Source organism: Setaria italica, chromosome IV, assembly GCF_000263155.2.
Source record: "Setaria italica strain Yugu1 chromosome IV, Setaria_italica_v2.0, whole genome shotgun sequence".
NCBI classification, from domain to species: domain Eukaryota; kingdom Viridiplantae; phylum Streptophyta; class Magnoliopsida; order Poales; family Poaceae; genus Setaria; species Setaria italica.
In genome coordinates this window covers 34,751,030-34,822,400 of record NC_028453.1, presented here as the reverse complement: position 1 = coordinate 34,822,400, position 71,371 = coordinate 34,751,030, and the positions used below count along the sequence as shown (strand labels likewise).

Sequence of the window (71,371 nt, the reverse complement as noted above, 5' to 3'; positions counted from 1 at the left end):
GAGAAAGTGAGACAAAGAAAATTATCCATGAGGTCTAAGAGCAACTACATTGGTGTAGTCTAATAGACGGTCTCATGCATTGACACGTAATTTTGAGACGACTTAACAAATGATTCATACAATGGATTGTCTTTTTAAGTTATCTCATAGTAATTCTATTTTCTTAATTTGTGCATAGAAAAAAATTATGAGTTGCATGTCAACCACAACTCGTACAATGGTAGAGTAGTCGTCTTATAGTTCTAAAATCTAGCCTATGAGACGATTGTTTTGCGAAACAACGACATATTTCTCTTTCCTCAGTCTCTCCTCTCTACATCAACAAAAATAATACGTGGCACTGCATAAGACTGTTGAAGTGTAGCAATGTACTTGCTCCAATCTCTTGGTAGAATTCCTCCAAAATTGTTATGGAATAAGCCATTCTATAGGGATTTCGTAGGATTGGTAGGGATTCAATCCTTTGTTCCAAAGGGCAAAGGGCTTCAAAGGAAAATTTTCTATAGGACCTAAAATTCTCTAAAATTCCTATAAATTTTCTATAGGACCTAAATTCTCTAAAATTCCTACTTTTCCATTGTTCCAAAGGCGTGTATTTTAAATACCAGAGTTATAGTAACCCTGGAGCAGTTGTATTAGGAAGTATATGTGTATATTAGGATGTATTTATCCTTTCCTTGTACACTTGATGTATTTCTTATACTCCAAGCCATATTGACCATATATATAGAGGTCACCCCCTCATTAGGGCGTGTAGTGTTTTCCCATCTACTTCTCTACATGGTATCACGAGATTAGATCGTGGGTCTCCTCTCCCTGCATCTTCCCCCTACTCCGCGCAACCCTAGGCGGCGCCCCATCTGCTACGCTGCCGCCACCCACCCTCCGTGGCACCTCCCCGACCGGCTTCCCTCCCACCACCGGCTCCTCGACCGGCTCGCCCCTCCCCCTCCCCCCCTCCCGCGGTCATGCGCCATGTCTTTCGCCATCTCCTCTATGTCTGGCGACACCACCGCTTCTGCTGCTAATCCTGGACCGCCCCCTGCTGCCAATGGTGGTGCATCTGTGCCGCCACCGACATTGGCGGCTCCTCTGGTGGTGCACCTCAAGCTCCTCTTGCCGACGATGCACCCGGCAACGACGGTGGTGGCTTCATCATGTACCCGGCGTCGCCGCCCGTCATCCACCCCTACGCCACCATCTTCGTCAAGTCTCATGTCCCCGTGACGCTGATGATAAAGTCCAACAAGTACTTCAGATGAGCGTCCTTCTTCAAGTTCATGTATGGCAAGTTCGGCCTCAAGTCGCACATTGATGGCATGGTGGCGCCCCGTCCCAGGACCCCGATTGGGATCAAGCGGATTATTGCGTCCGCTCCTGGTTTTTTGGCTCCATCGACGACTCCGTTCTCGACCTCCCCATGACCGACGACGATCAGACCGCTTGGGATCTTTGGCTTGCCATCAAGGGCCTCTTTCGCGCCAACAAGTAGTCTCGAGTGATCTTCCTCAGTCATGACTTCCACTCTATGACACAGGATGACTCCTCCATCGCCGAGTACTCTAGCCACATGAAGACCCTCGCCGACGCCCTCCGCGATGTTGGCCATCCTGTTCAGGACTCCCGGCTTGTCCTAAACCTCCTCCGTGGCCTCAACCCGCGCTTCTCCAACACTACCCACGACATCGCTAACTCCATCGTCGGCGTCCCATCCTTTGACCAGACGCGGGACATGCTCGCCCTGAAGGAACTTCGCCTCGCCAACGAGGAGAACATCTCCAACTCCACCGCCCTCCTCACCGGGACCTCCTCATCGTTTTTGTCCTCCGGCTGTACGGGCGGATGTCGCCCACCGTCTAGTTCTTTCCAGACTGGCGGCGGTGGCAAGAAGAAGTGGCAGAAGAAGAGCAACGGCGGCTTCCAGGCGTCCCCTGGCGGCAGCAGCTCCCAAGGTGGCAAGCCCCCACGACCCACTGGCTCGTGGTTCTATTTCAGTCCAGGGGCCGGCTCCTACGACGCCACGGGCTTGCAGCCGACTAGCGGTCAGCATCCGTCGGGCGGTGAGGGTTGTCGCGCCAGCGCCCCTGGTCTCCTCGACCCCCCTCCGTAGGCCCACGCCGCCTACGCCCTTGTTCAGGCGCCTACTCAAGCGTCAACCTGGGACCAGACGGGTCTGGTTGTTGCCCTTAACCAAATGGCGCTACAGAATGGCGGTTGGGTGGTTGACTCAGGTGCATCCAGCCACATGACGTCCTCGAATGCTATTCTTCTCTCCCGACTCCCTCCCTCTCACTCCTCTATTACTGTCGGTAACGATCACACCCTTCCTGTCACGTGCCGTGGTAACTCCACCCTTACCACCCCCACCTCTCACTTTTGTCTTAACAATATCCTTGTTGTTCCTTCTCTGATTCGTAATCTGCTTTCTGTTCATCTGTTTACTAAGGACAATAACTGCACCATAGGGTTTGACGCTTTTGGTTTTTCTGTCAAGGATTTTCCGACCAGACGCGTGATTCTTCACTGCAATAGCACCGGCGATCTTTACACCATGCCTCCTGCAGCCAACTTTGCAGCGCCCCACACCGACCTCGCCATCTCCTCCAGTTTGTGGCATCTCCATCTCGGTCATCCTGGTCCTACCGCCATCGCCACACTTAGACAAACTTCCTCCATTACTTGTAATAAAGATAGTCATACTCTATGTCATTCATGTTAGCTAGGGAAATATGTGTGATTACCTTTCTCACATTCTAGCTCTCGCAGTTCTGCTCCTTTTAAGTTAGTTCACTGTGATGTTTGGACTTCTCCCGTAGCTAGCATCTTTGGTTATCGCTACTACCTAGTCATTTTGGATGAATTCTCGCATTTTTGTTGGATGTTTCCTCTAGTTCACAAGTTTGAAATCATCTCCCACATCACTGATTTTTGCGCCTATGCTCACACGCAGTTTAGTCTTCCTGTTCGAAGCATCCAAGCTGACAACGGGATCGAGTTTGTCAATAAGACTCTCATATCCTTTTTGACTTCTCGAGGTAACCACTTGCACCTCTCGTGTCCCTACACTTCTTCCAAAATGGAAAAGCCGAGCGTGTCCTACGCACCCTTAATAATGTGACTCGCACATTGCTCATTCACACCTCCATGGCCACCCCATACTGGGCCGAGGTGCTCACCACCGCCACCTATCTTCTGAATCGACGCCCCTGTTCTGCCGTTCAGAATGACATCCCCTACCGCCTCCTCTACTCCCAGCCTCCCGAGTACTCTCACTTGTGTGCTTTTGGTTGTCTTTGCTACCCTAACCTCTTAGCCACGGCACGCCACAAGCTTGCTCCTCGCTCCGTAGCCTGTGTCTTCCTCGACTATCCCTCCTCTCACAAGGGGTACCGCTACCTTGACTTGTCCACCCATCGAGTCATCATCTCTCGCCATAATGTCTTCGATGAGTCTATCTTTCCCTTCTCCTCCCATCCTACTCACCCCATCACAAGTCGACTTCCTTTTGTCGAGCCCCTCCGATTTTCCTACTTCCACCTCGGTCGCTCCGTCGTTAGATGTTGAGCAGCCACGGCCTTCTCCAGTTGTTTTGCAGGACCTCACCAATGACGACCCCGCCATCCTATTCCACGGGCCGGCCGTGTACCCCGCTCTGTCTGCGGGTGCGTCACCGCTCTCCACCGCGCTCCCGACTGCTCCGACTGTGACTACAGCACTTCCGACCGCGACCGCGGTGCGTGCGGGTGCGGCCCCAATCGTGACCGCAGCACTCCCGACTACTCCAACAGCGACCACGTCACGCGTAGATGCGGCCCCAATCGCACTGTCCGCACTGACACATGCTCCGATCGGTCACGCGAGCGTCCCGACCACACCGGTGAACGCCCCGACCGCACCGGAAAGCGCTCCGATCGGTCGGGCGTGCACTCCGACCGCACCAGCGTGCGCTCTGACCGATCGAGCCAGTTCCCACGGTCCTCCCTTCTGCGCCCTCCTCATCGCCACCTGCCCCTCTGTGCCAGGTCACTCAGTCTATGACTAGGGCAATCCAGCAGTGCCATTACTATTGTATGATGGCCTTAACTTCTTCTCCGTCCTCTCCGATTCTGGCGAACTATCGCAGTGCTCTAGCTGACACCAACTGGCGTGCCGCCATGGTGGACGAGTTCCAGGCCCTCATCAACAATGACACCTGGCGCCTCGTCCCGCAGCCGCCCGGTGCTAATGTCGTGTCGGGCAAGTGGATCTTCCGGCATAAGTTCCATGTCGATGGGTCCCTTGCCCGACACAAGATGCGCTGAGTGGTTTGTGGCTTCTCCCAGTGTCACAGCATTGACTACGATGAGACATTCAGTCTGGTCGTCAAACCGACGATGATACGGACCGTCCTTAGTATCGCCACTTCTCACGCTTGGCCGATCCACCAGTTGTATGTGAAGAATGCATTTCTTCATGGACACCTCACGGAGACTGTGTACTACTAGTAGCCTCCTAGCTTTGTCGACCCCGCCGCCCCCGATCACATCTGTCTCCTGCAGAAGTCCTTGTATGGACTGAAGCAGGCCCCGAGGATGTGGTACCAGCGGTTCGCCTCCTTCCTTCGCTAGCTCGGCTTCATCGCCTCTACCTCCGACACCTCTTTCTTTGTACAAAGAGGGGCCGAGCATTACCTACCCGCTGCTCTACGTCGACGACATCATCCTCACTGCCTCATCCTCGACTCTTCTTTGGCACATCATGGGGCATCTTCACTCCGAGTTCGCCATGATGGATCTTGGTGACCTACACCACTTCCTCGGCATCTCCATCACGCGTTTCTCCCAGGGCATGTTCCTGTATCAGCGACAGTACACCCTGGATCTACTTTAGCATGCTGGCATGACTGAGTGTCACTCTACAGCAACTCCCGTTAACACTCATGCCAAGCTTTCGGCACACGACGGCGCCAAGATTTAGGACGGCTCTGAGTATCAGAGTCTTACTAGGGCTTTTCAGTACCTCACTCTGACTCGACCTGACCTGGCATATGCAGTTCAGTAGGTGTGCCTCTTCATGCATGACCTGCACGAGCTCCACATGGCCCTGATCAAGCGCATCCTACGCTATGTCAAGGGCACGCTCTCCTCCAAGCTTCACATCGGCACCGGTCCTGTTCAGTCTTTAACTGCCTACTCCGACGCCGACAGGGCTGGCTGCCTAAACTCTAGACGCTCCACCTCCGGCTTCTGCATCTATCTCGGTGACAATATGGTGTCTTGGTCCTCCAAGAGCCAGATCACGGTGTCTCGTTCCAGTGCTGAGGTGGAGTACCGTGATGTGGCTCATGCTGTGGCAGAATGTTGCTGGCTCCGTCCACTTTTTCAGGAGCTTCATGTCCCGCTTGCTTCGGCCACTATTGTCTACTGTGACAATGTGAGTACTGTCTACATGATAGCAAACTCGGTGCGTCATCGGCGTACGAAGCACATCGAGATTGATATTCACTTTGTTCGTGAGAAAGTGGCCTTAGGTGAGGTCCGGATCCTCCATGTGTTGTCCTCTCACCAGTTCGCGGATATCATGACGAAGGGCCTGCCAACTCCTTTGTTTACTAAGTTTAGGTCCAGTCTGTGCGTCTGTGATCCTCCCGCTTCGACTGCGGGCGGGTATTAGGAAGTATATGTGTATATTAGGATGTATTTATCCTTTCCTTGTATACTTGATGTATTCTTTGTACTCCAAGCCATATTGGCCCCATATATAGAGGTCACCCCCCCTCATTAGGGCGTGTGGTGTTTTCCTATCTACTTCTCTGCAGATTGTCACCACAACAATGTTGTACTAAATAATGGGCTATCACCGCTAAACAAAATTCTCTGCTAAATGTTATATCCCGCTACTTAAAACAATATTTTTAGAAGATCATGTTGTTATCTATTTTACCACTTGAACTTGTACCTAGTAAAAAACACCCCCAAATTAACTCGAAAATTAGAAATCATGCACCCTACAACGATCAAAATATTCAAACTATCCTTAGTTTGGTTTTGAGTTACTCTTTTTGCCATGTCATGTACATGGACCCTACTTGTGAACCTTATTTGTCTTTCCCCCTCTCTACCTCCAACATCCCAATACACTCCTATCACATTGCTCCCATCCTTCGACCCTGTTGACGCCACCTCTCATATGCCCCACCAGCAACATTCATCGGCCCCCACACCCCAACGCCATGAACTCCACAAGGACAAGCACAAACTTCACCCACCGTGATGAGCCTATGGCTTCTCGGATTATATCACCTAAGGATACAAACCGAGTTGTTGTACTAGTCAGAGAGGTAAATGATAAACATGTGCAATGCGAGGGAATAATGCGCAAAGGAAGCCGTGCAAATTAATCTCATTGGTGGAGGAGAAAATCTGATAAATCATGGGAGTATGGAATAGTTTATAATATTGATCAGGAAACCAAAGTTGATCCAACTCAGGCTACGTTTGGATACAAGAGGCTAAACTTTAGCCCAGTGCTAAAGTTTAGCCCCCTCAAATGGAGGGCTAAAGTTTAGCCTCCTTGGGCTGTTTGGGTACCGTGCTAAACTTTAGCACCTTGGTTTATAAAAGACATGTTTACCCCTACTTCATTCCTTCCTCCTCTCTTCTTCCAGCTCCAGATGCACAGAGGCGAGGGGGCGCTGTCCGGAAATTCCCCAATCTGCCTGCCTTTCCACTTCTCTCCCTCCAGGCTCCAGTTCCACTGCGCCGCCCGGCATGCTCGCCTCGCGGGAGGGACATGTCAGCCTCCGCGTCATCGCCAGCCACTAAGGAGAAGTAGGAGGCGGTGCCCGTAACACACTACAAGGTCCGGGGAAGATGGTCATCCTCCGCGAGGTCCGGGAAAGCTCTAGCACCTGTCGACAATGAGCCCGACGTGCCTCCTCCGGGGAGGAGGAGATCGAGCCTGAGTAGGCGAAGAAGAAGCGGGAGGAGGACTTCAGGCGGAGGCGGCTTGGCCGGCGGAGGTGGCGGCGCGGGCGGAGGGTGCATTGCGGAGGAGAAAGAGGGAGTGCGGGAGGGCAACTAGGGAAAAGATGGCGTTGGGACCACTTTTAGCCCACATTAGCATAGTTTAGCACCCCTTGGAGGGGCTAAAGGAAGGGGGGCTAAAGTTTAGCACCCCACCTTTAGCACACCTGTTTGGCAACACAAGTACTAAAATTGGGCTAAAAGAGGGGAGGGCTAAAATTTAGCACCCTTCCAAATAGGGCCTCAGTATATCAAGAAAATGAAGGTTATAAATGATCTTGGATTCGTCTCATCATTGCTGCTAGATAGACCTAGAGTAATTTGGCTATATCTTATTGGACCAAGCTCGCACATCTTATTGGACCACATCATCTGACTTTGTAGACCGTTCAATCTCAGCTTACTCTTTCTCGGTCGTCGATCTCGGACTTGCACTGCTTGCGTTATTGTAGCGAACATGGCCTCATTAAGCTATAGTTTGTGATTTTGGTGATTGAGTGACAACATAGTCACTGGGACTAATGCTTTATCTAGCATGTACCTTCTAGTTTTCTAGGTCCCAAGACGTAACTAAACCTTCGAAAGTGACTTTTGCTTCGCAAACCAAATCAGGGCAATGTCCAAATGATGGTATTTTTGACATCCAAATCATGGTATTCGAGTATCCAAGTCATGGTATTCGAGTATCCAAGCTATGGTATCTAAGTGACCAAGCCATGATATCTAGGATTATTCTATGATATTGAAGCATCCAAATGATAGAGAAAACCTAGAGAATAATTCTAGACCATCTAAGTATGGTATTGTCGTTGTCAAGATTTGCGGATCAAGACTCTAGACTAGTAAATTTCTTTTATGCGCGTAAGGCTTCGGATGGTGGCGTGGGAGACACGGGGTTAGACTGATTCGGGCAAAGGAAGGCCCTACATCCAGTATCGGGAGATGCTTGTGTTACCCACGCGGGGTTCTGTAGTAGGGGTTTCAGTAGTGCGAGAGAGGGAACCGATCCCAGGTCTCTTGAGAGTGCGCTCGTGCTCTAAGCGGGTGCGGGTGTGTTCTATTTTCCTGGAAGCCCCCCTGTCTCAGGTCCCCGATTCTTCTTTTATAGCGTAAGGAGACCACCGGGGTTACAGGCGAGACCGAGTGTGGGGAGGAGTAAAAAAGATAAACAATAGCTAAGTAAAATACAACATAAGGAGAGGATCCAAGTTCCAGGACCGCCGCCCCTCGCTCTGGCCTCCGGCTCCTGTCAGCGCGTCCGCCAGAAGAGGGCGGTTGCCTCCAGGTCCTGTCGACGATCTCCCTGATGGCCGCTGACGCCAGGCATGATGATGATGTTCAGTTGCGGCGTCCGTGCCCGTCGGGGAGGACGGCTGGTCCTGTTATCTCGCTGATGACCCGTGGGACATGGACATCGCGTCCCTGTCACCGGAAGCGCGGGGCGCGAGAACGGGCGGAACGGCCTCCTGTGCCGAGCAGCGCAGGCCATGAGTACCCTATAGCGAATCGGAGGGAGCCGTGGCCGCTGTAGCTCGCGCCGCACGGTCGTGCATGGATACTTGTGTCGGGTCGTGTTGGGAGCGCCAACTCCGTTCTACATACCAGGGCCGCGGCGCATTTATGGCGAGGTCAATAGGGGGACCCACGAGATCGTCATCCTGATCCTCTAGTCCGCGCCCGAGGCGAATATTCATCTTGTGGACCCGAGCGAGTCCGACCCCAGCGCCCAGGGTCGGGCGAGGCGGAGTTTCTGTGGTGGGGGTCGGGCGCTCCTGACCTTGGTTCCCAGGGTCGGGAGAGGCGGAGCTTAGTCTTCTAGGGGTCGGGAGCGTCCGACCCCGGGACTCCGGGTCGAGCGAGGCGGAGTTTAGTATTCTAGGGGTCGGGAGCGTCCGACCCCGGGACTCCGGGTCGGGCGAGGTGGAGTTTAGTCTTCTAGGGGTCGGGAGCGTCTGACCCCAGGACTCCGGGTCGGGCGAGGCGGAGTCCCGCCATTGAGGGGTCGGGATTGTCCGACCCCGGGGCCCCGGGTCGGGCGAGACGGAGTGGGATGTTCTCTGCCTCTACTGGGTCGGCGGTAATCGTAATTACCGCAGGTGGGCCTGGGCCTTCATGACTGTTGCTTTAAGCGGTATTAGGAGGTCGTTAATATTTCCCCCCAACAGGTATCTTTGGTGCTTGCATTGGATGAATTGGAATGAAAAATGCACCATCAGATGCTCCGATGCCCCTCCAGAAAAGCGTTGGAGTAATTGGTACGCTGCGAAGAAGACCAGGCAAAGTCAACCATTGGATGATTCGATGGTCACTTTTCTAGTATCATCAGACGAATCTAAGGGATAGGATTGGAAGACGAAAAAAATCTAATAGCATCGGATGATCCGACGGTACGCGCAAGAGGAGCGTCAGACAAAGCATATTTCTTTGATCCCTTCCAGAAGGTTTTGGCCAGAATGCTTTCAGCACTGGATGATCTGACGGTACCATTGGATAAAGCGTCAGATGAATTCCTGAGGAATTTGGTCGCGGGCAGTCCTACAGCTAGTTGAACCGGATGTTTCGATGCAGGCCAAAAATAGACCATCGGAACATCCGATGGTATACTTTTTCACTAGTTGTTAGAGCAACGACTCTTTGAGCCCTTGGGGCTATTTATACCCCACCACTCGCTCATTTGGAGTGGTTGTAGTGTCTAGGGATGCATTGAACAAGACTCATCAAGAACACATCCAAGCCACCAAAAGTTCTTAAGTGATCCATCAAAAGCTTACTACAAGCTTAGGAGAGTGATTAGTGCTAGGATAGGCTTAGAGAGGAGTGAGTGCAAGGTATGCCAACCTTGTGATGAGGTTCTAGAGTGAACCACCACTGTACAAGAGAGTGTGTCAGCGCCTTGGAGCCTTGGTGGCTCGCCGGCAAGTCTTCGCCCCTCCAGCTTGGTGTGGAGCGGCATCGACGACCTTGTGCGGGGGACATGGAGACCCCTCCCTTCGTGGAGAAGCTCCTTAGTGGAGACGGCATTAAGGTGACCGAGGAACTTGGCGTGAGCCTTAGTGGCCGAGCCTTTGTGGCAAGTTAAGAGGCACCTTGGGAGAGACTTGGTGATCGGGAAGCAATACTCTTATGTGAGTGCTTCAACAACGTGGACTAGTGGTGGCTTAGTGCCTACCGATACTATGGGATAAATCATCGTGTCAAGAGTTTACTTCCCCTCATCGTAACCACTTATGTTTCCACATTTCATACTTGCAACTTGTGTGCCTTTACTTTCCTAGAATAGTATCTTGATAGGATTGGCTATAGAATGCACTTCTAGGATAAGGGTTGCACACTAGATCAACCATAGAATGCACTTCTAGGATAGAAAGATCTAGTTTAGTTACATGCAAAGTAGTGAAAGTCATATGTTAAGTTTTAAGTTGCCTAGTTCACCCCCTCCCCCTCTTATGCTACGAGCACTGATTCCTTATAGTTATGATACCCTTCGCACAACCTTCATGTTGTTTCATCCCTGAGTAGTGCCTCGCCCACCCCTACCCCCGCATCATCAGCCATTCCACCTCTTTCGACAGCCGTGGCGCCCGTGCACCTCGCAGCCGCCAACCCATCAATAGCACCAGTAGTCGCCGTCGTTGCCACATTTCATGTAATTGGCAGGCCCAGCGTTATCACCTACTGGTAGTCATGCCTGCATACCCAGTGACATGTGGCTCTGGTTTTACCATCTAGAGTAGGACCACCATGCAACGCCTGTGCTCTATGATGCCATGCCACCGCTCCCACATTCCACCACACGACTAGCCATGCCATGCCACAGGCCTACTATCCGCTAATGTTTCGAGCGTGGGTTAGTTGATGTGCAACTAGCGCCGGTGACAATGGTTTTCTCCTCGGTTGGCGTCAAGTATATACCACCACACGCCTCATCCAGAAACACTAATTAGGACCCAGTTGCAGCCCTTTGTCACCCATCACACTATAGCTAATCCGTCATGGTGCTTCTGTCAGTGTGTTGACGGCTGTTACAACGCCAATTTGTGAACCACAAGCGCACGTAGCTCTTCCCTCAGAGTACTTCCCCAAGGTTTATCAATCCATGGAACTTATAGTGCAAGATCTATTTCGACTAGTATTAACTTGGTGTTTATGTGAGACTCGGATCCAATCTACTAAGTATGTACAGACAGATAACAGATAGAGCAGATGTAACCAATCTAGAGCAACCTAGACTATGCATAAGTTTTAATTTCGAGCATGGATATCAAAGCAACATAGATATGATCTTAGTAGAAAGCATCTTTAAATCTAAACCTCCGACCCAGCTATCGAAACCTCTATCTTACACAAGAAAGATCCCATCATGATCCCCTCTATCAGCATAGGTAGACTAAGAGCACAATCAAAAGAACATGTTATACTCATCGGTAGTTTAGGCATGCAAATCCGGTCACCACGACCATAAGAACATCCTAAGCAATCTATCATCGATCATAGATTGAAAAGCAAGCAAACCTAAGAGAGCATAAAACCATAGAAGGAGATAGCTAAATCACTAAGAACAAAAACACATCTGTTACTTTACCATGAATAATTGTACATCACAAGATCACCACCAGGATCCTACCATGATCTTGATGACTCCTAGACCTAGAAATCCAGTGTGATCATTCCGCAGGGTGATCATGCCGGCAGAGATTCAGCTACGCTAACCCCTAACAACTACACGGCCCTCGGCTCTCCGAACTGGTGTCCCTCAAGCTCCTTCTACTTCTCTGCTGCTTCACGTCGAGTACGTCATCTTGGATCTAAGGCTCGGTAGTTTTTTGGGGTATTTATAGTCTGGAGAGCATGTGGCAAAAATTGGAAGGTGAGGGGACGAAGGAAAGCCCCAAGCTGATCGGCCTAGGAGGGTCCAGGCCAATTGCCCTGGGCCTTCCTTTTGGCCCCTTACGTCCTGCTTCGTTCTCAAGTCTCCTTAGATGCTCAGGAGCCTTATTTTCACTTGCATGTGGACCTAACACGTCGATAGCTTCAGGATGAGATTGATCTTCAATAACTTTTCAAATCTCAGCTTTATCCTCTTTGATTCTTCTTTGATCCCAAAGTGATCCTTGCTATATCTTTACAAACTTAGCCCTTAAGTAATCTTAGAGAAGTGCTTGCCAGAAATGAGCAATGGAGAGGCCAGAAGACCCCTGGCTGATCGGCTTGAGCTTCACCAGCCAAATTAGCCTGGGCTCTTTCTGAGCCTACTAGCCTTCATCTTTGACATGTTCACTGCTTGTTTGAGGCTTTATCCAAAAATACACTTTTAGGTCCAATTTCCTGAAAAACAGAATATCCTCTAAAATATGTTGCACATGTGAAAATGACCAGTTTATTAGGTGAGATCAATAGTTTATGTATTAAATTAATGTCATTATTGGAGATAAACAAGCGTAAAAGTGTGTCAATAACGATCATCAACACACTGCTAGCTGAGACGCTATTTACGTGTTTGATAAAATGCTCACTCCTTGTTCACCATGTTGTTTTTCTTTTGTTGCAATCTAAAACCCGACAAAAGTGACCATAATGTGGCTTCCGAGTGCCTAAGTTAGCAACTGCATATTTTCCATCAAGCATAGGTGAGTGTAGACATCAATTCTATTAACATAGGGATCACATAAATTGCAAATTATAAGTATTTCAAGTATGTCATTTTAAATTGGCACCTCATAGATACTACTTACTATAAGTTAACCTATCCAAAACAATTACATCGATCATTTATTGCATACTGGCAATCTAAATTCACAAAATCAGGGTTGACCTAGAGAAGAAAACACAATAAGTCATATGCAATGAAATAATGTCTTTGCAGCTTTTCATGCTAGTATTTTGTGCATGTTACAATTATCTAAAACAAATATGAAAATGGAGTTTATAGTTCATACAAATGGATGCAAATGCCATTTCGAAAAAAATTAGTGTCGTACATACATCTATGGGCCCACCAGAAGGTTTGAACAGTCCTAAATTAATATAGGGTTGGACACCGAGACACATCTAACATGGAGACCATGGCGCAGGATGGCGTAGTCTACATAGAAAGACAAGAACTAGTTGAGGATTAGGAAAACTACTTGTTGTAATAAGAGTAGAACTCTTCTAGTTGTATCCGACTAGTATTTTTGTAACCAACCAACCTGTAACTTTGCCCCCGGCAATATAAGGTGAGGCAGGGACCCCCTCCAAAGCAATTTAATCCAACCAACACATGACGTAGGGTATTACTCAATCTAGCGACCCGAACCTGTCTGAATCGTGTGTCTGCGTTTACCTTTAAGTTCCTGATTTTGACGAGCCCCACTAACCAAAACACTACCTCGAGCACCCTCTCGGTAGATTGCTGGGTCTAAACACCAATAATTAGTAAAATAATCAATATCATAATCTTTTTAGAAACTATAAGATGCGATTACAATTACACATCCAGATGGAAAGTTGCATAATACAAGGCAGAGAGTGGCTGGTACCCATACTTAGCAATCTAAATCTACTGAGATAGAAACATAAGTGTGCAAGTTCATTTGATATGAGGTTATGCATTTTGCTTTTTTGAGAACTACAAATCTAATACTGACAAGAGAATGGCAGACATGTAGGAGTCCCATGTCAGGTACCAGTGCAAATTTGGACATGCAAAAGAAAATCAAAAGTCCACAAATACTTCAATTTAAAATAATGGCCCTATCCAAAATGCTAAAAACTACCTCTATAACATGATAACGCTGGCCAAATTTCAAGATGGCGCGCCAAAGCCTCGTGTAGTTTCTAGTGACTATTTATTGTAAGAGAGGGTTTATGCAAGGAGACACACTCTACACATTGCTCTTTGTTCTTGCCGCAAATTTCCTTTAGACTTTGCTTAACAAAGCCAAAGAAGACAACATGCTACGATTGATAGTGCTTGTCTAATATAGTCAAGATTTTCACATTCTTCAATATGCTGATGATACTCTATTTATCATGGAGGGATGTCCATTCTAGCTGCTCTTTGTAAAAGACCTTCACAACTTTGCAGGATCCAAAGGTTTAAGAGTAAACTATTCCTATACATGATGGTTCAAATAAATGTGGATACCAAAAAGATGAACTCTCTAGCACCGTTTTTTGGCTGCTATATTGGTTCTCTGCCCTTTGCTTATCTTGGCCTCCCGGTAGGCCTCATTAAACCCAAAGTTAAAGACTTTATTCCCTTGGACACTAGGTATGAAAGAAGGCTGGTCAGCACCTCAACTTTTCTATCTCAGGCAGTAGGCCTCAACTGACCAATTTAGTCTTTAGCTCTTATCCAACATTCTCTATGTGCACTTTTTTTATGATAAAATAGTGATTATTACAAGATTCATACCTAAAGCATCTTGGGAAATGGTATGCTTGCCAAAAATAAAAAGGGGTGGGGGTCCATGTGTCTTGAAGCTTAAAACATAGAATGAAGCCTTACTTATGAGAAATCTACACAAATGCTTTAATAAAGTTGATGTCCCTTGGGTTCCCTTAGTTTGGGACCGACACTATAGCAATGCAAACGTGTCTAGTCATGTCAAGAAAAGGTCTTTTTAGTGTAGGGATATTATGAAACTACTAGATTCATATAAAGGAATTGATACTATTGTAGCATGTCTTGTTTTGGAAAGATCTTTGGGGTGGTAAAGTTCCTTGCCAAGCATTTCCAAATATCTTCTCATTTGCTAAGAACACAAATATTATGCTGCAAAAGGACAAGCAAGTTTCAGCGATCAATCAGCACTTCAGTCTCCCCTTTTCTGGCTTAGCATATAATCAGCTGGTAGTCTGGCCTCTAGTCTAGAAAGTGTGCCTCAGAGGGTGTTTGGTTCTTTAGAACCTCATAAAATTTCTGTCACATCGAATGTTTCGATACTAATTAGGAGTATTAAATATAGATTAATTACAAAACTAATTACACAGATGGAGGCTAATTTGCGAGATGAATCTATTAAGCCTAATTACTCCATGATGATTTGACAATGTGATGCTACAGTAAATATGTGCTAATGATGGATTAATTAGGCTTAATAGATTCGTCTCGTGAATTAGCCTCCATCTGTGTAATTAGTTTTATAATTTGCTCATGTTTAGTCTTCCTAATTAGTCTCCGAATATTCGATGTGATATGAATTTTAGTCTAGACTAAAAATGATTGCTGGACATGTATATCTAGAGTTCCCCTATCTTTTCATCCTTAAAAGTTTACAAGCACATTATTGGGCACACGATAGATTTTTAACCTTTTTAAAGAATATTTTAAAAATAATTATGTAATGAACACTTGTTATATAAACCTAGGTTATATATCCCAACCCTCTCGATCTCTTGGTTGGCATACGATGTTACATTTTGCTAGTCACTTTGCCAATAGAATCTTAATTGATAAAATTATAATTTTATAGATGCCTCTAGGTAAGAAAAAACTTTGCTACAATGTTTTAAATTTTTTGAAAAAACTATAATTCTAAAGTGAGCATCCAAATAAAATTCCCATTGTACCAATGTATCTTTTAAACTAGGGTTCCAGATTGAGAATATTTAAATATAGGAGCTCTAAATTAGTATTTCCTCCATCCTAAATTGTAAGTCGTTCTGATCTTTTTTTTTCAAAGTCAGCAGGGAAGCCCCAACTTATTTTTTAAATAATTTTTTTAATCCAGACTTGTTTAATTCGCTCCGGGAGTTGAACTCAAGTCTATTGGATGCTACTCAGATGCCTTTCTAAATACATAACTTTTGCTATACATCTAGATATACGACATGCCTAAATACATAGTAAAAACTATGTATCGAGAAAAAACAAAATAAATTATAATTTAGAAAGGCGGGAGTAAATTGAAATGGTATTTCACTGAGTGGAACAATGTTCCAAGTTTGTGAGAAAAACATTCTTTATTTAGCATAAAATTGTTGTAGCTAAAAGTGAATTGTTCTGCAAGAAAAATACTATAGCTTCAACAAAATAAAAAGATTTTTCGATTGGAAAATGATGTTTAGGTGGACCAAAAAATATATACGTAGAACAAATGTTCTAAATCATATAAACTCGCGAAAAATACTATAGCAATCAGATTGAATTATATTGATTCTGCACTATAAACATTTTCTTGATGTTCCGACGAACAACAAAGGCGCATGTCACTCTTCACTCAAGTGCTGCTCCTTGCACCGTCTACGAATGCCACGAGACTACAATACGACGATCCTCCATTGCGCATAGCCTCTGCAACCACCAGCTTCCACTCCTCTGCCTTGCGCCGCACCTCTGCCGCGTCCGTCCCGTCCCCCATCACCTCCTCGACGCACCTCCTCAGCTCCGCGGCGCGCAGCACGCCGCCGCTGTCCACCTCCGCGCGCACGCCGACGCGCCACTCGTGCTCGATGAGCCGCGCGTTCATGCTCTGCTCCGAAACCTTGGGCACGCCCACCATGGGCACGCCGCTCGCCACGCTCTCGGCCACCGAGTTCCACCCGCAGTGCGTCACGAAGCATCCCACCGCCGCGTGCGACAGCACCCGCGCCTGGTCGCACCACTCCACCGCGATGCCGTTCTTGAGACGTTCGCCCATCTCCGCCTCGGCTCCGGCGAGCATCGCCTTGTTGTCCTTCCGAACCACCAAGAGGTACGGCCTCCCGCTCTCCTCGAGGCCATGGAGCAGCTCGTCGAGCTGCTCCCTCGCCATCGTCGCCAGGCTTCCGAAGGAGACGTACACCACGGAGCTCGCCGGCTTGGTGTCGAGCCACTCCATGTACTTGGCGTCGTCCGGCTTCAAGATGCTGGCCTCTTCGCCGGTCGGGAGCACCGGACCAATGGGGAGCACGTCGTGCGGCCCCACGGCGGCGAGTGCGCCCACCTCGAGCTCTTGGCACGAGTTGACGAGGATGGTAGCCTTGCAAGTCTCCTTGTCGAGGGTGTCGAACAGGTCGCGGAACGTGAGGAAGACGGCGTGGAAGTAGTGTGCGGGGTCGGTGGACTCGGTGAGGAACGTCGGCAGATCCCTGACCGCCAGAGGTGCCAGGCCCGGGAGCTCCACGGCTAACGAGGGGTCGCCGCGGCGGTGGTGCTCGGCGATGACGCCGGCGTAGCCGTGGAAGTAGTGGTGGTAGACAGCGAACACGACGGCCGGCTGGATCCAGTAGAGCGCGGATGGGACGCCGCGCCCGCGCGCGACGTCGGCCGCCCACGGGAGCATGAGCGTGTACACGACGCGGGAGACGGGGCGGCCCCGCGCCGCCAGCGCGTCGACGATATCCCCGACGCTGCGCGGGCCCGCGGCGTGGAAGGACGCCATGTAGGCGTTGAACTCCTCGACGCCGCCGCCGCCAGCGTACCCGCACTCGGTGCCGTCGGAGAACGGGAGGAACTCGAGGCGGCCGCCGTCGCCGCCGTTGGGGCCTCCCTCCGGCTTGGCCGCGAACAAGCGCCCGTGCGCGGACTCGGTGGTGGAGAATGTGACGAGCACGTCGGGCGCGACGGCGAGCAGGCGCCTGGCGAGGCGGAACGCCGGGGCGATGTGGCCCTGGAGCGGGTAGGTGAGGACGAGGAAGTGCGGCGGCGGCGGCGGCGACATCTCAGAGCCTCTCGCCTGTGTGCGGCTAAGCTTTCCCTGTCTCCTACCTCGATCGAACTGACGACGAGTGAGAGTGAAGAGTTTTATGTTCAGCGGTTTGGGGTCATGTATGTGGTCAAGGTTGCGTGCGGATGATCAAGGCCATTCAATTTCCAGACTGCCGACGTTGCCTGTCCACGGCCACAAGAACCAACTCATTGCGTCCACCAAACTTCAGGATATATGCGACAGTAGTTTGACTTGACGTCACTACTGAGCTACGAGCATACCATGTATATGTGTGGTAGACAGGAGAATGCGAAACCGACCAACCGTTTATTTTTCTCACTACTTACCTACTTCTCACCTACCCATAATCCATATTAAAAATAAAGTGATTGGCATGTGCTCACCTACCCATAATCCATATTAAAAATAAAGTGATTGGCATGTGAAAAATCCATGTTCTGCCAGACAGCGACGACAGGGTCTTAACACCCGGTGAGCTGGAGAAAGGATGTTATGGTGGGGGATCATTCGTCGCACGCCTGCACTCTTCATATGTGGGTTTTGGTCCCTATCGCCAGGACGAAATGCTAAGAAGACATGGGCGAGCACGCTGGGAGCCAGAGTAGCAGGGAGGTACATTGCTTCCTTGATTGAGGACCTCCTGTGCCTAGAAACAAAGGCGGAATTGATAGCGCCGAGAACACGGAGTGCCTGGATGCCCCAGATGCGGGGTGGGTCAAGGTGAATTCGGATGCTGCTTTTGATGGAGTCGAAGGTTATGGAGCGGTTGTTCGAGACAAGGATGGTCGCTTGCTGGCGGCGGCTGGATCCCTGGTACAATCATATGCCTGACGTCCTGACGGCTGGATCCTGGTACAATCATATTATCGATTCCTAAAAACCTATTGATATAATCTAGATATAATCTAAGTAAAAAAACTACGATTGCACAGACGAAAATCACGTGACTTAAATTTCGGATACTAATTTCAAGTTACTATTCACTGCACTATTCAAATTCTCTGGTTACTATTCAAATTGAGCGGCACTATTTAAATTTAGCACACTATTCAAATTAGGAAAATGAACAGCGCTTGGGCACTCACCGCGAGTGGGTGGAGCACCTCATGATGAGCAAAATATGGCGGCACTATTTTGGGCACTATTGAGCACTATTGAGCAGCTATTTGGGGTTGCTTTCAGCAACTATTCTGCAGGTATGGTACGCACGGGTGCGTGATTAGGTTTGTATCTTGATTATATTGATTCTCAGGATCTTTGCGGGTTGGCGAGACCAAGGATTTAGCCGGTCGTGCTGCTATGCTTTGTGTCACTCCTACTCGGTACTCATCGCATGCGTCTCTGGCTCGCGTCTTCACCCTCACCGTCCCCAGCCACGAGCACACAGGACTTAGGCTCTATCGTCTCCCCAGACAGTTCCACCCGAAGGTAACACAGGGTTCTCCTCAAATGCCGCTACCAGGGTAACACAAGAACGACAAACACAGAGGTTTCTCCTCTAGGGTCCCTAGCGTAGAGACATCGCCCCATACGGACGAGCTTAAGGGAAGGCAGGGATACTACCAGGACAGCTTAATCCATTTCCACGGGACAAGCTTACATGCGGCTTTCCCTTTTGGGAAACCCGAAGCACTTAGCACAAACTTTGATTACCTTACAAACAGCGGGACGAGCTCTAATGGCCTCCCTTTATTCTAGTAATACAAAGGTGGTGGAGTGATACAACGGTAGTGAGGTGTTACTATTAATGGTAGGAATCCCTCAGAGCAATTCTGAGGTGGTGGATGTCTTCATGGAGTATTTTGTGAGTGGAGTGTGGGTGGAGGTCTTCTGCTTCTTGGTGGTGTCTTTGGTGGTGTGTTGATTGATGCTAAATGCTTCACTCGGCAGCTCCTTTTATAGCCGCAGCAGAGGCTTCGGGAGACTCCTCAATTATGCACTTCTTCTTTTGCCTGGACGGCGCTCCGCTCCTCAATGATTGTCCTAGCTACAGTAGAGTCACTGTTTATTCCTTTGGCCCTGTCCTCTATCATGCACTGTCTTCTCGTGACATTCTGGATGCTGCTTGGTATGGTCTTCCATGCCTGAATGATTGACGTCGCAGACTTCAATCACAAAATCATGGCATGTAGTATAATACTTCCCCCGACCGAATTGTTGTTAACACGTTAACAACAACGGAAATTTGTTCTCATGTGAGACAAAATTTGAATCAATATGGATTAACAGTTCATACCATGACAACAATTCACAATATTCTTTTCTTTATTCCTTGCTATCACCTCGGATATCCATCATATCATCAACAGATATTGGTATATCCATTTTCAATTCATATTCTTTTTGCATATTTTTGAATTTTTCATCTATTTCAAGCCCTATTTCTTTCATTATTTCTTCTTTTAAATTATTCTTCCATTGGGGAAATATTGATTCAAATTTTTCCTTTAACTTCTTCTCAATATATTCTTTATTTGATGAGTCTGTTTCTTTCTTCAAAACTTCTTTATATGTTGGAGCCTTGGATGGTCCTTCTTCTTTTATATTTATTCTAGATGAGCTTGACTTAATTTCCCTTGTTTTTTTATATTTCTAAATATATTCCTTGGCTGCAGGTTCTAAAAAATAATTGACTCCCAAAATATTTCTAGCATATGAAAGTGCTTGATCAATATCAGTGTATTTCTTCCATAATATTCCTCCATCTTTATCTTTCTCTATCTTTTGAGCTATTACTTACTCAAATGATACATAAATTCCTGGAATCTTCCCTTTATATATGACATATATAGCTTTTTTCTCTATATTTTTGGGTGACTCTTTTGGTTGTATTAACCCATTAATTGTATGAAAATATTCAGCTAGACTATTTAGAATAGCTAGCATATAGCCCTTATCTTCTCTTTTTGTTATTATATTGGTACCAGAAATTATCTAATATGCATTCTTGTACTTCATCAAGTACAATATGATCCCTTGGTTTAAATTTATATGTGTTTGGAGGGAATATTCTTAACTTATTCTCTGCTCCAAAACAAAAATAGTCAACCCTTGTTGGGCTTACTCCTTTCTTCATTCCTGCAAAATAGATGACAAAGAAAATATATCAGGAAGGAAATTATCTTTCCCCTTTATATGCTCAAATATTACTTTATATCCATTTCCTGTAATAATATCTTCAAATAAAACTCATCTTCTAGTTGAACTTTTCTTACTGTTAATTTTATTGTAGTATCTACATATAGCTTCACAATCTGTTCTTATGGTGAACTCTTTAAATCCTAGGTATAATCTAAAAGCACTTATAGCATTAATTACGGTTAATATTTCCCTTTTAGTATTATTTATTGCCTTTAGTTTATATTTCCATGAAGCGTACCTACATATTTTTTCTTTTATCTTTGGAGACTATTTATGTTTTAATATAGCACCTCATCCTTTTCAGATGCATCTGTCTCTATAATAAAATAATAATCATCTAAAGGTAAATCTAGGGGTTTTAATTCTTTTACTTATCTTTTATGATTCTCTTACTAACTTTATATCTTCGGAATTGAAATGCTTTTGCTCATTTTTTCTTAACTTTGCATATAATGGCCCAGCTAGTTTTGCTAAGTTTTCTATATAATTTCTAGCATAATTTACTATTTCTAAAAATTGCTGCAAGGTTTTCTTATCATTCATAGCATCAGCAAATTGCAAAATTTTCTTTGCGATATGATCTTGTAAATAAATTTTTCCCTCATCTATTTCATGGCCAAGAAAATTTATCTTTTCTTTGCATATTTCTATTTTGTTTTTTGAAAGTATTAACCCATGCTGTTCTACCTTTCTAAAGAATGTTTCCAGATGAGCTATATGTTCTTTATATGATTTTCAAAAAACTAATAAATTATCTATATAAACCAATATGAAGTCCTGATTTTCATTAAAAATATTTTGCATTTTTCTTTGGAATAAAGCAGGGTCATTTTTTAAACCTAATGGCATTACCAACCATTCAAAATGACCTTGAGGACATGTGAATGCAGTCCAACCTATTGATTCTTCTGCCATTTTTACTTGCCAAAATCCAGCTTTTAAATCAAATTTGAGAAATATTTGCTTCCTTGTATTCTATTTATCCATTCTTGCTTATTTGGGATATTATATCCATCATCTATAGTATTATCATTTAATCTTTTATAATGAATAATCATTCTTGATTTTCCTCTGGCTATTTCAGCATGATTTCTAACTATAAAAACACAGTTGACCTATGGGGACTCCTACTTTCTCTTATAGCTCCTAGCTTTAGTAATTCTTCAATATGCATCTTTAATTCTTCTATATCTATAGGTGTTGCTTCTATAGGACTTATCTTAATTACATAATTAGGATTTGTTATTTTAAGTTTACATACTATACCATTCTTATCCCAATATTTTATTGGTATTTCTCCAATTATTTGGATTTCTTCTAACCTTTGTACTATTTTATCTATATCTTTCTTTGATTTTATATCTCTATACCAGTTTGGTGATAGTGATTGCAGACTGATACATTCTATGCATTAATTTGCTATATGGAATTCTTCTATGCTTTCACCTAATTCTTTATCTATATAATTCTCACCAGACATATTATCATCAGATTCTTGAGTTTCTAGTTTAGATTTTCCTTCATTAGAACTTATAGTTTTTTGTACTTCTGTTATGTATGGAATATTATCTTGATAAGGGATGAATGTAATCCCTTGGTCATGTATAATTGTTGTTTGTAAGAAAAACTGTAAAAATCTTAATCCCAATATCATATCATCATTTATCATGGATAGGTCTCTTATTGTGATCTCATCCATTATATATTTTGTATTATTTATTTGTATCTCAATGTTATAAGCTAACTGATTATGAAGCTTCTTTAATCCTGACATATCAATAGATATTTCTGCTTTATCTTGAGCTATTGTATGCACTATCTCTGGACATCTTGCACAATATTTATCATGTATAATATTCTTTGTACAACCAGTATCTACTAATGCTAATATTTTGTAAGTGATGGTAGGTGTTAATTATACCTTTACCGGTATTCTTATTCCTACAATTTTTTTAAATGATAACCTAACTATATATTTACAGTCAAAATTAATTATGGCATCTTTTAATTGCATTGCTTTTTCATTATTTTTATCAACTATAGCTTGATCTTTAAACTCAATGTTGCCACTAACATTTCCTTCAATCTTATTATTGAATTCTATTTTACTTCATAGATCTTCTAACTCAGCTTCTAAAATATTTATCCTATTTTCTAAATTTCTGACTGTGCTTACTAATATTTTATCTTCTGCTACTATTTCTATTTCTTGTCTCTATTTCTGATTAGTATTCTTTAAACATGAAGCACATGCTTGTTTTAAACATACACTACATGTAAATCTATTATCTTGACTAGGGTAATATATGCAGAAAGCACATTTGATATTATAATCACCTCTTCCTTTTATCCAATCATGTTCACAATCTTCTTGATCCATTAATTCAGTTCTAGCTTCTTTTGAATCACTTGTTTCTTCATCTTTTATTTCTAGTGCATCCATAGCATTTTCTAAATTATGTATTTCATCATCACCTAGAGAGTTCATAAAATCTTTGTGATTTTGCGCATTATTTTCTTCTTCTTCTCCATAGCTTTCTAAAAGATACTTTTCCTTATGTTTCTTTTGGGCTTCTTTATTTATAGTAGTATCTTTCCTGTTATTAGTTTGTGGAACTTCTTCTGCTTTATTGCTTTCAAGGTCCACTGGTTTCAACTCAGCTTTTTGCTCCTTTATTACTTGAGTTTTGATTTTTTTTTTGTCATATAGATATCTATCCTTTTTTAACTTATATAACATCCTAATAAAATAAACTTCTTCCTCTCTGATAGCAGGCCATTCACACAACATAGAGGTATTATATTCATGAGGTATTTTATTTAGCTTTTGTTCATAGTAATGAATCTTGCTTTCTAAACTTTCCATTAAAAGTAAAAGTACTTACTTGATGTTGTAAATACCAATTCTAATATCTTTACTAAGTATAGTAAATCCCTCAAATTCACAATTTTAATAACCACGGCTCTGATACTAGAACGGGAAAAAACTACGATTGCACGGACGAAAATCAAGCAACTTAAATTTCGGGTTACTAATTTCGAGTACTATTCACTGCACTATTCAAATTCTCTTGTTACTATTCAAATTGAGCGGCACTATTCAAATTCAGCACACTATTCAAGTTAGGAAAATGAACAGCGCTCGGGCACTCACCGCGAGTGGGTGGAGCACCTTAGGATGAGCAAAATATGGCGGCACTATTCTAGGCACTATTGAGCACTATTGAGCAGCTATTCGGGGTCGCTTTCACCAACTATTCTGCAGGTATGGCACGCGCGGGTGCGTGATTAGGTTTGTATCTTGATTATATTGATTCTCAGGATCTTTGCGTGTTAGCGAGACCGAGGATTCAGCCAGTCGTGCTGCTATGCTTTGTGTCAGTCCTACTCGGTACTCACCGCATGCGTCACTGGCTCGCTTCAGAACCAGGCCAGCCAGGTCTTCATCCTCATCGTCCCCAGCCACGAGCACACAGGACTCAGTCTCTACCGTCTCCCCAAGCAGTTCCACCTGAAGGGAACACTTCTCTGCGCACACAGGGTTCTCCTCAAATGCCGCTACCAGGGCTAACACGAGAACGACACACGCAGAGGTTTCTCCTCTAGGGTCCCTAGCATAGAGACACCGCCCCATAAGGACGAGCTTAAGGGAAGGTAGGGATACTACTAGGACAGCTTAATCCATTTCCACGGGACAAGCTTACACGCGGCTTTCCCTTTCGGGAAACCCCAAGTACTTAGCAAAAACCTTTGTTACTTTACAAACGGCGAGACGAGCTCCAACGGCCTCCCTTTATTCTAGTAATATAGAGGTGGTGGAGTGATACAACGGTAGTGGGGTGTTACTATTAATGGTGGGAATCCCTCAGAGCAATTCCAAGGTGGTGGATGTCTTCATGGAGTATTTTGTGAGTGGAGTGTGGGTGGAGGTCTTCTGCTTCTTGATCGTGCCTTCGTGGTGTGTTTATTGATGCTGAATGCTTCATCCGGCAGCTCCTTTTATAGCCGCAGCAGAGGCTTCGGGAGACTCCTCAATTATGCACTTCTTCTGTTGCCTGGACAACTGGACGGCGCTCTGCTCCTTAATAATTGTCCTGGCTACAGTAGAGTCACTGTTTATTCCTTTTGCCATGTCCTCTATCGCGCACTATCTTCTCCTGACATTCTGGATGCTGCTGGGTATGGTCTTCGACTTCAAATATATATATATATATATATATATATATATATATATATATATATATATATATATATATATATATATATATATATATATATATATATATATATATATATATATATATATATATATATATATATATATATATATATATATATATATATATATATCTGTGTGTGTGTGCGCGCGCGCGCGCGCGCACTATCCCTAGTCTTGTAGGGCATGTGGAATGTCTCTCAAAATATTCTCATCAAAGTCGTGGATGATGATAAGGTAATGTCAGCTTGCCAACCACCACGTACTCGACCCGGGTCAGCTCTTGTGAATGTCTAGCCAATGTTCCCCAGTACCTAACGTAGGAGTTCTTCTAGACCTTGGTCGGCGTGCATGAAACTATTATATAGTGCATCCTTGAGTCAAATGGCAATGAACAAAAGTGTTAATATACATATTAGCAAATCATTACAAAATAAAATTAAAAAATAATGACTAACTATAAGTTACATATGATGGGCGATTGATATGCTGGTGGTATCTATTTAGGCATTTGTGTGACGGCTCATCGTATTCGACTGCTTTAATATTGAAGTAACTGTAGTCTGAAAATATGTGATTTGTCAGACGTTCTATTTACATCAGTGCCTGCCTCACAGCACTACATGCGGCAACATGTGGCTGTTGTGCAGCAATAGAATTGACATGGATAATAATTGTTTGACCAAGTCTTTGCTCTCGCATGCAACTAATGGATAGAAAAACCACATATCTTCCTTCTGTCAGACTCATTTGTTCATGTAACACCATAGGAGCTTGTTGAGTCACGTTAGTTATTACATGTCGTAACCACTCGATTGGTAAAACAAGTTTCAATACAAATTATAAAAAAATCATCAGTATGATATAATGAGTAATAAAATCGGTATTAGAATACAAAGGGCATAAGTACCATGCTTTGGTGTAAGTGCAGTTGCATGACCGACAGGGAAGGAAGCGCCAGTAGGCTGCGCTGGTGGATCCGGGGGAAACGTAAGTGCGCTCGGGTTTGGGTGATGTATCGGCATTTTGTACCACAAAATTATACCAAATACATAACAAAATTATTAGAGCATCGCATACAGTTTTTGGGAGACATATATGGATATGGATATAGAATTATTATTAAATTAGAGTGACATGAAAATTACACCAATCAACCTTCATATCATTCACTAGTAAGAAAAATATAGTTCACTAGTAAGAAAAATGCTACATTCTGGAACTAGACAATAAGAATACTTAGACTACAGACGCTCCATATAGTGGACTTCACGGAGTCAAGAATCAAAACCACCAATAATTCTAATTTATGACTCAATCTTCTCTAAAGTCATTGTTTGCACATCTCTAATCTCAATGAGTGTGCCCGTTTGCGTCGGATCCCACCAGCTCTTTAGAATGTTCCTGTTCACCTCGGATTTCTCGACTGAAATCACATTGTTCATGCGAATTCCAAGTCTATGGAGAGCCACCTCTGCTCCTCCAATACCAAAGAATAGTATAAACACATTCATGCCATGTGCAGATACTTTTCTCTGGTATTGGAGGAGCGGAGGTGGTACATCCATTGTCGGTTCATCTGCATCGTATTATGTGAAAATTGAACATAGGGCTCCATATTAGATAAAGAACCTGATCAATATTAGGTAGGAAAAAATAGAGTAAATGTGTTTATAAATAAATTATTGGTCAAAGAAATAGAATTATTGTTAAATTCGAGTTACATGAAAATTACACCAAAAATCCTAAAATCAACATTTTTTGCCATCTATTGCATGTCGTTAGCACACTAGAAATGCTGCAATAAAACTCTCCATTATCCTCATTCTAAAATACTCTCCATCCTCCTCATTTTAAAAAATTAACAAGTATTCCATTTGTAATATAAAACTCATTCTAAAAAAATGCTCCATTCTCCTCATTCTAAATACTCTCCTCATTATGAAAAGTTAACAAATACTCTATCTGTAATATAAAACTCATTTAAAAAAATCTCCATTCTCCTCATTCTAAAATACTCACTGTTCTCCTCATTCTAAAAAATTAACAAGCTAAGTACTCCATTTGTAACATAAAACTCATTCTAAAAACTCTCTATTCTCCTCATTCTAGCTAACATACTCTCCATTCTAGCTACAAAACATAAAGCATATAATACTAACCATGAGAGAAGGGAGTTGCTAACCTTTACCTCCCCTGGGTCGAGTGAAGAAGATGTCCGAGCTCTCGGTCAAATGGTTGAGCTCAGGCTTGGGGAGGAAGAAGCAGCTCATTTTATAGAGTTGCCTTTAGTACGGGCTGGTGGGTCGAGGCGGTACTAAATGGTTGCATGTTAGTACCGATTGAAGATACCAACTAGTACTAACATGCATGAACACCATTTAGTACCGGCTCCACCCACCAGCTGGTACTAAATGTCTTCCTGGGGAATCTAGTTGTTGACCATGCGGTCCACGTGCCACCATTTAGTACTGGTTGAGACTCCAAACCGATACTACAGGTGCTCCGGTGTCACTATGCGTGATGACCGGTACTGGACGAAAAGGAGCCTGATACCAACGCGTTAGACGAATGCTCAATTTTTTAGTAGTGACAGTTTTTCTAGCGTCATCACTGAGCTGGGTGGAGAGATAAAGGAGAGGTTTTAACGTCATCACTCAGCTGGGTTTACATATCAACGAGAGGTTTAGTGTAACGACACAGCCTTGAAAAGGGGGCATGTCCAATTTGCACGCTGAGTGGACCACACCTACACTGCAACCTGCTTACGCTTTTGTCCTCACTTCACGTAAAAGGGTTAACTTAAGGTTGCAATGCTTCCTAGAGCTAGCTATTTAAGGTAGCTCAATCCACTCTCCACTTCCTATTTGAGACTATTGCTAGAGCTATCATACCTCATGCATGGTTTGGGCCAATTGGCCCGTGAGCTGTTACATTTAGTTCCGGGGGAAAGTCCTTTGAGCAATGCCCTTGCGCCGAATGTTTCGTCTCCACTGCCATATCTTGCTACCGCAGATGGCACAAATAGCAGGGTTTTTTTTTCTCGTTGACTGAAATTTTACTCTCCCATCAAAGAAAGTAAGAGTCATTATCAACTTTTAGATAACACAGTTCCTACATGTTCGATGACTGATTTCTTCGTATTTTAGTCGGCCGGTCTCGACCATCAAATGAACATCCAACCACTATTACATTGCATCCTTCCTCTCATCGATCAGTTCTGCTCTATCTTCTTTTTCACGTAACATCTTGTCTCACGGTGTCTCGACAGAGGGAAGCGATCACGAATGAGGCGGCGGTGAAGATGGGTGGTTTATTACATAAGAACAGTTTACAAATGCATGACTTTGGAACTCAAAATTATATACATTCGAACTATAGTAAGTAATTAAACAACTCTAGTCTTATTATTATTCTTGCCTTCCACTCTTCAGGATCAACAACAACAGTATGAATTGAACTTTCAGTTCACAACATCTAAGTCATCTAACTCAGGATTATAAGTATTATATAAATCTAATGATTCATCCACAAGTATTTTATTCCAAATTCAGCCCTGAAGGAACATGCTGGTAAAAACAAGTAAAGGAAACAGACATGTATGTTCAACAGCCCTAATCTGTGATAGATAGCTTTAGTTGGACCTTTTGTTTGTTGGCCTTGCATGGCCAGTTTTTTCCACAAATGAGGACAAACGGTGGGCTCTTTGGAATGTGGATTTGCAAAATGTATGAGTGGGCAAGGAAAAAAAAGGTAAAATTGGAGTTGCATGACATTTGGACTGAATGGAATTTAAAAAAAAAAGTAATATGGACGTCAGCAAAACATGGCTTTGAACTTTCGAACCATAAATCCTATCACTATAACATATCCAATGTTTCGCAAGTGGCCGAAGGTTGCTGCTGATTTATGCTCAAGTAATCGAGTATTTAGTAACATAATATGGATAATTCTTGCGGGGGTAAACAAATTAGTAACCAAGAATCCACGATCAATGTTCCCTAGGAAAACCATTGGCCACTTAGTAAATTACTCTTAGGAAATATTTAAATTACACTAAACAACTGATTGATTGAGAAAATTTAAACTAAAGCCCTCCACTGATCGATTGAGAAAATTTGAAGGAAAACTAATAGCCGTCGGTCATTCACGGTAAGCACTCGATAATTATTGAAAACTTGGTAGTATATGTTCAAAATGAGTTCCATACGTAATTTATTGATTCTCTCTTGATCGCCTATGAGAATCTTATAGCACAAAACACAGGTGCTAAGTAGCTAAGGTGCCATGTGTTGCTATCTTACTATTACTAATTGGAGGCTCTTTTTGAAGTCTCCAGGTGAAGCCAGCTAGGATTCCTAAGTGAACACTCTAGAAATAGAGAGAAAGCGTAGATATTCTCATAAAAAAGCAAAACATCTGGCCATCAATCGGTAGACTCAAATCATCATAGCCATTGGATCTATTACGTTTTTAAAAAATTAACCACATATATCATTATAAAAATAGCATAAAGTAACCCCTAAATCTATATCTAAATTACCCACCTCTGCAATTATATAAAATTAACTAAAGTAACCCCCTAACCTTCATCAAAATTACCCATTCATACCATTATAAACAATATTTAAAATAATCCCCTCAATTTGCACCTAAATTGCCCACCACTAATACTTAAAAAACTTAAAGTAACCCCTTAAATTTGCATCTATATTACACACATATGCCATTATTAAAAATAACATGAGGTAACCCTACATTTGAATCCAATCACCTTAATTAAAAATATACAGCAATATATAAGTCTAAATCGTCTATTTCTTGCATTATTAGTATATGATATAATAACTAAGGTATATACGCATGATGTGCGTCACCATTTGTAAAGATATAGAGCAAGTGATGAGAATACATGTTTTTATGTTAAAATTATAGCTCAAACTTAGGGTCCATTAAACAAATTCAAGCGCATATCTGCGATGCAAAGTGAAAAGTTAAAGATTATAAATGTGGATGAAAATATTATAGAGTAATTATTAACTAAAGTCTATCACAATCGGATGAAAATAATAAGTATGTATCTATATAATTATTGTGTTCGAATATTTAACAAAAGAGATGTAGCTCATGCTAATAGTTTTGTAGCAATATGGTCTCATTTTTTTCATTGGAGACTCCGCATTAGTTCCCACGAGACATGCTAGAAAAAAGATAAATCCTATAAATTCTCAAAAAAAAGGAAAAAAAATCAAACACCAATCCTGTAAACTCCAATAATCATAGATCTATTATATTTTCTAAAAATTTACCCACCACTATCATTATGAAAATATTAAAAATAAACTATAATCCTATATCTAAATTACTGAGGTCGACCATTATAAAAAAATAATCTAAAATAACCTAATAATCTTCGTCCAATTTACTGGTACATATAATTATAAAGCATAATTTAAAATATTATTCTAAATTTGTATCTAAGTTACCCACATATGTCATTATTAAAAATAACATAAAATAAATAACTAAATCTTAATCTAATTATCTTCTTGTGCATCCTATAGAAATGTCCAAAATTAAATTAATATATGATTCTTATGTCATTGTTAATATAGAAATACTAAGTTAAAGTATATACACATGATGAGTGTCACCATTTAGACCATTTATACATGTATGTGAGAAATTGATTAAATTATTGATTTTAATGCTAAACATAATGTATGGAGGTGCGATACAAAATAAAAAAAAGTGTAAATGTGGATCAAAAAGTTTATAGAGTAATTACTAATTAAAAATCAATCACAACTGAATAAAAATAAGTACATATCTATATGAGTATATTATGTTAAAGTATTGAAAAATGAGAGAGTAGTTGGTAACAATTTTAATTATTAGTAAGGAGTTTAATTTTTAAATAATTTTCAGATTCAATAGCTTTTAAAAATATTAGCCCGTGTAGGAGCACGGGTTGAATGGACTAGTGTTTCCCAAATATCATACCCAAGGACTTACAAGCAGTGTGGACTGAGAAGGAAAATTCAAACAACTCTAGATTCAACACATTATGTCCAGTGGATCAACTTCGGCGTGTTGTTTTACTTAACTGCAGCTATCATGATCAGTGACCTGTGTAGAGTTTCTACATCGGAATTACCTAGCTGCTGGAACTAATCAGCGTGCTGAAAGATGAGGGTGAAAAGGACAGACCGTACTGCTACTCGTTGTCCATTTGTAATTGGCATTGCCATCGAAGATGCGCAGAGAAGTCCTTGTGATGAATGTCACATTCAATCCTCAATGATATAAATACATCGGAAAGAGTGTAGTGTAGTTTCACCTATGTAGAAAATTTGGATCAGGACCGTAATTAAATACTTTTGAGCATTTCCAATGGATAGTTGCTCTGAGTTATATAGAATCATAGAATACATAGTATCAATGCATAATATTCACCAATGAATTTTTTGGTTGAAGGAATAGTGTGACCCATCACCTTCTCACTCCTCACATTGTGTTTGTGTTTGGTTCAAGAATGGAATAGATTAGGAATATCCAGGAATCAAATTGCTCATGAACTTGCTCAATGAGTCGTGTTACAAGGAGAGAGTGTAGTAATTGTGCTCCTTGCCCCATCCACGAAAGCCATGAGATTACGATCTGACGACCCTCCTTTCGCCGTGGCCTCGGCGGCTATCCTCTTCCACTTCCCCGCCATTCGCCTAACCTCCGCCGCTGCCTCCAAATTCCCCATCAACTCATCGATGCACCGCCGCACCTCCGCCGCTCGCAGCACGCCACCATCGTCCACCTGCGCACGCACGCCGACGCGCCACTCGCGCACGACGAGCTGCGCGTTCATGTGCTGGTCCGACAGCCGGGGCACGCACACCATGGGCACCCCGCTCGCCACGCTCTCCAGCACCGAGTTCCAGCCGCAGTGCGTCACGAAGCAACCCACCGCCGTGTGGGACAGCACCCTCACCTGGTCGCACCACTCCACCGCGATGCCGTTCTTGAGACGCCCCATCATCTCCGCCTCCACCTCCGCAAGTGCCACCTTGACGTCCTTCCGTATGACGAAGAGGTAGGGCCTCCCGCTCTCCTCAAGGCCTCGGAGGAGCTCGTCGAGCTGCTCCCTCGCCATCGAAGCCAGGCTCCCGAAGGAGACGTAGACCACGGAATTCTCCGGCTTGGCGTCGAGCCACTCCATGTACTCGGCGTCGTCCTGCTTGATGATGCCGGACTCGTCGCCGGACGGGAGCACCGGGCCGACGGGAAGCACGTCGTGCGCTCCCACGGCGGCGAGGGAGGCCAGCTCGAACTCTTGGCACGTGTTGGCGAGGACGGTGGCCTTGGGGCTTTCCTTGTCAAGCGTTTCGATCAGGTCGCGGATCCCGGTGAAGACGCTGTGGAACATATTGGAAGGGTCGGTGGATTCGGTCAGGAAGGACGGCAGATCGCCGATGGTCTGAGGCGCGAGGCCCGGGAGCTCCACGACGAAGGACGGGTCGTGACGGTGCTCGGTGATGACGCCGTCTTGGCCGTGGAAGTAGTGGTAGTAGATGGCGAACACGGCGACCGGCTGGATCCAGTAGAGCGCGGACGGGACGCCGCGCTCCCGCGCGACGTCGGCCGCCCACGGGAGTAAGAGCGTGTACACGACGCGGGAGACCGGGCGGCCCCGCGCCGCGAACGCGTCCACGATCCCCGCGACGCTGCGCGCCCCCGCGGCGTGGAAGCGCGCCATGTAGGCGTTGAACGCGCCCGGGTCGCCGGTCCGGACGTACCCGGCCACCGTGCCGTCGGAGAACGGGAGGAACTCGAGGCGGCCGCCGACTTCGTCGTCATCGGGGACCTCGGCGCCGCCGTCGTCGGGCTTGGCCGGGAACATGCGGCTGTGCGCGGCCTCGGTGGTGGAGAAGGTGACGAGCGCGTCGGGCGCCGCGGCCAGCAGGCGCCTGGCGAGGCGGAGCGCCGGGGCGATGTGGCCCTGGAACGGGAAGGTGAGGACGAGGAAGTGCGGCCGCGGCGACATCTCTGGGGCTCTGGGCCTCGCGCGCGCGGGCGCGTGTCTGTGTGTCTCACCCTCGCTTACTCCCGACTGGCCACAAGCAAGCGGCGCGGCATGGGAGCTTTATGTAGCCGTAGGTGTCAGGTAGTCGAGTGCCGTTATGCTTGCCCCTCCAGAACGCAAGACGATTTCTCATAAGGGAACAATCGGAAAAAGGCCGAGAGTGACAGCAAGGTTGCTCGTCACGTCCATCAGCCGTGTCCACGAAAACGTCAGGGTGGGCGTCAGTGCGACAATATATCGTGCCTCGTCAGTCGTCATTCGGCGTGGTGGGGACGTTTTCTTGGAGGAAGGCTGGTGGTCGCCGTGCCCATGTGCCAATTGTTCCGTGGCCTCGTGCAGTGGCGGATCTAAAAATGTGAAGAAAAGGGGAGTTTATTTTCCTTTCTTCCTTCCTCCTTTCTTTCTCTTCTTCTTCCGTCTTTTCTTCCTCCTCTTCATCCATGCCTTTCTAGGAGTTGCCTGGGCTGCATGGGGTAGGGGATCCACCCCCACGCTGGATCCGCCCCAGCCTGAATGAGGAAGTTGGATTGAGCGAGGATTGAAACTAAGTTTCCTTCCCTTTTTGTAACACGTGTTGGTTTTAATTATATTAGATTTATTTTAATTCAATTAAAATTATAAAATATTCGCTGGATGCTAGAGAGTTAAAAAGAAATGGTAAGTTGAGAAGTTTTCCAACCGATTTAATATGTGGATTTTGAATGCCTGTGAAATTGGAAAAGAAAATTCGGCGTGGCGTCGCATGCTAACCATTACCATATTCACCCTCTCCTCTCTCTCCCTGTGCAACTACATGTATATGAGGTGGCGAGGTGCCTCCTCCACAACCACACCTGTTGTTGCTGCACTATTGTGTTTCCATCTTGGTATTCTGCATGCACGAACTGCTGGGAAAGCTGGTCTCCGAAACTAGTCCACTATTGAGATCCTGCTCAGGACTTGGCAGAAGATTATGTTTTTTAGCAAACTTTGTTCATGTTTATACTTAGTTATACAGTAAACCTTAGCATCACACTCACTGGATCACTCATACTCCACATAATATTGGTTAATCTATGTTCCATTCATTAACTATTTCCATTTCATATAAAGTGAAGGCAAACATAAAATTCCTATGTACATCTTTTATTCATTCATGAAAAAAAACATTCTGCAAAAACGTTTTTCAAAATGGCTTTAGCTCCACTAGAGAAGTTGCTTCACTATAAAAGACAGCTAGAGCCATTTTAACAGGTGTCTGATACCAACAAACATACATTTAACTTTCCTTCGGTTCTTCTTTTTGACCTGTACCATAGGTGGTAAGTTCAATGTACCTTTTGAAGAATCAATTTAAGTTCAAAGCTAGGATTATTCACACTATGACATCCTCTTCTCCTATAGCAAAATCAAAGGAGGAAGAGTGGAGCAACTCCAACAGTATGGTCATCTCCCTCTTCAAGCTAAAATTTGATAAGTCTATTAGAAAATCACGGTCCAACAGAGTTGCTATGGCCAATCTATCCGGCTTGGCCAATGTTCCTTCACACTCTCCAATGGTTTGCTGTGCCCTCCAACCCATTTTGGAGAGTGCTAGGGAACATTTGGCAAGTCGGATGGGTTGGCCATTAATCTATACTATAAAGAGTGAGAAAATTAATGTCAATTCCCACCAAGAGTTATACCCACGTACCCCTCACGGAGGCTTACTCTTCAGGTATTCCCATACACAAGATTACGACGAAGGGGGGAGATTCATTTCGTCGTAATGCCACCGTTCTAAATCCCATCCGCACCCTTTTTTTGACACCACGCCCTTTTTTTTTGTTTTTCTACTCGCCAGGAACCGCGTGGTGGTGTTGTATGAAAACTAATATTCGGCATAATTACTATCTTTGATCAATCAATCAATTGTTTCCTTTAAGAGCCCCTGAATCACGGACTTTTCAATTTCCCATTTCCTTTTTGGCGTTGTGCATCCAATTTGGCACGATCAATGCAAGTTTTCTTTTTTTTATCATCGTTGTAGCTATATAAATCTATACTGAGATAGCCAACGTATTGTTTTGGCTCCACGGCTTCTTGGCGGCACTACAGGTCGTCAGGTCTAACCCAGGTGAGTATGTGAAACATGGTTTGTCTAACCCGCGCATGCTTCACATGGTTTCTCTAACCCGCGTCCTTATTGTAGATTTGTTACAATGAGCGAACGAATTCCGTTCTAGGACGTTACGAACACCACATCTCGTCGTGCACCTCACAGTAGTAAGAGGCGATTTGACAATTCCAACAATAATGGTATTAAGATGGATCTTGTTTTGCGTTTCTCTTTACGTTTCTATGGTTGAGCTTGTTTGTTTTCTTTAAGATGGAGGCAGGGATACCTAGATCTGCAGGCTCCTGATCTAGGTTGTGTGCCAACTCCTGATCCAGGTTGTGTATTTTCAAGACTTTTTATGGATGTGATACATTGTTTTTTGTATTAATTCCAATCTTCTTTGTAAATAGGTTGTCTATCTATAGTCGGAATGTCTACTGGAACACCTTTCGCCGGATTTTTTTCGTGCAAACACCTGGGTGCATGGAGCAAATAGAATGTTGTATCCTCCTTGGATCACACGTCGGATCCAGCTTGGATCACGTGCTTGAACCGGGGATGTGATTTTGTGTGCACTTACCCTGACATCAATGTTTGTTCATCATACCTCCAGGACTGTCACGGGAGTTTGGCTCGGGTAGTGGTGAACAAGTGGTTACAATGAAGATTTATAAAATCGCCGCACCAAATTCTGGTTAGTTAAATTTGTTTCACTAATTATTTTAATTGTTTGTACATAGTTTATATCTTTTAGTTTGTTTTATTTTATGTCAGTTATTTTGGTTGAAGGTAACGATGGTGATAAGGACGATCAAGATGAGTGGCTCCATCGGAATGATACATATGCATACAAGAGAAGTACCGTAGATCATGGGTGTGATGAATCGACTTTTTTGGAAATACCATTGTCACGAACAGGTAAACACGACGGTTATTATCGGTGCCTTGGTTTGTAGTGGATTATAGTGTATTTTATGAAATATTTCATGTTTATTATCAAAGCGCTTTAGGTGCAATGTCGTATGAGGATTGTCAGAAGGAGAAGGATAGGCAAAAAATGAAGAGGAAATATGGATGGTTATCACCTGAAGAAAGAAATGTAAAATGGGCAAATCAGAGGGAAAATCCTCGCCTTAAGATCGATCGGCATGCCAAAATTATCTTTCATACTCATGGTACATCTGTGTGCAAATATTGTGGTCAAGTTGTTGTAGTCGCATGTTCCTTATTCCTATGGGCCTCATACAGCTGCATGCATGAAACAAATAGAGAGCGAAGCATCAACCTTGATCCCCAGCTTATTCCTATGGGTCTCATACAACTGCATGCATGAAACTTCCACATGCCTTACTATGCATGCGGAAGTTTTAGCATGTTTGCATTGACAAACATTCTAGAATGATAGCTATAATTGATCCTTCTCTAGTTCATTACAATCATGCGTATAATCATCCATCCTACTACTACCTTCCTAGAATACAAAAGATTGCTAGAACGTATGATCGTGCCATGGATGAAATAGATCCCTCTTGGAATGACTTGTCGGGGTTAGATCCCTAGTACCTGCAAGGAAGGAAGAAGACGAACTCCTACTAGGACTCATACCATGTAATCCTACTAGGACTCCTCCTTGTAACCAACTAGTAATCCCACCCCCTGCCCCTGAGTATATAAAAGAGGGTAGGGGTACCTAGATCGGCAGGATCAGAACCATCATCAATAGCCAACAACTAGGCTACACAACACCCAAGCGCAGGGCGCAATATACAACACCCAAAACAGGACGTAGGGTATTACGCTACTCTGGTGGCCCGAACTTGTATAAATCTGTGTCTTGTGTCCTCGCTTTACCTTCGAGTTACAGGTCCGGTGATCCCCCACCAACCAATCTACTACCTCAGGATATCCCTCGATAGGTTGCTCGGTATAAAACACTGATAATGATGACATTTACGATTGGAACCATATATATACGTGCCTTGTTCCCAAGACATTTGATAGGTAACAATACAACTTTACCTCTCATGAGATGAATAAATCTTTTTTAGAGAAGTTTACATGTTTCTCTTAACTTGCCAAGGTGCCTGACTGGGTTTTTAGTAATTGAGCTCATGAACATGTGGGATGGTGAACGGTTTCATCGTTTGCTCAATGTGGTTGGTGACGGTTATAGATACCTAGGTACCCTCATGGAGAGTCCAGCCGACTACTAATGGGTCGGTCCGACTTGATGAAGAAGGCAGAAGATAGAGTCCAGTTAGGGCTCCCCACATGTTGTAATCCGACTAGATCCCATCTATAGTAACCGACTAGGAACTTGCCATGTAACCCTACCCCTCGGAGTATATAAGTGGAGGTAGGGGTACCCCTACGAGGATATCCAATCCCTCAACACAATAACCAACACCCGAGCGCAGAGCGCAATACAATCCTCTAAATAGGACGTAGGGTATTACGCTACACTGGCAGCCCGAACCTGTATGAATCTATGTGTTTTGTGCCTTGTGTTACCATCAAGTTTATGGTCTTGCGATCCTCCCTACCTACAAATCAACCATCTGGGTACCCCCTAGGTGGACTGCCGGGCTACTAAATCTGACAGTTGGTGCACCAGGTAGGGGTGATCATGAGATCCTCTTAGCGAGCTTGATGGTAGTCATCAACGACATCTACTAAAAGATCGGGTGAGTCGTTCCTAATCTCGCAGTTACATCCATCAGGTGAGCCGTTCCTAATCTTGCACTTACATCGATCTGTTATTCTGATTTCTTAGATCGCATCTTGATGTCCCCTCCCCTCCTCTCTTTCTTTCGCTTCTCCTTCCTCCCTTTCTTCCTCTTCTCTCTTGGATGCTCCCTCCCTTCCTCTTCTCTCCCGATCGCTCCCTTAGCTCCCTCCTCTCTCAGTTCTAGACGTCAAGAAATAGGCGTGCGTGCACCTGGGGCGGCCGCTCTGCGGCTTTTAAAGAGGCGGGATAGCTATCGCCGAATCAGGCGATGGTAACAATCCCGTTCCTACCGTTTGAATCGGCGGGGCCCGTTACCGCCACCTGATCCGGCGGAAACCGGATACCGCCGGATGGAATGGTGGAAATAGCCTCGTCCCACGCGCTGCTGCAACCCGTGTGCCGCTCGCCGGATCAGAGGGCAGTAAGCGGATTTGGCTGCTGATGTGGCGGACGCGGGAAGCTACCGCAGTTTCACCCGGCGGTATCTTTTCTTACCGCCGATTGAGACGGCGATAGACGTTTACCGTCGTTTGATCCAACAGCAGAGGCCTATTTCTGCAAATTTTTGGATCACCTATTTATTTCTGCAAATTCATAAAATAAAAAAATAAAAAAATTCAAATGTAAACATTGCTCACTTTGAAATGTATGCAAAGTTTGTTGATAAAATTATTTAAATCTGTCCAAAATTTGTCCCAAATACCATCCGAATTACACTCCACTCAGAAAACTAGGGGGAAATCCATATGGGCAAATTTGTCTTTTTATTGTTGTTTTCACACCGTTAATTGTTGTTGACAGAATAGGGGAAAACTATATCTTCATTTCAAAAGATCAGGGGCAAAATCACAATTTTGAAAAAACGGGGACAAAATCACCGTTAGCATTTAAAGTAGGGGCACAAATTTGCTCCGCGGAAAACACTTTACAGCTGTGCATGCAATTTGTTGTTTAAATTCTTCCGTTCCAAATTCCTAACAAAGCGGAGAACAAGCTTATCCATAAATCTTCACGGGAGCATTGCTGAGCCAAAACAATACAGTAATCAGCTCACCAATTCCCAAAAGGTTCCAGCCTCGCGTTGCTATCGCCCATCAGTGATTCAGTGCATCTCTCACGTCACTATGCGAGCTCTCCTGTCCCGCATCCACCCGCCCGCGGCCATCTCCACCACATCCTTCCTCTCCACCTCCCTCGCGGCCTCCAGAACCCTACCCCCGAGCCCCACCCTCGTCCCGCTCCGCCTCGTCCGCCGCTTCGCCGCCATGGCCGCCAGCGCCGCGGAGGAGTTTGTGAAGGGCCGCCTCTTCCCGAACGGCGTCGCGGTCATCACGCTCGACCGCCCCAAGGCCCTCAACGCCATGAACTTCGTGAAGGAATCGCTTCTGCCCCCCCCCCCCCCCCCCCCCCCCTCCTTTGATCTGATCGGGTGCGGGAATGGGAATAGCTAGTTTAGATTGGGCGGATATTTCGGCAAATTGGGTTCGCGGGTTCTGCTTTGTGCCATCTATGCCAGTTTGGTGAGTTGCGGAGCAGTTGGTGAGAACCCTTGGTGTGCGGTTGGTGAATAAATGTTTGAATCTCGTATTGAGCTGGTGTAGTGCACGAGGTTTTACCTCAGTTTGTACACCCGAAGGACTAATGGTTAGTGACCAGACAGCAGTTTATTATTATTATTTTTTTTCTATAAATAGTAGAGAACTAAGTGAAATTTTAGGCGCGTGGCTCATTTGTCAAATTTTTCATCCAGTTGTGTTCCTTGGTTTGGTTGTATTTATGTCATGGAGAATATGGTCTGGTAAGACAGGGATCGTGTGATCACAGTAATGCTAACATATGTTGATCTGAAAATTTTGAAAATTAATACTTGATGTCAAACTTGAGACTGTCAAGTTCTCCCTGTTTTGATTGTTGAATTTTGTTAACTTCTGCAAAACACTTGTATCTCAAATAGCCATAAATTGTGTGTTCAAGGTGCATTGTGCAGCTTGTGCCAGGCAATTATTGAATTATACATATCCGCTCAAAAACAATTATTGAATTATACATAGGTGTAATATTCTTAATCATAGAAAACAGATTGCTTATTCATATAAAAATAAAAGAAAACATGATTTTAAATTTTTAACTAACATCCCTAGTTTCTTAGTTCACCATGTTCTTTTGGTTTCTTTGTTTCATTAAGTAAACTTAACCCTGGTGAGCAAGTTTGTGCAACTAAAGCATTAACCCCCTTGACATGTATAAGATACAAAGTGATGTCTTGTATTACTATGAAAGTCTGAAATGGTATCTAAGTGTTTATCTGGAACGTAAAATGTGTTGGTTCTACTGATCATAATACTGACATAAAAATCTTTGCTTGGTTAACTCCTTTCTGGACATGCTCCACGGTACAGAGTTATAGGGTGGGGTGGTTCCATTGTCAAATTTGTCATCCTGTTGTGTTCTCAAGTTTATGCTATGGAGAATTTGGTCTGATAAGAAAGGGGTTGTGTGATCACCGTTAGTGCTAATAAAGTAACTTGAAATTTTGAAAATTGACATTCAACATCAAAATTTCTCTTCTTAATATATTGATACGCAGCTCTCTTGCGTGTTTGAGAAAAAAACATTCAACATCAAAATTGAGGCTGTCATGAACAGTAAGCCTGTTGAGTTTTGCTATGTTCTGCAAAATTATTGCATTTTGAGCAGCCTTAAAATGTGTGTTCAAGGTGCATTGTGCTATATAGTTATATGTAGTTCTAATAAGGCTTAATCGCCAAAAAAACATAATGCATAAAAAAATGGTTTTATGTTTGTATATTGAAGTGGCATCTAATTGTCTATCCGGAACTGAAATTGTTGGTTTGACTGGTCAGAATGCTGACATGAAAAATCTCTGTTATTAACTCCTTTCGCGACATGCTCTAGAGTACAAAGCTAACAAAATGGACAATCAGCTATTTGATATTCAATGAAATAGGACCTGAAAACTCTGTGGTCATCAAAACATTGTCTCGAGGCTGCAACCGCTCTGATTTAGAATTCCTGTTCTGGACAGGTTAACGGGTTATACTTTGTAGATATGAAGGTATAGGTTGAACAGATGATTTAGCATCCGCTGAGAGTTACACTCAAAGCTACAACCATATTACTTGTTGATAATACAAATTCTGATGGTGTGTCTTGTTAGGCTGTTACTCCTGTAGATGTCATTTTACATCCTTCTCTTGTCATTTTACATCCTTCTCTTAGAACATTTGTTTATTAGCCTTCTGGGCTCCAGTAACACATTTGTATCTCACATGATTACAGAAATGGATGTTAGATACAAGGCACTTCTTGATGAATGGGAAACAAATCCAAGCATCAAGTGTATTCTTGTGGAAAGCAGCTCTCCCCGTGCCTTCTCAGCTGGTGATTAGTTTTAATTTTCTTTTTATTTTTATGAGTATGTTAGGCAATGGATGTTGAACACGGTGATCTGCCTTTTCATTTCCGGAGCATTGGAGATGTTTTCAAATATGATTCATGCCAATGCAGGGATGGATATTAAGGGTGTTGCCGCGGAAATACAAAAGGACAAAAGCACACCACTTGTGCAAAAGGTCTTTACTGTTGTCTTGCATAGTTCTAGTCTATTTTATTTCCATGGCTGATTTATCTCTTCTTTCAGTTCAATAGTTTATGCCCACTGTTTTCTGTTTTTTATCATAGCTTTGCTCTTACTTGCACACATAGTGACTAGTTCTTAGTGTAAACTGCAGGTGGGGATGTGAAGAGACTTGCTAATGAGTGCACAATTCCAGAGATATTAGAGGTCTAACTGTAACATGATAATGCCTTCCCGGACACAGCTTGCCTTTGCTAAATTTAAAATGCATTGGTGATTGGGCCATTTTTGCTACCATCTCAAAATTTATAAGGCCCTTTCTCTATCTGAGAAGTTGACTTTTACAAAATAAAAAAATTGATATGCCTGCAGTTTTGTGGATGTCCAAATTTTGAACTGAGTTTCAATCTATAATTGAATTTCAACAATTAATTGTGCCATATACAAACATGTGAATTCAAGCTCCTATCAAGATGAATTAGTTAGGAGAAAAAATATTAGAGTTTGAAACAAAATTACAATTCCAACAGCTACCTAGACCTTAAACTCTGGCATTGATGGCTGAAATTAGTTTACAGTCACTAAGTAGTACTCTGATCACTTTTCAGGTCTTCACAGCAGAATACTCTTTGATTTGCAAGATACATGAGTATGCAAAACCTTATATATGCTTGATGGATGGAGTGACGATGGGATTTGGAATTGGTCTATCAGGACATGGTCGCTACCGCATTATTACTGAGGCAATTTTTTATAACTCGAATTTGTTTGTTCTAATGAATTTCATTTTCAGTATGTAAATTCTGATGACTCCTTTCTTGGTGATAATTATTACAGAAGACGCTCCTAGCCATGCCTGAAAATGGTATTGGCCTGTTCCCAGATGTTGGCTTTGCTTACATTGGTGCAAAAGCCCCAGGAGCGGGCGCAGTTGGTATGTTCCTTTATTTTTCCCTGTTGCATCAATTCATAAAGTAATGGCTACTGCTCTACTTATTTCCTCATCAGCGTATTCTTCTCCATATGATAGCACAAAACACATTTAGCCTTCAATATCCCCCCTTTCTTCCTTATGCATTCCATGTAAATTTTGTTTGAGTCTGGGTCCGGCACACACATGCATTCCATGCATATGTTCTTATCTTCTCACCACTTTGGCTTGTTTGCTCTCAGCAGTCTTTGTTATTGCTCTAAAATTGGCTTACAATACTTGGCTATTCTTTGTCATCCTAATATGTAAAACCGTTAATTATAGTGTTTTTTCGGTTTAATCGTCCTACCAATCATATGAGTAACGGCATTGTTATGGCCTTCCCTACTATAAAAAAATATGGGAAAAGCCAGCTGTTCCCAAACGGGTACACCTGTTTCACTGTTTGTATCTGATACTGAACCAGTGGCGGACGCAGGAATTTAAGATTGGGTGTACATAGATGTTAGCGAACTGAACAATCATACAAAGGGTGCCTAGTACAGTACAAAATAGTCCATTAATTTGTCATATTTTACAAAACAATATCAATTGCAACATGAACTAGAACAAGTAAATTAATAAGCAATTTTCTTTTCGCACAAACTATTGGATCAATTGCAACGAACACTAACTAGACATAATTAATTAATAGCCAATTTGCATTTTGCACGAACCATTGGTGCCGCAGGGTCACAGCCACTGAACAAACTATGGCCGTAGCTGCTACGTGCGGCATCAACATGGCCTGCTCATCCTCGATGATGTGTCGATGCCTGCTGTAATCTCTGCCTCCTCATTTGTGCCCGCGGGGTGGCAGTGATACCCCCGGCACTTCTGCAGAACCTGCGTTCGGCATTGTCGTGACCTGTTCTGCGTCTTCCATGGCCGACTGTGCAGCTGCAGCAAGCATGGCACTGCAGCCGGCGCCAACAGGACCTCCGTCAGATCAGCAGCCGGCAAGCCAGCACGAACCTTGATTCCTCCGCTCTTGCGCTCCTCTGTCAGGTGCCGGCGGGCAGCGCAAGCGGATGAGAAAGTTGAGAGACGAAAGAAACAGGCGTTGGAGTCGAGGTCACATGAACTGATGCCGATTAGTTGAAAGACGGAAGGGGGGATTGGGGCCGGTTGAGGCAGCAGGCTGAGCAAGCAGGCTGGCTTCCAGAGTCCCAGATACTTGCAAATACAGTCTGACTCAGTTAGTTACGTAACTATATATGTATATACATACTAGCTGAAAGAGTTCTGTCCAAATTATTGGGTGTACATCTGTTCACCCATGTACCTCTACTGTGTCCGCCCCTGTACTGAACACTTCTATTTTCCTTCTCATCATAGATCACTTTTGCTTCTTTCAGGAGCTTACCTTGGAATTACGGGGAAAAGAATATCATCACCTGCTGATGCTCTGTTCATAGGCCTTGGTACTCACTATGTACCTTCTGGAAATTTGGGCTCACTGAAGGAATCCCTCTTGAGTGCTAACTTGTATGTTCGTTAACTTTACTTGGTAAAAATGTACTAAATAATGTCAAAACCATGCCCTTTTTTCGTTTCCTTGTCCATGTATCTTATAGCTCATGATGCAATAAGTGCTTGTTTGTGCATCATTATTTTTTGATGTTGATATCCAATGTTCTTCTTTTGTAGTACAAATGATCCGCATAGAGACGTTGAGTCAATCCTGACAGGATACAAGAAAGAACCAGAATCTGAGCCACAACTAGAAAAGCTTTTACCACAGATCATTTCTTCTTTTGGTCCTGATAAGTCAGTTGCTGAATCTGTGGAAGAGCTAAAGAAGTGTAGTCAAAGTGATGATGCTGCAGGTAACCTTTTATGAAGCATTCCCTTTTAGTGCACCAAGGCAGTAAATATTTAGCACACAAATGCCAGCTGCTTTTATGTGTGCTATGTAAGAATTTGATTCCATGCTGGCTACAGAAGGATATCTGTATTTATGTGCCTACTTGTTCCTTTGGTGGCTGCAGTGGCAGAATGGGCCAATGAAGCTTTAGCAGGAATAAAGAAAGGTGCTCCATTTTCCCTTTGTTTAACACAGAGGCATTTCTCTCAAGTTGCATCTGCGTACGGGAACAGTGAACACTATTTATCTAAGGTATGAATCTAGTATTCTGTATGACTGAACGTTTTCATTTGTTCATGAACTATTTATCTACGTATTGATATTTCCGATGTTTGACATGTTTCAGCTGGCTGGTGTTATGAAATTGGAATACCGCATTGCCTTGAGGTCATCGGTTAGAAATGATTTTGTTGAAGGTGTACGTGCTGTTTTAGTTGACAAGGATCAGGCAAGTTATCCATATGACTTCGCTTTTCGTAAATTGTTTTGTCCAGAAGGATATATTTTGACTACGGACCGCTGGGAAACTAGGCACGTATTGTCCACAAATTAAGCACTGCCTTCCATTGGTGGGCCTCATAAGTCGTATCTACTGATCTAGGGACTGAACTTAGATAATGTTCAACCAGCTAGAACACACTGCTGTCCACTACAGCTGGTGGCATCATAAATGCTACCTAATCCAGAAATTTACATATACAATAACTGTATTGCAACAGGGTCGACAGTAAGCCATCAAGGTCCCTTGCCTTGAAGGAGAAGATGATTCTGTTTTAGAGGGCTGTTAGTGGGTTAGGGTGGAAGTTCGTTAAAGTTGATTCTGTTTTAGAGGGCTGTTAGTGGGTTAGGGTGGAAGTTTGTTATAAGCTTAAACTTCCCAGATGAACCCTATTACCATAGCTAAGCATCGGTGGTGCTTCAATTTTTGAGAAGCCAGCATATTCACTTATCCCCATTATAAGCTAGACTTTTCAAACTGGTCATTGAGCTTAGTAGCGTCGTTATCCTCATCATGGACTAAGTTGAACTATAGAAACTAGTAGAGATAACCTGCCCCACAAATTCATTGCATTGCCTCGTGCATATATAGCTGTACACGAGTACCCAATAAAGATAGGGTATGGTCAATGCGTGAGTGTATCAGTGGGGTTGGTGTCTGCATTATCGGACTTGGTCTAAAACTAAGGTAGATGACACACTAAAATTTTTCAATTGTTGATCATGTAAATCACGGTATTTTGAGAAATGAAGGCTCAGGGCTGATCTTGAAAGTAGAAAGACTTCCCTCAACACATAGATAAAAGTCAATAAATTTTTTGTGGAACAGTTTGTACTATTAAGCAAGCTTTGCTTGAATTTTGGCATTTTAGCTGTTAATTAGGAGAACTAAAGCAATAGGTCCCTCTATTTACTCATGACTTGCAAGGTTGGTGTGATTGCTGGCAAAACGGATAATCACGTTAAACTGAATGCTAGCTGGATTGATGTTGGTTTGTTTTGTAACATGAGGTAGCTTCATTTCAAAATAGCAAGTAGAATAGATGGCAGACGCTAAATATATTATGCCTTTTTCAATAGTGATAATATATTCGTCTATACGAGGCGGTATTTCATAGAATACCCATGCTGGGGAATATTATGCAAACCTAACATGATGGGGAATATTAACTAGAAGATGATATGGAAAAGGAATCTAAATTTCTCACTGAATTTTCTTGTCACTTTGCAGAATCCTAAGTGGAATCCAGCCACTCTGGAAGAAGTAAACATGGGTGAGGTTGAATCAGTTTTTGAGCCATTAGGTGCTGAGGCTGAGTTGAGTGTGTAAACTTTCCATGGCAACATGTAGGACTATCGCTACATGAACTTCGGTTCTCTTATTCATGGTGCAATAAGAAACTATAAACAGAGATACCTGCCTATACTGAACCCATAAATACTGTTTCTTCAGAAAATAATTGAAGTGGTACCGTTTCATCAAAATGGTACATGAGAATCCAGGTCTGTAGCTTACCCTTCTGTTCCAATATGTTCCCCCAATCCCCCTGTTTGCCACTTCGATGGATATTCCAGCCATTGTACCAGAATGATGATGACCTGGCTATTCTAGAAGAGCTTGCCATTGGGCAGCTATCTACAAATCCATGTAATATGGCAAACTGGGGTACAGAAACCATTGGTTTGGCCAGCAGATTCCAAAGGCATGTCTAGAACAGGCGCTCAACTGACGTGCGCAGGTATTATATGAATATGGCAATATGGCATCAGAAACACTTCTGGAAGGCCTAGCAATGCGAGGCAGTCAGGCAGGTGCTGACCGAAGCATAGCCGTCTGTCCCGTGTTCCTGACGCAGGGCCGGCCGGGCTTTCGCTTTCAGATCTTAAATTAGTTGCTGCCGTTTTGCAAGACAACATGCCCTGCCCATCCTTTGGATATGATAATCAGATGGCCGCTGGCTTTATCTGTTTCGCTTGATGATGAATGCGAAACATGGAGCGAGTTGATGTTTTCCATGAACTGGCCTTGTCCCGCGTTTTGGCACTCGTATACGTTTGCTTAGCCGTCAAATGGTGATATAAGCAGATCTTTTTTTGCTGTAAGTGAGATGCGGCGTTTATTTCGTTGGAGACTTGAGGACCGGAGTACATTACGTGTAGAGTACATGTGTTGTAATGGACTAGTGGTAGGGGGCTAGGGGCATTTGATGAATTTTAATTTTAAAACAGTAAAGATAAATGGGTGTTTTAATGCAAGATATATTTATTTTGTCATTCAGTAGAAAAATTCTCCTGATTTTTGGAGCTTGCCTGACTTAAATGTTAAATAAGGAACGGAAGTTAGGAGTAATGTCATATAAGGAAAAAAAAAGTTTTTTTCAAAGTTAAGAAAAGAATTGAGCCATCTTCTGTGAAATAAGGAATTTTCTCTAAATTTTTTAAAAATTTAGGATGCATGCGAGAAGAGGGATAGGAGGATGAGACTTCCTATATGTGGGGAGCAGGGTAGGACAAATGAGAGACTCTTCGTTCGGACAACGAGGGATAGTGAGTGTAGGGCGAACAGAGGACTAGTTGGAGCTTCTTACACTAAAACTAATCTTCCAAGTTTATCCACACTGGATATAGCGTCAATAAATTAGAAAGCAGCCATCATCGCATCCGCGTCAAGGCCGGGGGCAGAATCCCGTCGCCCCGGTCCCCGCGGCCACCGCACGGCCGACCCTGCGATCCACTGGCCACTTCCGCCTGATCCATCAACTTGCCGCCGCATCCGGAGCCCGGAGCGGCTGCCCACTTGCTTGGCCGCCCGCGGCCCGCCCGCCAGCGCCAAATGCGCCACCCACGACAGCGACGGCGTAGATTTTCCGTCTCCGCGCGGCCCTGCGCCGCTGCTGTGATCAGGGGAAACGGGGGAGTGATTTCTGATTTGGACGGGAGGCGACGCGAGACTGGCGGGGCCCGGCGGCGCGAGATGATAGGATCGCGGGTTACCGCTTGCTTGCCCTCCACACACCACAATGATCGCTGCGGTATTATCCCATCCGCGGACCGGACCAGGCGGTCTTGTTTTTTTTCCCCGTTCGTCCCTATCCGCTCGTTTTTAGGTGGATACCCGCCGCTAAAATTTAACACGTGTCACATAGAATATTTGATGCTAATTAAAAATATTAAATATAAGCTAATTATAAAACTAATTGCACAGATGGAGTCTAATTCGCGAGACAAATCTATTAAGCCTAATTAGTCCATAATTTGATAATGTGGTGCTACAAGAACTATTTACTAATGATGGATTAATTAGGCTTAATAGATTCGTCTCGTGAATTAACACAAGGGTTCTGCAATTAGTTTTATAATTAACTTATGTTTAGTCCTCCTAATTAGCATCCGAACATCCAATGTGACACTGCTAAAGTTTAGCACGTAGTATCCAAACACCCCCTTAATCTCGCTAGGTTTCTGTGGTCGCCGGATACGTTGCGGTGTCGGTGTGGTACAATGGCAGATGGCTCTGACTTTTCATCATCTAGTCACGTTGTTCTGTCATGGCCGGTTCCTTAACAAGTTACCTTACAATTGTCACGCGTCGAGGAACGGAGAATCACGTCAGTGAAGAGTGGTCGGACTGCAGCGAAACGGCGATCCCTTAGCTTCAGGTGGGTTGGGTTGTTCCATCCTACTTTTTTTAAAATGTTAGGTTCAACCCATCCCATGTTGGGTTGAGAGGTATGGCTCCATTCCGGTTATTATTTTTAAAGATTGTGAGAGATAAGATAGATATCGTTTTCACAGCGTTAGTGACAATTCTCCTTGGATGCACATGTCTACTTTTTTTCATTTGCCTTATCTCCTTCCTCAGTCTGGGCTCTCCAGCCCTATGCCCCACTGCCCCCAGTGATGCACCGACTGCTAACCAAGGGTCGCGCATCCAGTCGCCCGCCTCCACGAGAGCTCGTAGCGCCGGTTGCTGTCTTCCTCCACCTGGCTACTTCAATCCCCTCCACCGAATATTGGATTTACTCCAGCTAGCATCAAAATTCGCTCGTCAAACTTCGATTACTTCCTTGTCGGAGAAATTTTTTGTCCGTAGTTAGTCCTAACTCAATCCCTCAGAGTCAAAGCTTCCTTGCTTCAAGACGAACTCATTTGAGCACCCCATCTTCGTGAATCGATGTCAAGGATGGCCATAATCGAAGTTTTTCCAATCCATGGCACAATAAGAGCTCGAGCTCACCCCGGCAGTCCTGTGCGCCCACCCTAAGAGCCGCTCCTCCCTCTTCCCGCTTCGGCCGCCGCTCCTCCCTCCCTCCCCCGCGGTGGTCTCCTCCTCTACGCCAGCCGCTGCCCCTCTACGTCAGTCGTCCCTTCTACGCCAGCCTCCTCGTCACGCTCCTCTACGCCACCCTCTCTCACTCGTCTGCACACACACGTGAAACGGCCTAGGAACGACGTCCATCTGGGTTGAGTGCGTCCGCTCATTTTGGGCGGATGCACTCGACCCCCATTGTTTGGTTTTGGGATGAAGTGGGTTGGGTCGGGTCCAACCTATTTTTGGATTGAGTTCAACCCATCTCATATTTGGTTGATGAGTATGGGTCCAACCCAATATTTTATTTGGTTGGAAAGGTTATTGGAATGGGATGGATGCCACCTTAACACCGTTAGCTATAGTAAATTGTGGAGCCTGCGTGTCAATAGTGGGACCCACTTATCATTCTCTTGTATTATTTTTTTCTTCTACGTTCTTCCTCATCCTCATCCTCTCCCGTCAGCCCCGCCTCTCCTCCCTCAAGCCAAACCTCATCCTCCCCCGACAGCCCCGCCTCTGCTCCCTCGAGCCCTACCTCATCCTCCCCCGCCAGCCCCACCTCTGCTTCTCGCCAGTGGCGCCGTCTGCCCCCATCGGGATCTCCACGCCGCCACCCCTACCGTCCCGGCGGCGGAGCTCCCCTGGGCGGAGCCCACGCTTACCTGGCCGGTGGCAAAGCTTTCCTGGGTGGAGCTCGAGCTCGCCTGGCCGCCCTTCCTCTTCCCTGGCGTCAACCTCCCCTACGCCAGCCTCCGTCCCGTCGGCCTCCCTGGCGTCGGCCTTCCCCGCACCGGCCTCCGCCGCGCGGCCTTCCCCGGCACTGGCCTCCCCCGCATCGGCCTCCGGTGCGTCAGCCTCCCCGTAGCGCCGCCCTTCTCCTCCACCAACGGAGTGAGACGGCATGCGTGGGAGCCAACTGGGTCGGACCATCCCAACCCGCACATGCAGGGTATATTCTCTATCAGGGATGAACACAACACACTATATTTTGAACCGAAACACCGTGCTAATTGGGTTCGACCCAACCCAACCCACTCTAACCCTCAAACCAAACACACTCGAATATTCCCTCCTGAGTCCGATCCAACCCATATACTTTTTTAATAAACACGAGGATCGAACCCGTTCTGACTCAATTTGACATCAGAACCAAACACACTCCAGGATCAGGCTGGTGCCGGCAGGGAGCACATGGCCTCTGACGTGCGGCGCGCCGTTCAGAGGATTCGTGGGGAAATGGCGGGCGTGACGGCCGGCCGGCCGATCCGAGAACTACGCAGGCTGCGACGCGTGTGCTTTGCGGGAGCTCTCAATGAGTCGTGAACTCATGATCCCCCCGAGTGGCAGAATAACGGTATCACTCGAAAACCGTGCATCGCCGGACATGTGGCGAGGGCCGATGTTGCGTAACGCCAGGTTCCAATGGAACCGCGACATCTGTCCTGTGAGTTCAATCCCTTGGCGTCGAGCGGAGCCTCGCACAGTCACACGTGCACGAGGCAGGATACTTATGTGGCTGCTACAGCGCTGGTACACAAACAACTCTGCTTTCGGGAGCTTCGACCTCCAAATTGGTCTCATCTTGAATCCCGGAGGCAACGGCCCGGTCCTTGCGAAACCGCTAGAAGATCCGGGCATCCGGGTCCGGGGTCCCCGTGATATCAGCTGCGGGCAGGGATTCAGGGATGGCGGCGCGCGGGGAGCGTCGCAGCGTGAGCCGCTGCTGATTCGGACGCGGAATCCACCCGCTCGGATGAGGACAAGGGATGGGAGTACGGGACCGGGAGCGCTGATCTGTGGTCTCGACGGGCCACGCGGGGCCTCCGCATTGGGTTCCCGGCGCCACGGCGCGCCCGCGGAGAAGTCTTCCGTGTCGGTCTCCCGCTGCGCCCGTGGTCCCTGGCCTTTCGCCGCGCCTCTTCTTCCGATCCAGTGGTCAACTAGCTGAGTGTACTGTACTTTACAGCAGTTCCTTGTTCAGTCCTAAATTTTGCTTCTCATTTCGTTAACTGTTTACTGAATGTCGTGGGAAGGCGAAGCCTGCGATCCTCAGTTCTCATCGCTGACGTGGCACGCTTACCTCTAGCGAAGCCTATCGACATGCCATTTGTGCCTATCGACAACGCATCCTGACAAACGAAGTGACATGTGGTTTATCACAAACGGATTAAAATCCAGGAGAAGCCATCCCCACACGTAAATCATTGAACAAAAAAGCTCTGGAAGCAACTGGACCCACACAGTCCTCAAAATATCGCGCGCTTGCTATTGCTCTGTCTGCCCCAGCCTCCATCTCCATATAAATACCCCAATCTGCTCCCGCCACTCGCCTCACACAAAAAACCATCAAACACACACAGAGCTCAGAGAACAGCCTCTCGTTTCTTGCACGAATCCAGCTTCGATCCATCGATCGGAACATCGCTTACGGCCAGACGCAGCTGATCAAGGCATTATCTGCAATGGGTGAGCTGATCCCCGGGTTGCCGGAGGAGGTGGCGAGGGAGTGCCTCGTCCGGGTGGGCTTCGACCAGCTGCCGGTGGTCCGCCGCATCTCGCGCCAGTGGAAGTCGGAGGTGGAGTCGCCGGACTACCACCGCCTGCGCCGGGCGGAGGGGCTGGCGCGGCCGGTGCTCGCGCTTGCCCAGGCGCAGCCAGCGGCGCCGGCCGACGACGCGGCTCCGGCGGCGCACAAGCACTCGTCGACCGCGGCCTCGGGGGGGCCCGCGAACTCGTACCGGATGGTGCTGCTGGACCCGGTGGAGGGGCGGTGGGCGCCGCTGCCGGCGCTGCCCGGGCCGACGGAGAGCCTGCCCCTGTTCTGCCAGGTGGCCGCCTTGGACGGCGGGCAGGGGAGGAAGCGGCTGGTGGTCGTCGGCGGCTGGGATCCGGAGACGTGGGCGCCGATGGACGCGGTGTTCGTGTACGACTTCCTCACCGGTGCGTGGCGGCGCGGCGCGCCCCATGCCCGGGCCGCGGCGGTCCTTCTTCGCCTGCGCGGCCGTCGGCGGCGCCGTGTACGTGGCCGGCGGCCACGACGAGGAGAAGAACGCGCTGCGGTCCGCGCTGGCGTACGACCCGGACGCCGACGCGTGGGCGTGGCTCCCGGACATGGCGGCGGAGCGCGACGAGCCGCGCGGCCTCTGCGTCGCCGGCAGGTTCCTCGTCGTCGGCGGGTACCCGACGCAGGCGCAGGGCCGCTTCGTTGGCTCCGCGGAGGCCTTCGACCCGGCGACGTCGGCCTGGGTGCCCGTCCAGGACGGCCTGATCGAGGACGGCGCGTGCCCGAGGACCTGCTGCGCGGCGCCGGGGGCGTCGGAGCGGATGTACATGCTTCGCGACGGCCACCTCGTGGCGCGCGACGGCCCTGCCGCGTCGTGGCGCCCGGTGGCGCAGGTGCCGGAGGACGCGCTCACCGCGGCGACCGTCTCCGCCATCCCCGACGGGCGCGTCGTGGTGATCGGCGCCGGATGCCACGGCGGGGACCAGACCGTGTACGTGCTCCGCGAGGAGGCCGGGAAGGGCGCGTCCTGGGCGCGCGCGCCGGCGCCGCCCGAATTCTCCGGCCACGTGCAGGCCGCCTGCTCCCTTCAAATCTGATCAAGTGTACGTAGAAGAATGCAGAACAGATCTGCCTGTACGCATATACATAGCTAGCTACGCGCCTCTGCAACTATACGTCTCACGGTTGTATATAGCATTAGACCACGTGGATGTTTGAATACTAATTAGATAGACTAAATATGAATGAATTATAAAACTAATTGCAGAATTCCTAGGCTAATTCGCGAGACAAATCTATTAAGTCTAATTAATCCATCATTAGCAAATGGTTACGGTAGCACCACATTATCAAATCATGGACTAATTAGGCTTAATAGATTCGTCTCGCGATTTAGCCTCCATCATACAATTAGTTTATATTTAATATTCTTAATTAGCATCAAATATCCTGATACAACAGGGCTATCCAAACAGGTCTAAGAATACACTGCACATGTTTGAAAAAGAGTGAAGGATGGCAGGTTCGGAATATTTTGTTTCATCAAAATTTGTTCCGTCGAAGTCTCTTCGCAGCATGTTCAGTTCAGTCAAGTTCTAGCTAGTGTTCTGAAGTTCTAGAACCTTTCGTTGGAATTGGAACTGTTAGCCGGACAAGAAAGTCTCTGTTTTGGGGACCTGTCCGTTTGGAATCTTCTGCAACCGTGGAGATTACGTGACAATGAAGTCCGTCGTCTCTATCCCTAGCCATGTCGTCGTCTCGCTGCATTTACATCGTCGTTTCCCAGCGTCCATATCTTCCACTGACGTCACGCACGTTCCGAGAGAAGTTCGGCAGCACCGTTTCAGGGAGAAACCAGAGCTGCGTCTCCGCTCTGCAACTCTGGCCTCTAGCTCGTTCAGAATCAGTGCCTTTGCACGAAGAAGGAATAGTCTGAACCAGCTCGATCGACGATCGGTTACCACTTACTGCCGCTGATCCGGAGTTTGTGACGCTAGCACGGTCGGGCGTCAGCGTCGGTCGCCAACGCTAAACAGGAGCCAAGTGGACTAATGGAGACTCAGTCAGATTCAGGCACCAAAGTGTCCCCCTCCCTCGCGTGTTCATTGCAGACAGTCCCATCGCGGATTCACGGCAGAAAGCCGAGCGCCGGAAGTGGCAAGGGAAACGGAGCGCCGCGAGCAGACGACGACGCCCGCGCGCTGGGAGTCGGAGCAGAACCGGCGTGTCGGCGGGGAGGAGGTTTTGAGCCCGGAAAGCAACCGGCTGCCGCACGTCGAGCGGCGGAGAACGAACGGGCGCGAGGCAGACGTCCCCGGCGGCACGGCCTGCCCATGCGGTCACGGCGCCACCGACGGGGACCCGCGCTTACTCGTGTGCCATGCCGCGGTTTCGACGATATTTTCCTGGAGCGCGCGGCTCCTATGCACGTATCACGTATGGACGGCAGCGGGCGGCCTCTTGGCTTCTCTCTCACCGTGTGGGCATGAATGCATCATTGATTTGCAAGAGCCGCTAATTGATGAGTAGAGTGAGTTATCGAGTGAGTCGGCTTTGAACTTGAACTTTCAGGTTTGTTGGGGGTTCGATAGGGTTGAGTGGTTGACGTCGCTTTTGGGTCCTCCTCCGCCGCCGGAATGGATTGGGCTGGCGTTGCTCGTCGGATAAGGTGGTGCTGGCGCGGATCGGTTTGATGGTGTCCGCACTTCGAGTCGTCTCCATCGGTCAATGGGGATTTAAAGATGCGTCTAGTCTGGATCCCGGGGATGGATCGGAGTATTGTCTTATTGATGAGTGAGAGGGATTCTTGCCGGCCGCCAGGGCAATGCCATCAAGGAAGTTGCTATCATTTGGTATTATTCGGCTGAGAATACTTACGCCGGCCCGACGCAAAGATGATCGTGGTAAACTCGATCGGTTACTGCGTGTATTGCCCGGAAGGCGGAATGTAGGAGTAGTGCACAGAGATCAGAGATGCCATGTTTATTCCTCCGAAGCTCCTACATATGAGATGCCTGAGAATTGCGAAATTTCAGGCTATGGCTCAAGAACACCGGCACTGACAAGTGGCCGTGCTCTGTGCTGAGTTGTAACCTTCGAGCGGTGATTTTTATTGCGGCTCCAATGCAATGTATTCAGGCGGGGAATTCTTTTGGCGTTCGATGCCCCTTTCAAAAAAAGGAAAATGACGAGTGGGTGCCACGCGCAGGTGTGCGACCCTGCGAGCACCAAAACGCGACCAAACGAACGAACGAACGATGACGGGTGCCAAAATCGACGACCCAGTTAAAGCAGCCCGCATCAGAGATCCAACCAACATTCATTGGCCCATTTGTTGCTCTCTGTTCTTTGCTAGACCATATCCACCATCACACTAGCTCCCATACAAACAAAACACCAACGCAGCAGAGAGTGGGCCTTCTTTACACAAGGTTCACAGGCCGGACCATCACAGCCCACCGCCCACCCATACAGCAAGATGCACCGCTGCAGCTTCAGGCCCGCGCCCCGCACCAGCCGCGTATTTGTTTTAAAGATATTTTGATTTTTTAAAACGATTTTTAAAAAAGAACAGCTCTCGGCGACTGGGTCCACGCCAACCTTGATCGCGCTGATGTTTAACATCACCACGCCAGGTTTTATTGTGCTATATACATGGTGTGACATGGTCACATGGACTGTGCATCGCCAAGTCTTAAAGACATCTCCTGCGGTCCCTCCAAAAGCTAATCATGGTTTGATGTGGAGGAGATGAATTGATTCATCATCACTGGAGGTAGTGAGAAAGAATCGACTCATATTCTTGCATGGATTCATAGTGAACAGACGAAGCTGAAAAAACAGAACGCATCATGCATCTTGTAGGAAGACCGGAAGAGCACGTCCGAGGAAAACGGCCGGCCGGCAAAGCGCATTAGCGTTACTCACACCATGTGAAAAATTCATCGAGAAGAGGAGAACGAGCGACGAAATCGGGATCGTTTAGGCTTCCAGTGTCACGCGCCACTCATCCTACCTCTTCGATCGCAGCCTCGCAGCTCTTAGTTGCGGATCACGTTGAAGGAGCACTCGCTGACGGCAGCTTTACGCGTTGCAAATACTCTATATCAGATGACGACGCACGCATGGCCATATCGGCCAGCAAGTCGACTCCAACGACCTTTTTTTTTTGGGTATCCACCAAATTTTACTTGTTCTCGTTTCTACCTGCTGACTTCATGAGAAGGACGTAGACCAAACCAAGATGTGTCTTTCCAAGACGTCAAGCACTATGCAAAACCGTAGATAATATTAGTCCCAGAGCCGAGACAAAAAGACCATCTCGTGCAATCTAAACTACTGCCGAGTCTTTTAGCAACCAAACCTCTTGCGCTTTCACTAAGTAGAGAAGAAACCTTCCACTCAACATTTTTAGTTCGGGTTGTTTTTCGATCCAGGACTAAAGGGCCTTTAGTCCCGAGTCAAATTCCCATCATCGAGGGCCACCTCCAACGGGCCCTTTAATCCCAGTTAGTGATATCAACCAGGATTAAAGAACCCCCTTTAGTCCCGATTGTAATGGAGGAAATCTGGTGGGACGTTTAATCCCAGTCGGTGCCTCCAACCGAGACTAAAAGACCCCTTTTCCACGCGGCTCCCCCCTCTTTCCACCTTATCTTCTCCTCCTCTCCCTTTCTTATCTTGCGCACACAGGCAACGCTCTTCTTCCTCATCCTCCTCTCCCTTTCTTCCTCGTCCTCCTCTCCCTTTCTTCCAGGCTGGCAGCTCCGGCGCGGGCGGGCGAGCCGGAGCGGGCAGGCGGCCAGCACGGGGCCAGCACGAGCAGGCCGGCACGGGCAACTGCCCGAGCAGCGGGGCGAGGGTGGGGCACGCGGCGGCCGGGACCGCCTCCCGCGGTCGGCTTGCTAGGGGTGGCGGGGCACCGGCAGCCATGGCCAAGGCCATGGAACGACGCGCGACCTGTGGCAGGAGCGCGGTGGTGGGGCACGAGCAGCTAGGGCCGCGCGGCCCACTTTTTTTTTATTTTTTAAGAACTTTTTAGTCTCGGTGAAATACCCGGAACTAAAGATGGAACTTTTAGTCCCGAATGATTAGTCCCGGTTAGATTTTTGAGACCTGTCCCTCCAACCGGGACTAAAACCCAATTTTTCACCAGCGTTTTTATGCGCAACAGCCAACAGGAAATAAAATACCTCGAGCAACAACATGGACCACGTGCTTATTAATCAGTTGACTCTCCACTGCTACTGCTACCTAAGCACCTATCCACATCTATCGATTCCTGTCGGCCCATGTCTCGGAGTAAACAAAAACTGCTCGTGTAGATCCAGGAGAGATGAAACACGATCACACTTCGCTGGTCAAAAGAAAGAAACACGACCTTACTTTGCGCACTAGATACTGGGTCAACCTGTCGGTGTAAATACAATACTAGGACCTCCTATATATCACAAAATATAAGTCTATCTAAAGTCAAACATTTTAGCCTTGACACTTGACGGCTTAATCATCAATATAAAAGAACAAATTATATATACCGACAAACTAAAATTCAACCTTTATCAAGAAATCTACTTTCACAACTAGCAGGAAGGCAATCATATTTTTCAACTTAAGACAATCATATACACTTCTTCTTATCTTAATGCTCCTCACATATGATAGAAAATGATTATGATATATTGTTTCTTTAAAAGTATTACCTTAACATAGCATATCCATTGTCACCTGTAAAACATTTTTTAACTCACAAATTAAAGAAAACTTCTAGAATGTTATTGAAATGAAATATGCAGTATTCCTGCAAGGTAATATAAACATCATACAAAGCTCGGTGCTTTTAAAGATGTCTCTAGATAAAAGATGTTATATACAAAAGGCATTAACATTGATACGTAAAAATGATAACGTCTATTTTAAATATGATCATATGAAAACACTAGTTATTTTTATGTTTTGAATAGAAGAACTACATCATGATTAATTACTATTTATCAGATATCTATGAGCCAACTGACCAAGTAATTTTCTCATCACTGAAGTCTGGAGGTGGCACGACGTTTACTGAGATATACCCTGACCCATGTGGAGAGTGGAATCATGAAGCCCCTAAATTCGCACGACTTGCAAAGCATAAGAAGCTTGTACTTTATGATGCATAGACAACATGCCCTTAAAGTTCGTTCGTTGTTTTCTAGTTCAACAGATTCTTCACTTGCTTGGAAAAATCATATAATAGAATGGCAAATATTTAGGAACAAAAAACATGAGTATTATTGTGTACACTTATTTGTGGAGTTCTCCACACACCACTAACTTCCACTGATATAACCTTCCTTCTAAAGCCACTAGAGAGTGAACATATAGGGTCTGATTGGTTTCTTGCAATAGTGTAGCCTGGCTCACACGGGGGTGTTTGGGAGGAGAGGGCTAAACTTTAGCCCTGTCACATTGGATGTTCGGATACTCATTAGGAGGACTAAACATAAGCTAATTACAAAACTAATTGCAGAATCCCTAGGCTAAATCGCGAGACAAATCTATTAAGCCTAATTAATCCATCATTAGTGAATGGTTACTGTAGCACCACATTGTCAAATCATGAACTAATTAGGTTTAATAGATTCGTCTCGCGATTTAGCCTAGAGGTTGTGTAATTAGTATTGTAATTAATCTAAGTTTAATACTTCTAATTAGTATCCAAACATTCGATGTGACGAGGGCTAAAATTTAGCCCCCTCCTTCCAAACATATTCCCTTGGGTCAGGCTAAGGCCATGCAAGTACCTTCTGATTGGTTGCCTGGAGGTATGCAGAATGGCCACGCGGCACACTTGACTGGTTGTCCAGATGAAGCACGCGTCCAGCAGATTTTAGTCTGCGCGCATGCACCGCTTGCACCCCGCCAGCCAACCTCTGCAGAAGCGTTGAAATTTTTCGTATCCAAAGCCAGGTCCAGCAGCTTGTCTAGGCAATCATCAAGACGAAGTTGCATCCCGTCAGCTGATCAGACCGGATTCAGCCATCCATTCACCCCCATAACAATCCCGAACCCGAAAAACCGAACTCGAACGATATCGTAGTACAACATCGGTGATGGAATATAATAGTGTTTTTATGAAGGAGCACATGGGAGCGATTAGTGACGGTAGCGCTAGGGTTCCAAGGACATGAGGAAGAATGATGTGACAAGGAATGCTCAAAGAGTTTGTCCATTCTTTTACATATTCACAATTTAGAATTGGTAGAAAAAAATGTATATTCCCTTTAATCTCCAAACGATCAGAAGAGGGGAATTCCACAAGAATACAAGTCACACCTCAAAAACATATGTCTGATCACAAACTCAATCATATAATACCTAAAAAGCATAGATATAATTTTCAATACGAAGTAGCAGATGATATTGCTATATAAAGTTCTAGAGGCGATGCTCGATAGGAGATAATACCAATGATGAAACAACTGTGATTACAAAGTGAGCATCGTCTAAGCCGACCCACATGTCCAAATAGGATTTAACTCAACAAGTCAGGTCGGACTTCTAGATCTGACCCACTCAAACTACATGCTAACCAACTAAAAGAATAGAATTGCCACATGATATTCTTAATCATGCATTTATCTTGTAGTACATATTTGTTTCCTTCTCATCTCTTCATCAAAGCACAACATATATATTATTTCTTCTACGTATCTTTTATAATATGATTGGTTTGTGGGCATCACATAAGTTGCACATCGTTTCTTGTTTAATTTATTACGCTTATATAGTAAAAATCGAACGATCAATATATATAATTCATAAAAAAATTATTTTATAGAAAGAGTAATGCACAATCATATGAAACCTACAACTTGGACTTATTTCTTAAAAACAAACACACGAACACATATATACATTTATATATACGCGCGCCCACTCAACCCTATTGGATCGATACATAAGTACTTTTTCTTTATTCTCAATAGGATCTGAGTACCATCGTGGTGAGAAACTGATCATTTGATTGCAGCCACAATTTTGGTCATTCGAAACATAGATATCAACATGTTTAGTATTCATCTTGATAATACACTACGGGAACCAGAAGCTTTGCCGAGTGCCACAGGCACTCGGCGAAACCCCAAAAACACTCGGCAAAGGTTTTGCCGAGTGTAACACTCGGTAAATTTTCTGTCGGCAAAGCCTAGTTTGCCGAGTGTCAAAACGCGAGCACTCGACAAACATTTTGCCAACGGTCAAAAAACACTCGGCGAAAAGATGTACTCGGCGAAATACGCGATGATGGCGTCGGGGGTAACGGCAGGTTTGCCGAGTGCCAGACGGGAGGCACTCGGCAAACACCAGGGCTTTGTATTTTTGAGAATTAAAAAATCATTTGGCACCACGTTCGTAGTCGTGTTTCCTTAACAAAATGTTCGAAATTTCTTTTTATTTTCTGGGTGAGACCTCAATTTGGACTCAATAACATGAATATGATTTTTCCACTCATATTATTCCATTATTCCAATCACCTGCGGTTCAAATTTGACTTAAATCAACAATTTACTCTAAATGAAATTAATTAATTAAATATAGCAAACAGGTCAATAAGAAGTCCACCTTGTACCATGCAGTGCCAAATCTTATACATGTGGAGTATAAAAAGTTTGGAGGGCGGAGGAGGATTTTTTTTTTGCCGAGTGTGCCAAAAAACACTCGGCAACCCCCAAGGTTTGCCGAGTGCCCGGGGGATGACACTCGGCAAACTCCATGTTTGCCGAGTGCCCCATCGAGACACTCGGTGTTTGCCGAGTGCCCCCCGTCGACACTCGGCAAACCTTAACGTCCGTCACGGCGGCGGCACAGCGCGGCACGTGGAAGTCACGTGCTCAAGGATTTGCCGAGTGCCCCAGGTTTGCTGAGTGCCCCGTGGGTGTTTGCCGAGTGTTTTTTTGGTGGCACTCGGCAAATCGTGTTTTCGCCGAGTATATTATTTTTGCCGAGTGTTTCTAGGATTGCACTCGGCAACCGGTCCTTCGCCAAGTGCCCGCAATAATACACTCGGCGAAGAAATTACACTCGGCGACTTTGAGGTTTCCCGTAGTGATACTTTATCACGCATATGGGTTACATATGAGTACACGCCCAAACTGAATCGTGTGATGTGGTATATGGATATTGTTAGACTTCACATCCACTTAGATATGGAGTGTGTTTCTCTCGACGTGGACACTAGTGAGTGACGCTTCCTCGTCAGCCACCGCTCAACAACTCCATGAAATTTTGTCTGCACACACTGCACTTTGTACATCAAGTGCCATGTACGTAGTAATCTTCTAGACAGGAATACAATACCATTTCGTATAGCTCTCCCAACGTAGCTCTCATAGATCACACGTAGGTATACGGCGGCCTAGTTCCTCACGTACGCATGCACCACGTCAGACGAGATCCTCCCGCATCCTGCGGGCGAAGTCGTCGGCGTGCTCCTTGGTGACGCAGCTGGCCAGCAGCCGCGTTCCGGCGAGCGGCGCGGGCGCCCTCATGACGATGACCGACGCGATGAGGTCGCAGTTCACCAGCGGGCCGGCGGACATGGGCGCGCCGTACCCGTAGTCCACGTCGTTGAACCCGAGCTTGCTCCAGTCCGACACGTACACGGACTCGTAGTTGAAGGTCATCTGGAACGGGTCGCGCCCGCCGGTGCGGTCCTCCGCCCAGCTCAGGCACTCCTCGGCCATCCGCCGCTTCGCGTCCCGCACCATGCCGACGAGCTCGATCACCGACGATCCCGCCACCTTCTCCGCCGGCGCCGACACCTTCACGGGGAAGATGGCGTTGCCGTAGTAGCCCGGCTCCAGCTTCAGCACGTGGCGGACGCTGGCGAAGAAGCAGAGCCTGACGTCGGCGCCGGCGTCGATGGCCCGCGTCCGGCACTGCCAGAGCTTGGCGATGACGATGTCGAAGGCCGAGCAGATCTTGCCGCCCGTGGACGCCGCGTACTGCGACTTGAGCTTTCCGATGTAGGCGGCGGGGAAGTCGAAGGCGATGTATTCGAGGGCCAGCACCGGCAGCTCCGGGAGCGGGCCGGGCTTGATGTCCGGGTCGGGGAAGCGGTCCCGGGCCCAGACGGGCTTCACGCGGGGCTCCGGCAGCCCGCGGGCGAGGTCGCCGACAGCGTTCAGGAACTGCGCCGCGCCCGTGCCGTCCGCCACCGCGTGGTTGGTGCGCAGGCCGACCACGAAGCCACCGCAGGTGAAGGTCGTGACCTGATTGAAGGTAGATCACGACATAAAAATTTCATTCACGTTGTATATGTATATGACCATCACCAATCTAGGTAGGATAAGTAGTTACCAATAATATTCTAATAGTACTAGCAATTCAGAGTTCAGATTGATGGAGATTGAAAAAAGAGAGAAGTATTTCACTTGCACCAGTGAATCCAACCGTTGACTTCTAACGAACACAGACAGGTTTAGCTCTGTTCAAAGCTATGCTAATACGCACATGCCTAAAATATGGCCGTGGAAAAGATAACAAACAAATAAAGACCCCGATCTATGCCAATTATGTTTGGTCGGGGTGCCAAATCGATCACTTGAAGAAGGAAAGCTTGTACGTGCGGTGCAAAACGGACAAGCAAGTAGATCCAACCGCACCTGTAACATGGCGAGGGTGTTGTGCGGCTCGACGGGCCAGAGCTCCGGCGTGGGGCACGGCACGAGCTGGTCCTTGGCGAGCAGAAGCGGGCGCTCCAGGAAGTTGACGTCGGCGAGGGCGCAGTTGGCGGCGGCCTCCACGAAGTAGACGCCCTCGCCGGAGCACAGCACGGCGGGGCGCCCCGGGACGTCCTCCACGATCCGCCCCGCGAACGGGTAGTAGTGCACCAGCGCGTCCGCCAGCGCGCCGCGCACCACCGCCGCCGGGGATTTCTTATTCGTCCTGTTGTTGTTGGTCGCCGCCTGCAGCAGGGCGGCGTCGGCCACGGCGTAACGATCAGCCTCTCCCTCCGACGCCGGCGCCGGCGCCGGCAGCAGCGTGTCCGCGACGTTGCGGTAGATGTGCGCGGACTCGACGAGGCCGCGGTGCGTCGGGTACCGGTCGACCCAGGCCATGGGCAGCGTCTCCGACGGCGTGGCGGCGGACGGCCGCACGGGTCCCTCGGACAGCTTGGTCACCGTGAACATGCCCATGGCGGCTCTCTGGTTTTCTCTGCTAGGCGCAGGGTTGGCCTCGGCCCTTGGCGCGTTCTTGTAGGGCGCGGGAGAAATCAGAAATGGAGAGGGAGATGGCTCGGTGAGTTGTGGGGTTGCATAGCGAAACGGCGCGGGGCTTTTATAGGAGCCCAGCGGTAGTTGGGTGCCAACTTCCTGCTAACACTTTTTGTGCTTCAGATCATTTTGTTGACTAAAAAGGCAAGGAGATGTTGCGCCTACCACTCAAGGAGGTTTTAGCTGCACGCCTGCACTGTAATGTGTAGTACACAGTTCACGGCCTCCATTAATCTCACTCGTCGTGTAGCGTCGTCCTGCCACCACAATTGCACCGAACGGAATTTAGTCAGGCATCGATGTATAGATCCCATTAGGGGAAGGGCAATGTGAATGTGTGGTATGGCAATAAGGGTGGGACCAAAGGTGGGTCCGGCTGGAGTAAGAAAAAGAAATCACCTTCCATGTGAATCGGCTTGTATTTTATTGTCTTGTTGTCACACCTAGATTCATTTTTACCGGACGGTACTTGTGGTGTGTTCCTACAATGGTAAAAGTCAATGACTATAGCTGCATTGAATGCTTAATGCTATCTTTTTTGTCACATTGTGGCTGCCCTTGTAGCATAGCAGGAGAGTAATAAATGTGGTTGACTTTTCAAATTACAGCAAAGGAGAGTTACGCTAGGTTTCACTTTGAATTCACGAGTAGGCCAAATAAAGCCTACAAGTGATGCTCCCGTCGTATTAAAACTTTGGTGGGCTAGTTAGTGCATCTCTAAGCACGATATCAAAGTGGGTTTTAATCTTTATTTACACCCGGTTAGAGCATCTCCAACAGTCTCCCTTCCTCCAATTCAACTACCATATTAGGAGAGTTGGTAAGAAAATAGTATTCCAACAGTCTCCCTTTACCTTTCTCTTTTCCTAATAATTATTGGGACAACCCAATAATTCACTCCAACTCTCTCTAAATAAAGGAGGAGTTGTGACTCTCCCAATACGGTAGTTGGATTGAGATGAGATTACTGAGAGACTGCAAAAGCAACTCTTCCAATAACACTGAAAGTGATATTAAGATATCCATATAACTAGTTATTGGGAAATATTTATGGAAAAAAAGACACTCTCCAAAAGCTGAGGGCGACACCCTTGGGAGAGGGTAACCGAGCTTCGTACACCCTTGGGAGATGCTTCCTAACTAGATCCACTTCATATTTGGTGCCGTATTTTTATTACTAGAAGCGAAAAGAAACAAAATAAAAAGAGAGGAACTAAAACGACTTCGTGCAATAACGCACAATACAACTGATGCCGGGCACAGCTAGCCGAGACTGAGAGAAAAAAAAAGGAGGAGAAAAACCAAACCAACTTGGAAAAAAAAATAGTCTCAAAACTAGCGGGAGAACATTAAGCCTGGTTTCTATTTTTCCTGGCTTTCCTGAAGCATGTTATACATGCTTTCCTTAATTAATGTTAGTAGTTAGCCTTTGGGTATATTGGTTGTTACATTTGACTCCATCTTGAACTTTTTTGGTGACTCTTGATGCATCAACTCAACATTTCGAATACCCTTTTGGCTTAAACAATTTGCCACCTAACTTGATTTCAAAATTGAGCACGAGACCTTACACGGGTTATTTGCCTTGCATGCTTTCAAGTGGCATTATCCTATACACTTCAAAGAAGCCATACGTAACCATCGTGCAGAAAAAGGAAAAAAAAGTGAAGTCCCTAGCAAAGTACGGGCGAAGTTGAAACACTGTGAGCAGCTAGAGCGTTGTTTATATATATGGGAATCAGCAGCGGTGGTTGTGTGCCAACTTAGCTACACTTTCTTTTTCATTTCACCACACAAATAACTGAAGAAAAGGTAGGGAAGATTGTGCTTATAACTGCAGATTTTTGCCTCTCTAGCTGCGCCATGGTGCATAGGTCAACAGCTTCCTTTAGTTTTCTTGTTGTGTCACTGTTTCATCCTTCCGTACGTCACGATCGCACCAACTGGATTAGATTTACGAAGCTGACGATTCGGTCTGTTTTGTAACTTCTTTTTTTTTTAAAAAAAAAGGGTGGCACTTTCACATTCACGGCCTACCATGATTTCACAATTGAACACGTACACTGGCCATCCATGGACTATTTTGGCCATGGACTATTTACTGTAGTTATTACACTGGCCTGGGCAGGGGCGGATCCAAAACAGGGCTGCACCCCGGGCTAAGTTGCTGAATCACAACCAAAATAGTCTAATCTTGCCTCATAAACCTCCTTTTGTTAGGCTAAATATCACATATGTTAAAGGGACTACATGGGCTCGCCCCGAGCTGTAGCCCGGGCAGCCTGGGCCCTAGATCCGCCCCTAGGCCTGGGTTAGAAAAGTTGACTGTTGAGTGCAAATGTGTGATCCATGGTTTGCAATGGAATGAACCTGCTGCACACATGTGAGGCCTAGGATGCCATCCAGAATGCATACAAATTTGTAGCATTTTTCTAGGTGTAAGCTAGAAACATGCATGTGTTATATTTTCACACATGTGATGACTTTGTTATGTTTTCCCATCAGGATTTTGAGGTGATGACAACCCCCCTCGACAACGATGTGTTGGCTAGCCTTCACAAAAATATTGCCTCATTCATCATCAACTAGGTGATCTCGGCGAAAGAAGAATTTCACTACAGCAACCAAGGAATTGACATTTAATTGCTTAGGTCTGTGAACATGTTTCTGTGATCTGTGGACATGTGTTAAGTTGTTACCTATGAAACTTGTTAAGTTGTAATGACGATGAGTATGTTGATGAATCTGTTCTGCCTATGATACTATGAATATGTTACCTTCTGTTGATGTGCTGGATGGAACCTGTATTTGAAACCCATAACATTGTAATTGGAGATACGTGTGATGTAAACACGTGTCTCCTCTAAGAGTACCATAGGAGACACTGGTTAATAATCAGCGTCTCCTACATCACTCTCAAAGGAGACGCATGTTCTTTACCAAAGGAGACGTTGGTTAAAGGATTTCAGAGACGCTAGTTAACAACACGCGTCTCCTATACTACTACCAAAGGAGACGTGCATTAACAACACGTGTCTCCTATGTTAACGACATAGGAGACGCTGGTTAGGAACTCGCGTCTCCTTGGTTACTCACAGGAGACGCTGGTTGAAGGACTTCGGAGACGCAGGTTTTCCACGTCTCTGATGGCATGTCATCAGAGACGAAAGTTTAGAGACGTGAAAAAACCGCGTCTCCTTTTACTCTTAACCCGCGTCTCCTGTAGAGTACAACCCACGTCCACGTCTCCTGTCAAGATGCAGTGAAAGTGGCGTTAATCTACAAATGAATTCACCGACTGATGTAACATTATTTCATAATGGAACACTGTTCTCATATAAGGTAGCTATAGATGGAACATGTTTTATTTTATATAAAAAAATAGAAATATGGACCCATATGCTGGTGTCGTATATATGCAAGCATGGCAATATGTCAAGAAGCACGATAATCTATGGATCGATGTAAATGCAGAGATATATTGTGGTTGGAAATTAGAAAGCCAGACTTTTGCTTTACTGCACTACGGTGAACAGGCCACATCATTCTTTAGCTTCACCTGTCACTGTTTTACCTGTTTCTCCTCGTCGTTCCATCGAAATTCCACCAGTTAATTCGACTTATCAAACTGACTGGTAGAAGGTTACTGCAGATTCCATCTGATTTTCACGATAGAAACACTACAAGCAAAAGAGAAGGTATTTCCTTTTCAGCATTTCAAGAAGCTATGTAGTACTTTTCAACAGCTTATCATGCTATCTGCCTAGCTATCTCGCTCTGTTGCTCAGGACAAAATTTTACAGGTGCAGTTTCCTCTCAGGTTTCCAGACCTTGATGCAATCTCTCGATCAACTATTCAGATCGCCACATCTCAGCAATCAGATCAATAACTATCCACATCAAGAAGGAATCATCTATTTATTTGTTTTGCGTCAAACTTCGAGCACCTCCTTATGTAGTATGTGTGAATATTACTAGTACTGAGCAAAAGAAGAATGGCTAGATTCTTCTCGCGACGAGTTCTTACCAGGGATTGGGATTTCGAACTTAGAATTTTTTCGGTCCCCATAGAAAACACCAAATTTCACGAATTTTAGCTAAAAAATGGACTAAAAGTGTATCTCAGTGTTTTAAATAACGGGCTAAGAGCGAGGTAGCGGTGAGACTCTAAAACAGCTAATAGCGTAGCTAAATGAGGCTATAGTGGATTATAACGACTAAATTGTACATGAGAACAAATAGCGGTATCCTAAGCATAGCAGGCTATAGTGGAAGCTATAGCTAGAGATTTAAAACCTTATTCTTTTGATGAAAAGAGTGAAATTTTGGACAAACAATAATTTCAGTCATCACTGAAAAGACCGAAATTTCATGAAATTCATAAAATTTCGGTCAAAATTTTGAACAACGGTTCTCACAGGTTACAGTGAAATCCGGCACCCTTGTTGGATTCTATCCGATCCTTGCAAAACCCTGTAATTCAATTGCTGCACCTCAATTTCTTTGTAGAACACAGGAACACAGGAAGTGCAGGTGACGAACAAATCAGAAATGTAACTGGTCTCATGGGTGATAATGTAGTAAATTTGTGTACAATGGATGACACCCGTGTGTACAATGGATGACACCCGTGCTATGGCAAGTCAATTACTCATGCCAAGTCAATGTATTCAAGGAGTAGTCGATGCTCATGGAACAAATCCTTACTAAAATGTAATGCAGACTACTGTAGCCAACATCACGACGCTACCGTACTAGCCCTCAAGAAAAGGATGCTACCGTACCTAAATACAAGAGTCTAAGTTGGTTTCAAAGTTGTCCCTCTTGACCGAATCAATTGAGGTAGATCTATTGGTTGAATTCTTTATGAGAAGATGATCGGTCCACTTAGGCAAACATCTGACTTAGCATGGGTACTCGCATGAGATATATTGGTCCGATCTATTGAAGAAGTTGATAGGGGTGAGTGTACATGGTATTTACATATGGAGTGTTTAAAAAACGTTTCACATGGCCCTCCATAGATTGAAAATTTTATGTTGTTTGCTATATATACATAACATTCACATCTTTTATGTTTATGTTTGAATTAGTGTCTTTATTTGCATTGCACAAGGGTCGAGATAACTTGTATGGGTAAGATAATGCAAGTATCACTTTTCTATTGGACGGTACTACTGGTGCTTTAATTAATGATAATTTAGATAGTGATAAAATTTACAACCATATTTTGGGTTAGGTTGGTTTTCCCCTATTTCTCTAATATAACACATACTGGCATTCCATAAAAAATGTGAGTTGCCCTTTCATTTTCAGATCCACCACCAGCCACGTGGCAAACCCTAGTGCCCTCAAAAGCGTGGTTTTTGTATTTTGCCAGTTTGAATTGGTAAACCCATAAAATCTTTCTATCTGGCATGGGTTCGCATATTCTTACCACTTATTTACTGTGATATGAAGTATAAGCATATTATGTCATCAACCCACCGTCTTCAACATAACACTCTTACTAGAAATATATAAAAACATATAATCTTAAATAGAAGAGCTACTTTTAAGGATATATCCATAACAGAAGTATTTTTCACTATCAATCTAATGTCAATGATGTGTTTCAATCTATATGACTCTAAAGTAAAAAGGACAACTTAGATGAACTTATATTTATAATGGAGATAGTAGTTGGCAAGTGGACCAAATCCGACCTAAAATTGAGGTGAAATGATGGTTTGTCATTCGGTTGAAGTTGCTGGTTGTTTCACATTACTGGGTTGCATATGCATGCTAGCTAGTTCATAAATCAAGATCAATGACGAATGACTGACAATTGACAGTTTAGAAATATTTCAACATTTTGGGTGGGTGTCCTAATCCTTCCAAATATATTCCATGAGGAAGGCCATAAAACTTTTTTTTACTAATACTCCTCTAAAAAACAAAGAGGTGCAAACTGGTGTATATAAGTTCCAGTTGTTTCATTCCAATCATTCACATTAGCACGGATGTTTTCTAACCAACCACTACCTTACACATATGAGCACCAACCTGTTTTTGCATAACATTGTTAATTTCACAGACAATAAATTGGACGGCCATGCTTTGTCCCGCCCACATCACCCGTGGTGGCAGCCCACACTCCACCCTGCCATCTATCACCTCCCCGTCTCGAAACCGCGTGGGTGGGGCCTGCTCACGTGGAACCGCGTGCTAGCACCTCTCCTCACATCTATCAACGATCCCCCCCCCCCAAGGGTGACGTGAAGAGCACCTACTAACCGTTGGGGGTGCCCTTAATTAGGCAGCAATAGAGTCTTCACCTATAGGGCATTTCCGTTCCAATTCCAACTACTCCGATCCTTGTATAGGTTGATCTTGTATGAATAGTGCCATTGTTTGCGCTGTTGAATTTTCACCTGTAGCATTTGTACCATTCAATGTGCAGAGACTAGCAGGAACCATGCATATATATAACATAGTGCCCATACACTAATGTTCTCTAACTCCCACATGGTAAAACAAACGACTAACTGTTCTGTACAAAACCCTTGTCTGTTTATGTCACCAGCTGCGCTTCCTGTTCGGCTACGATGCTCAGATTACGACTAGTACTATAAAATATAAATTCGTTTGACGCGCAGCAAACATGGTACAGAAAACTAGGGCAAACAACCACCATGTACTCTGTCGTTGACATGGTAACCCAATGAGCTAGCTATCGGGCATATGCATGCGGCATGCCCTAACAACCTCACAGCGACTTGTGAAGAAAACAAGCAAGAGGCCATTCAGATCATATCGAGGTCATGGAAGGCAATGAAGATGGCAAGCCGAGCAGTTGACACTAAAGCCACTACCTGCTAGCTCAAGGACGGTAACGGTACGGAACTGCGGATCCGGTTGGTTAGCCTGTCCACATCAACACAAAAGTACTTTCCCTTTTGTAGGAGTACCTTTGTTTCTGGTTAGGTCATCGATTTGTACCTTGCTGCTGACTAAAAGTGCGTTCGATTTTTGTGTGCTCAAGCTAGCTGCAGAGGGATCTAGAAATTACTTGGTTATAAAGTTTGGGATTATAGGAATTTTGCAAGGTACGGTACAGTTCCGTTCGTAATACTATGTTTCAAAATGTAAGCATTTTAAACTTGATATTAGGTTGAGTGTTCACATTCCTAGCAGTTTTCTTGATGTTTTGATATGGAAGTTTAGAGTTTTCAAGTTGAAAATTAATAATTGTGTTGTTTGAAACTTGAATCATGCGTGCTAACATTTATATATTGGAACTAATACCCTACCCAACCCTCTGAATCACTTCATTTCAAACAAAAGTGTCGTTTGTTTTGGCATAGTTTCCAAAAAATTCTTTTTGGACATTGGTTCACATACTACGTTGCATGTGGCAAGAAATTGCAGTAACATGAAAGTACTTTAAATCTGAATACAAGGGTATCGATTTTTACCACAAAAATCAACATAAATGTAAAGATTGTCAAGCCAATTGTGTTTTTTAATGAAATTCTTATTTCATTAAGCAAGACGCATAGCTACATCGCTATTCTCTTGGATCGACATGCCAATTGTCACGAAATCATGAGAATCACTCTTCAGCGCTGCCTCATGACTCGACGAATCACATTTTAGGATTACATTGCCTATTCTCAAGTTATATGCAAGATTTTAAAAGAACTTTACTTTCATCTCTTATTCTAAAATGAAAAAACAATTTACTCAAAACATTCTTCTTTAGTGAGATACAATATTTTTAGAAAAAGTTCTTCCAAAACACTCCTTTTCCAGCATTTTCAAATTATTGCAAATATCAATAATTAACTAAGAGTTTGGATTCTTTGAGTTATCTATCTCGATTCTACATACAAGAATTTTTCTTTATGAAAGAGTTTCATTTGCTTCTCTTCTGTGGAAATTTCGTTTTGCAAAAACATTTTTGGCCTATGTCTCCACTTAACCATCAATTCAACCTCCGATATTAAAAATATGGAGCCTGGTTCTATTTCATATCTTCAACAAATAAGTAATAAACCTAAGGGCCCTCTTGTTCAGATGGAGAGGACGACCAAGAATTGGTCCTTTTGGACAATTATTCGGATGCTGGAGTGAAGTAGGCATAGCCTTTTGGGACATTGTTATTTTGTCCGTCGTTTGACATCACAGGGTGCAGTTGATTAATCTCCCAACAAGTTGGTGAACGTTCACATCGCAATAATCTTTCACCCTAAATTATTCCACAAGGACGGCCGTTGCACAAGCAATTCCTACTTAAAGTTTCAGCTGACTTAGCTCTACAGTGATCACTCACATGAAGCGACGGCCCCTTTTGATGCAGCGAGCGAATCAGCACAGTGCTCGGCTTAATTGCAACCTGTTCACAGGACACTACGGCTCCCGTGAGGGAACACCGTGCCCTTTCAGAATGAAAGCAGAAAAGAAAAAAATAATTGTTTGGAGTGCGCTTGCATATGAGCCCGACAGC

General features: G+C 45.2%; 6 protein-coding genes across 7 annotated transcripts; 3 read left to right on the top strand and 3 right to left on the bottom strand.

Moving 5' to 3' along the window:
- Positions 1 to 5,076: 5,076 nt before the first annotated feature.
- On the top strand, positions 5,077 to 6,803 carry LOC106804287 (uncharacterized mitochondrial protein AtMg00810-like). The gene is made up of 2 exons (XM_014805058.1): positions 5,077 to 5,509; positions 6,724 to 6,803. The coding sequence occupies exons 1-2, from the start codon at positions 5,077 to 5,079 to the stop codon at positions 6,801 to 6,803; spliced, it is 513 nt and encodes a 170-aa protein (XP_014660544.1).
- A 9,296-nt stretch (positions 6,804 to 16,099) lies between these two features.
- Positions 16,100 to 17,731, bottom strand: LOC101778937 (crocetin glucosyltransferase, chloroplastic). The gene has a single exon (XM_004965927.4). The coding sequence runs from the start codon at positions 17,627 to 17,629 to the stop codon at positions 16,208 to 16,210; it is 1,422 nt and encodes a 473-aa protein (XP_004965984.1). The 5' UTR covers positions 17,630 to 17,731; the 3' UTR covers positions 16,100 to 16,207.
- Positions 17,732 to 31,362: 13,631 nt separating this feature from the next.
- Positions 31,363 to 33,125, bottom strand: LOC101778526 (cyanidin 3-O-rutinoside 5-O-glucosyltransferase). The gene has a single exon (XM_004965926.3). It carries the CDS (start codon positions 33,031 to 33,033, stop codon positions 31,579 to 31,581), a length of 1,455 nt encoding a protein of 484 aa, XP_004965983.1. The 5' UTR covers positions 33,034 to 33,125; the 3' UTR covers positions 31,363 to 31,578.
- Positions 33,126 to 38,938: 5,813 nt separating this feature from the next.
- Positions 38,939 to 46,325, top strand: LOC101777853 (3-hydroxyisobutyryl-CoA hydrolase-like protein 3, mitochondrial). Of its 2 annotated transcripts, none has more exons than XM_012845605.2 (10): positions 38,939 to 39,247; positions 41,177 to 41,279; positions 41,630 to 41,682; positions 42,084 to 42,218; positions 42,313 to 42,409; positions 43,804 to 43,933; positions 44,096 to 44,274; positions 44,437 to 44,564; positions 44,659 to 44,760; positions 46,042 to 46,325. In XM_012845605.2, the coding sequence occupies exons 1-10, from the start codon at positions 39,002 to 39,004 to the stop codon at positions 46,138 to 46,140; spliced, it is 1,272 nt and encodes a 423-aa protein (XP_012701059.1). In that variant the 5' UTR covers positions 38,939 to 39,001; the 3' UTR covers positions 46,141 to 46,325. The 2 variants fall into 2 exon arrangements, with proteins under 2 accessions (XP_012701059.1, XP_012701058.1); XM_012845604.3 differs by lacking the exon at positions 41,630 to 41,682 and adding an exon at positions 41,406 to 41,470 and having other exon boundaries at positions 38,942 to 39,248; positions 41,178 to 41,279.
- Positions 46,326 to 51,433: 5,108 nt separating this feature from the next.
- On the top strand, positions 51,434 to 53,165 carry LOC101777441 (F-box/kelch-repeat protein At1g80440-like). The gene is given in 2 exon segments (XM_012845115.2): positions 51,434 to 52,082; positions 52,084 to 53,165. Coding segments are annotated over 2 exon segments (1,137 nt in total). The 5' UTR covers positions 51,434 to 51,584; the 3' UTR covers positions 52,723 to 53,165.
- A 7,571-nt stretch (positions 53,166 to 60,736) lies between these two features.
- Positions 60,737 to 62,906, bottom strand: LOC101777029 (acyl transferase 10). The gene is made up of 2 exons (XM_004965923.2): positions 62,272 to 62,906; positions 60,737 to 61,878 (listed from the first exon to the last, which is right to left on the bottom strand). The coding sequence occupies exons 1-2, from the start codon at positions 62,803 to 62,805 to the stop codon at positions 61,051 to 61,053; spliced, it is 1,362 nt and encodes a 453-aa protein (XP_004965980.1). The 5' UTR covers positions 62,806 to 62,906; the 3' UTR covers positions 60,737 to 61,050.
- Positions 62,907 to 71,371: the final 8,465 nt, after the last annotated feature.

Coding starts and splice junctions, on each gene's coding strand:
- LOC106804287 (XM_014805058.1), top strand. CDS start 5,077: ATGGCCCTGATCAAGCGCATCCTACGCTATGTCAAGGGCACGCTCTCC. Junction 5,510..6,723: donor TCGTGAGAAAGTGGCCTTAG/GTGAGGTCCGGA, acceptor CTCTCCCTCCAG/GCTCCAGTTCCACTGCGCCG.
- LOC101778937 (XM_004965927.4), bottom strand. CDS start 17,629: ATGTCGCCGCCGCCGCCGCCGCACTTCCTCGTCCTCACCTACCCGCTC.
- LOC101778526 (XM_004965926.3), bottom strand. CDS start 33,033: ATGTCGCCGCGGCCGCACTTCCTCGTCCTCACCTTCCCGTTCCAGGGC.
- LOC101777853 (XM_012845604.3), top strand. CDS start 39,002: ATGCGAGCTCTCCTGTCCCGCATCCACCCGCCCGCGGCCATCTCCACC. Junction 41,280..41,405: donor TCCCCGTGCCTTCTCAGCTG/GTGATTAGTTTT, acceptor ATGCCAATGCAG/GGATGGATATTAAGGGTGTT. Junction 42,410..43,803: donor CCCAGGAGCGGGCGCAGTTG/GTATGTTCCTTT, acceptor TGCTTCTTTCAG/GAGCTTACCTTGGAATTACG.
- LOC101777029 (XM_004965923.2), bottom strand. CDS start 62,805: ATGGGCATGTTCACGGTGACCAAGCTGTCCGAGGGACCCGTGCGGCCG. Junction 61,879..62,271: donor ACACCCTCGCCATGTTACAG/GTGCGGTTGGAT, acceptor ACCTTCAATCAG/GTCACGACCTTCACCTGCGG.